Here is a 67,190-nt window from a genome sequence, read left to right as displayed (position 1 = left end):
CTCGGCACCTGTCTCGGCACAGCTCGGCACTTGTCTCGGCACAGCTCGGCACATGTCTCGGCACAGCTCGGCACCTGTCTCGGCACAGCTCGGCACCTGTCTCGGCACAGCTCGGCACTTGTCTCGGCACAGCTCGGCACCTGTCTCGGCACAGCTCGGCACCTCGGCCGACCATCTCGGCCGTCCGGCTCGGCACCTCGGCCGACCGTCTCGGCCGCCTGTTCGGCACCTCGGCCGACCATCTCGGCCGTCCGGCTCGGCACCTTGACCGACCGTCTCGGCCGCCTGCTCGGCACCTCGGCCGACCATCTCGGCCGCCTGCTCGGCACCTCGGCCGACCACCTCGGCCGTCTGCTCGGCACCTAGTTTACACCCCTTTTCCTCTGACCCCCGATTCTCAAACCCTATACGACAAACACACCACGCATTCTACATCCCAAAACACACCCAAACACCTGGGATCATCCCTTCCAGACTCTCCACAAATCTGCCCTAGGCTGAACCCAACAACTCTCGGCCAACACACACGAAAACTCTCGAACCAAACACTGATTCCTCCGAGCCATCTCTTGGCCAAACACACCCACATACATCACAAAAGCACAACACTCAGAAACCCAACCATTGCACATGAAAACATCACCCAGAACACACCACACGCAGAACTGCGCAGTTTACTTGCAAAAATCATAGTAAAATCATACGACATCCAATGAAGCTGAAATTTACACACCACACCGAAGACACATCCAAGTTTATACGGTTAAAATTTCGTACCAAAAGGAGATCGTTTGCTCAGTCAAAACGGGGTCGGAACCCACTGTCAGTTACTAACAAAACATGCTCGACAACAACACATAATCACAAAACCTATTCAGCATCTAAACCTTCCCAAAACGTCCTACATGCATGTTTTTCGAATTAAACGAGAGTTGAGGCCTTGTATTACCTTTCCCGGATAGTTCAACGTAGTGTAAAAGCTTTACTTCCTCTTACGACTCCGATTCACGACGAAGGAGGGTATCACCTTGAGGAATCCAAGAAGATGATGAGAGGGAGTGAATGGAAGAAGGTAAAAACCGAGAGGGAGAAGGGAGGAAGCTTACCGGTGTTGAGATTGTGAGGGAGAAGAGAGAACCGATGATTGATTGTGATTGGGAAGGGAAAGATATCGGTTTTGTGGGAGTGGGGGGGGTTGAGAAGATCGTGGGGTGAGGGAGAGAACCGAGAGAGAGAGGGAGAGAGAGAGATAGATATTTAATTTATTAATTAGGATATTAATTTGCTTTTCAAAAACCATAAACTAAAAATTCACACCCATAAATAATGTAAAACAAATAAAACATATCACACCATATCTTAAACAAGATATTCACAAAAAGCAAACACCCTTTAATTAAAAAAAACGGACATTACATAAGAGACGGTTTAAGAGACGGTATAGAGACAGCGTTGTGGATGGCCTAATAGTCGTGAAAGAAGATTGTTTTCTATTAGTAACATTTTTAATGGCAAGTATGATAACGACATTGGAACTTTTTCGACATTCAGACCCTTTCGACATTCGTGATCTAAATTCCTATTTGTCAAACATAAAGTAATAAAATGAAAATTGTAGTAACAACATTTTATTTCTTACTATAATCAAACAAATTAGATTTCAAAATATATTGGCAGTATAACTATAATATGTTCAAAAGAACAATCATGTTCATCTATTTATGTTCCTATGCTAAAATTAGGCAATATCTATAATATATTTATCACTCAAAAGAGGGGACTCCAAAACTATTTTTTTTGGAAGAAGTGTGTTTGATGGGGTACGAACTAAACCCTAATGGCAAGCCCAATAACAGTGACGGCCCATCAGCCCAGAGCCCAAGAAAGAGTATCTGTTCGGCACCAAAGAGTTCGGCATGACCAAAGAGTTCGGACTCAGCCTACAGCTCGGTAAAAGCCGACCAGTCAAGCTCTCCTCTCAGATCGGCAAGAGCTGATCGGTAAAGTCCAGCAGTTCGGTCTCAGCATTCGACCGAACTAGGAGTTAGTGGACTCATGAAAGGCCTCCACGACCTCCACTATACCCACGATCTATTTAGTGGTACGAAGCAGTTATTGAGCAGTTATTGCTCACCCACGATCTTGTTAGTGGGGCTGCAAACCACGATCCTAGTTCAATGTATAAATAGGACTTAGATCAGATAGACAGGGTTAAGCTCTCTAGAGATAAAAGATCATATAGCAAGTCTGTGTTGTAAGCTGTAATCCCAGATCAAGCAATACAATCTTGCCCTCCCTTCTTCCCGTGGACGTAGATTTACTTCAGTAAATCGAACCACGTAAATTCATTGTGTCGTAGTCTTTATTCTCTACCAGCATTTACTAACATCAGAAATTCGCGGATCCATCACTGGCGCCGTCTGTGGGAAACAGAGAACAAAATTTGTGATAAAGCGAATTTTTGATCCATTTTTTCCACCCAAAAATGCATACCAGATCGCAGAGTACCCGTATTCCTGCCCGTGAGAACCAGGAGGAAGCCAATCCATCCCACAGGTCTGGAAAACAGCCTAGGGATAAATCCACCACCAGTTCTCATGGCGAAGGAACAAGCCGCTCCAAAAATCGTCCCACTGAGTCTTCCCAGCAGCCCGATTTGAATGAGGCTGTCAAGCAGTTTTTGGCGGCGAAGCAGGAGGAATTCTTAACCTTCCTGCAAAAAAGCCAAAAGCAGCCGGAGACGAAAACGACGGATTCTCCTTCTCCCTCCGCACAAGAAAGTCACTACCGCAGTAGTGTCGCATCTCCCAGGAGAAAGAATCCCCGTCCCCAACATGTTCCAGTTCCTCCTCGGTACCGGAATCACAGGAGAACTCAATCTCCTCCATACCGACGAGATATCGGATTCGCCGTGTACGGAGCACTGAAGACTCCGTTCTCGGACGACATCACCCGAACTCCCCTACCACAGAACTACCGAACTCCGTCGATGACTTACGACGGGCTCGTGGACCCTCACGATTTCTTGGGGCGCTATCAATATAACATGGCGAACCAGGGTCTCAACGAGGTCCACATGTGCAAGCTGTTTCCCGAGCTGCTCATCGGGATCGCGAGAAGGTGGTTCGATAGCCTCCCCCAGGGCAGCATCAGATCTTACCGAGATCTAATGGATGCCTTCCACAGGAGGTTCTTTCAGAAAGCGGAAGCCCGAATCACTTCGGCTCAGCTGCTTTCCATTCGTCAAGGTCGCGACGAAAAAATCAGCGACTTTATGACAAGATTCCACAAGGAATGCCTGCAAGTAGACGATCTCAACGATCTGCTTGTCATCTCGGCATTCCAAAATGGAATCCTGCCCGGAGCTCTCTACAGGAAGCTCGTTGAGTGCGGTCCGCAGACCGCTCAGGAAATGTGGGACATTGCGGACCAGTACTCCCGGGCCGATGAGGCAGACCGTCGCAAACGGTCGTTAGACAGCTCATCGACCCGAGGAGACAGAAGGAAGCCCGATCATAGCGATCAGGGGCATCCTCGCCGGACTCCATTTGAAAGAATTCAAAGGGCTCCGGTGCAAGACAGATTGGGACCCCGTCTCAATCCCGAGAAGCCGCCCGCTCAGTTCGTACCGCTGAACAAGCCGAGAGCGGAAATTTTCGAACTACACTCTGACCTATTCGAAAAGCCAAAGCGGATGACGAAATCAGCCGCGCGCCGACCACAGGATAGCTACTGCTCCTACCATCAAGACCACGGTCACGATACTGAGGAGTGCAGAAACTTGGCTGCAGGTATCGATGTTCTTGTGAAGGCAGGGACCTTGAAAAAATACCAAAGCAAGCAGCCAAAGAAGAATAAGAAGCAGAGTGGTGCGAACTGCGCTCCTCAGGATCCGAAAAGGCAGCCGGATCCCGAAGACGACGACGAGCCGCAATATGATGGAGTAATCCAGACTATTGACGCTCTCCCTGCCGGGAAGACCAAGTCGTCCCTAAAGTCAGAGCGCAGAGGCTCCAATCGAGAGGAGCCAACGCATAAAAGGCTGAAGCAGGACGAAGTGATTACGTTCTCGGATGCTGATCCCGTCCCGGCCATCTCTCCTCACCAAGACGCCATTGTCATCCAAGCCGGAGTGGCAAACAAACTGATCCACAGGGTGTTTGTGGATACAGGAGCGTCGGTTAGCATTCTTTTTAAAGAGTGCTTTGACAAACTAGAAGTGGACCCAGCTCGGCTCAGTCCGGCTCCGCTTCCCCTGAAGAGCTTCGCCCAGGAGGACACCCGCCCTGAAGGTATTATCAGCCTTCCGATCACGGTGGGGAAAGCGCCTACTAGCTCCAGTACGATGATTGAGTTTTTCGTGGTGAAAGCTCGGTCCCCGTACAACATCATCCTGGGAAGAGACTGGCTCAACACAGTTCGGGCCGTTTGCTCCACTTATCACCTCACCATCAAGATCCCTACTAAAGGAGGGATAGCGGTCATCCGAGGTGACCAAAAGAGAGCAAAGGAATGTCTGCAAATTGCGCTTAGAAGTGCCGAGCAGTCAGATCGGCACCACCAAGCATAGCAATCACAGCAGCCGGAGTCAGAGGCGATGACCGAAGTCATACCGGAGCCGAACTCGATGACAGTTCAGCTGTACGAAGACGATCCATCCAGAACGGTTAAGATCGGCTTCGCGGGAACGCCCCTACTTCGGGAAAAAACCATCCAGCTCCTCAAGGAGTATAAAAACGTCTTTGCATGGTCTCCGTTGGACATGACCGGAGTGCCCCCCGAGGTAATCACTCATCGGTTAAATATTGATCCTTCAGTCCGGCCGATAAAACAGAAGCAAAGACTCTTTGCGGCAGAACGAAGTCAAGTCATCCATGACGAAGTCCGTCAATTATTGAAGGCGGATGTGTTATTCGAAGTGAAGTATCCTTCGTGGGTGGCCAATCCTGTCATGATCAAGAAAAAGGAAGGAGGATGGCGGATGTGCATAGATTTCACCGATCTAAATAAGCACTGTCCCAAAGATTGCTATCCCCTTCCGAACATAGATAAAAAAGTAGAAGCTTTGATAGGCTTTGAAATTTTTTGTTTTCTTGATCTGTACAAAGGATACCATCAAGTTTTAATGGATGAGATTGACGCTTCAAAAACGGCCTTCATTACTGATTTCGGCATTTTCGCTTATAAAAAGATGCCATTCGGTTTAAAGAATGCCGGAGCCACTTATCAAAGGATGGTAGACAAGCTTTTTCGGCACCTGATTGGAAAGGAGGTCGAAGTGTATGTTGACGATATAGTCGTCAAAAGCAAAAGCACTTCGGAGTACGAGCACAACCTCAAGTCCACTCTCAACGTGCTCAAGAAAGCCAACCTCAAACTTAATCCCCAAAAGTGTACCTTTTTGGTAGATTCGGGAAAGTTTCTGGGTTGTTGGGTTTCAAAGGACGGACTCAAGGCAAACCCCTCAAAAGTTCAAGTTGTTCAAAACATGGCGATGCCGAAGTCCATACATGACGTGCAAAGGCTAACCGGATGTCTAGCCGCACTGAATCGATTCCTTTCTCAAGCAGCCGAAAAGCAACTGCCGTTCTTCACGGTGTTGAAAAAGGCACCAAAGTTCGAGTGGGGAGCCGAGCAGAAAAAGGCCTTTGACGAGCTCAAAAGTTATCTAGCCGAGCTTCCTATTCTCTCTGCTCCAACCGAAGCCGAAGTAATATTCTTATACTTAGCGGCATCGGATCAAACCATCAGCGCGGTGCTTGTACGAGAAGAAGGCCTAAAGCAGCTTCCCATCTACTTTACAAGCCGAGCATTAAGAGGTCCAGAAACCAGGTATCAACCTCTGGAAAAGATTGCTCTGGCATTAGTAAATGCAGCAAGGAGACTGCGGCCATACTTCTATGCTCACAAGGTATGCGTCTTAACTGATCTGCCACTTCGGCAAGTGTTGACCAAACCAGAAGCATCAGGCAGAATCGCCAAGTGGGCTATAGAGTTGGGAGAGCACACAATTGAATATCTACCTCGGAAAGCCATCAAGGGACAAGCCTTGGCAGATTTTCTTGCAGAAGCGAAGTTCGATCAAGCAATTCCTGTTATTGCCGAACAGAAGAATTCTGCCAATGCCGAACTAGCACAGCCCTTGGAATCCGAAGTAGAACCGCCGGACTGCTGGAGCGGATTCGTAGATGGAGCTTCAAACAAGATGGGAAGTGGAGCTGGTATTCTACTTGTCGCTCCTGACGGACACGAGGTAACCTACTCACTTCGGTTCCTATTCCCCACTACTAATAATGAAGCCGAGTACGAAGCCCTCCTGGCCGGACTCCAGTTAGCGCAAAGTCTGCTCGTCAAATCTCTCAAAGTCCATTGTGATTCACAAGTCATAGTAAATCACATGTTGGGTACAAGTGAAGCTCGTGACGAGAGAATGAAGAAGTATTTGGACAAAGCGCAAAGCATCAGCCGAAGTTTCTCCTATTTTCGGATAATCCGCATTCCCAGAGCGGAAAATAGCCGAGCAGATACCTTAAGTAAGTTGGCCTCAGATCCGAGCTCAAAGGCGGAAGAATTAATGCATCGAAGCATTGATGAAGCCGAGGTACATTCAGTATCCAGCTCGCCGAACTGGATGACGCCGATCTTGCAGTATCTGGATCAAGGACAATTGCCCGAGGATAAGAGAGAAGCTCGGAAGATCACGTGCCGAGCACTTCGGTACGAACTTCATGAAGGAGTCCTCTTTAGAAAGTCTTACCTCCAGCCGTTATTGCGGTGCGTAGGACCAGAAGAGACGGACTACATCCTCAGAGAAGTTCATGAAGGATCGTGCGGTAGCCACATCGGAGCCAGAGCTTTAGCTAAAAAAGTTCTGAGATGGGGATATTATTGGCCAACCATGGTACAAGAGGCAGTGCAGCTCGTCAGGAAGTGTACGAAGTGCCAAATTCATGCAAATGTCCCAAGGATGCCGCAGACCGATCTATACACTATGCAAAGCCCTTGGCCTTTCATGCAATGGGGCATAGACATAGTGGGACCACTTCCTCAAGCTCCTCGGCAAATGAAATTCCTTATCGTTGCCGTGGACTACTTCACGAAGTGGGTGGAGGCTGAACCATTAGCTACGATAACGAGCTCAAAGGCGTTGGACTTCGTCTGGAAGAACATAGTGTGCCGATTTGGCATACCCCACATCCTCATCTCGGATAATGGGACTCAGTTCACCGACAAGACGTTCAAGAATTGGTGCCAAGAGCTGAACATTCAACAGCGGTTCACTTCGGTCTCCCATCCCCAAGCAAACGGACAAACGGAAGTAACGAACCGGATTCTGGTGAAAGGGTTAAAAGCTCGGTTAGAACAAGCCAAAGGACAATGGGTAGAAAATCTCCCTCAAGTCCTATGGTCCTACCGAACTACACCCAAAACTTCCAACGGTGAAACTCCGTATAGCCTGGTGTACGGCACTGAAGCCGTAATTCCGGTGGAGATCGGCGTACCCAGTCCCCGAACTCTAAATTTCTCCTCAGAAATGAATGACGACGGACTGAGAGCAGAACTAGATCTCGCCGAAGAAAGAAGAGAATTGGCGTGCATAAAAGCAGCCAAGTATAAGGAGCAAGTAGCCCGGTATTATAACCAAAGGGTGAAAAAGCTTCAATTTCAAGTGGGAGATCTCGTCTTGAGAAACAACGAAGTAAGCCGAGCAGAAAAGCTGGGCAAACTCGAACCCACATGGGAGGGTCCATATCGGGTGTCAGAAGTCCTCGGCAAAGGGTCTTATAAATTGACTCACATGTCAGGAGAACAAGTACCCCGAACATGGCACGTCTCCAACCTCAAGAAGTTCCACTTGTAAGAGACAAAGTCCGGTCAGTCTGTCTTGTGTCTAGTTCGGTCATAGGGGTACATGTTTTTATTTGTTTGTTTTTTACTTGTACCTTTTACTTGTCGTTTTATAAAAAGTTTAAAGTTTTTTTTTCTTTCATCTTTTTCATTTTTTCTCTATGTGTTTTGTCTCTATGTGCTTGTCGTCTCTTACAAATGGTACCAAGGTATATCGTTCTTTAAAGACTGATCCCCTTTTTAGATCGATTATTAAAGACTATTGTGAGTCCAAGCTTCTGAGGAGGATATAAGACCACAATTCAGCTTAACAAGCAGTCCGTCTGAAACGAACTGCAATAAGCCAACGATTGTGAGTCCAAGCTTCCAAGGAGGATACAAGACCGCAATTCAGCTTAACAAGCACTTCGTCTGAAACGAACTGCAATAAGCCAACGATTGTGAGTCCAAGCTTCTCAGGAAGATACAAGACCACAATTCGGCTTAAGAAATAAGCACTTCGTCTGAAACGAACTGCAATAAGGGAAAGTCCGATCCACGCGATAAACCTCGCCGAATTAGGACGACCAAGTTCGGTCAAAGAAGTTTACCTCATAAGACCGAGGACGACCATGTCTAGTCAAAGAGGTTTACTGCATAAGACCACTTCGGTTAACTGGGAAAGTCCGATCCACGCGATAAAACTCGCCGAATTAGGACAAGGGAAAGTTCGATCCCGGCGACAAAAATCGCCAAATTAGAACACAAACCAAGTCCGGTCAAAGAAGTTTCCTTCATAAGATCAAAGACGAGTCCAGTCAAAGAAGCTTACTTCAAAGTCCAAATACGAGTCCGATCAAAGAAGCTCACTTCATAAGACCGATGACGAGCACGATGAAATTGTTTCGCAGAACTGTAAGCAAGCAGTGATAAAAGCGAAAGGAAAAAATTTCATTTATTAAATCTCGTTCGGCAGACAATTCAGCTCCCCTACGAGAAGGCATTACGCCATTACAAAGGACTATTCTACTGTCCTCGGTTGCTAAAGTTAAGCCACCTATCTGCAAAATCCTCTGGAAGCCGAGTTCGGTTGTTCCGAGCAGATGAAGAATAAGCAGGTCGACGAGATACTATCCTCGACCTCACACCTCTTCCGCGAGCCCCAGAAGCTCTAACCCCTCGGCGATGAAGAGTCTCTGCAATAAGCATCTGCTGATCTTGCTCGCTCATAGTCACAACTCCTCGGCGAATTTCAGTCCGTCCCTGTCTTGACGATTCCGGTTGCTCCTGAGCCCGTTCTCGTCTTGACGTTTCCGGCTGTTCCGGAGTTCGTAGTTGACTGGGAGTAGGATTTTGAACAAGGGAACCAGAGGCTTGATCTGGAGTGCGAGCATCTGTTGGCGGGAAATGCCTAAGGAATCTCCCGATTGAGGGACGCCGGGAAAGAATGATGTCGTACCGAGAAGCCCAGCGCCGCAATGATTTCACAACTTGTTGGCAAGCCGAGCTCTCCAGCGCATTGTTCCTCCGGAGTACATGATATTCCTCCCACAGTTCGTCAACTCGACTCTGAACATCTGATATGGTCACTCCCCCGCGCACACGGATGTAATCCTCGTACGCAGTCCTCTCAGCAATGGTCGTATTCAGCTCGGCCTCCAGATCCTTCTTATCGGACTCTAAGTCCTTATTATCGGCCTCCAGCTTCACTAAACGAGCCAGAAGCTCGTCATTCTTCGTCTGATCGGCTATAGCTCTTTTCTCAGCTTCGTCTAAAGCCGAAGAGTACAGCCGTTTCCAGTGAAGTATCTCCATCTCCTTGAGTACAAAGCAGCTATATTAGTTCGGCAGCTGTACCGAGCAGATAGTAAAATACAACAGGAATAAAGGCGGGTACGAAAAGCTATACGAAGACAAGTGTAGAGAATTTTTCATTCACAAGGAAAATTTTTTACACTAGGAGGGCTTCAAGGCCATTTTACAAGGAAGAAACTAGACTAAGAGAAGGGAGACGAAATCATACTCCGCCAGCTTCGTCTCCGGCTCCTTGGTCTGGTTCAGCTTCTTTCTCCTGAGCTACCTCAGCCTCGGCCTCGCATCCTGCCGGCCTCGCCTCCGCCTCCTGATCGGCTTCCTTCTCCGGATGCCCGGCCCGCTCGACTTCGGCCTCCCGCTCCAGCGGCTCGGCCTCACCCTCTCCGTTGTAAGTCGAAGCGGGTGAAACGGGTCCCACGGAGGCAAAGATAGCCTCCAGGTTCTCGTCCCGATCAGCTCGACAACTCCGGACTCGGTCTGCAGAAAGCAGGACCGAAGATGAAGCGAGCTCCTCAAGGAGCGGCAGATTCTGAAGCCGAGCTGCTATCTCTCGGCTGTACAGAGGCAGCACGACGTCGGCCCCCTGCTCGCCCTTATCGGTAATTAGCCTTACCAGACTACCGACAAAGGCCGAGAACTGGCCGCTCAAAAAGAGTTTCTCCGTGTAAACACGGAGAGCCTCCCCCTGGGCAGCCACGGCGGCAGCCTCCTTCTGAGCCTCCCGGTGCTTCGTCTGCTCTTGCAGGATGATGAGCTGGTTTTTGGCTGACCGGGCTTCATCCTGAGCCGAGATCCTAGCAGCTCGGGCCCTCTCAAATTTGGCCTCAGCCTGTTCGGCCAGACTACGAGCAAGATGCAACTCCTTCTGCATCTCCTCGTAGTCGTGGGATGCTTTGGAGAGCTCCACGGAGACGAGCTTGGCTCTCTGAAGATGAACAAGGAAAAAACTCAACACAATGGCCATCAAAAAATGTGGAAAAGAAGCCAAGTCAGAAAGCGTACCTCCACAAAATTCGTCGGCCATTGAAAAGGCTCAGGGACGTGTTCCGGGATGTCTGCAACCACCTCGGAGATGACCAGGTCTTTCCCCGGCACTCTTGGGGACTCATGAAATTTCCCCTTCCCTTTAGCCGAACACGGCTCCGGCTCGTTCGGATCCGAAGAAGAGGTCTTTTGCCTCTTCGGATTCTTCTCGGCTTCAGACGCCGAGCGAGGGGCTCTCTGCCTCTCCGGCTCCACAAGCTCGGAGGACTTTCGGATAGCCTTATTCAACATGTACACTGCCAAAAAGCAAGAAAGCCAGGTTAGTTTTCTTCGTTAAAGCAGTAGAGCATAAAGATAAAGAGAAATCCTCACCCTCGGCCTCTTCGTCCGAAGACGAGATGTCGAACACGACGTCGCCCTTGACGAGCTCAGACTCCGTGTATTGTTTCCTAACTATGGGAATCTTGTTGAGCTCGCCATCGAGCTCGTCCAACGGTTCAGGCCGAGGATGACGGATAACGGACTTCGGCCCTCTCCAGGGAAAACTAGGAGCCGCGGTCCTATCATAGTAGAAGAAGCGGTTTTGCCACTTCGGCCACTTCGTTTTACAAAAGGCCCTAAAGGGCTGTACAGGGATCAAGTAAAACCAAGACCCCTTCCTCTTAAATTGAAAGAATTTAAGGATCGCCTTCAAAGACAAATCCCTTCCTAACCTACGGAGTTCGGCAGCGAAGGCCGACAAGTGCCTCCAAGAGTTCGGAGTCACCTGGCCTAAAGGAAGCTGAAAAAAATCTAGTAAATCTATAAAGGCAGAAGGGAGGGGGAAACGAAGCCCGCATTCTAAGCAGGCCTCGTACACGGTGGCGTAACCCTCCGGCGGGGAGTCAGCCCTATGATCACCGTCAGGTACCACCGCCTTCCCCCCAGGAAAAAAGTATTTTTCGGGTAGGGATATCACAGTATCCTTACTCAAAATACTATGGAAATACTCTACGGTCTTCTCCCCGGACTCTTTCCGGCCAGAAGACCCCTTACCGCCTCTCCTACTGCTACCCGACTCCGAAGAAGAAATAGAAGCCATTTTCCTTACTTTTTGAAGGTGAAGAAAGTCTGAAGAAGCTCTTGAAAGCGGAAGAAAATTTCTCGAGAAAGAGAGAGTATAGAAGACGCAACAGCAAAAGTGTTCAAATGAGGAAGAAAGAGCATATTTATCAGATTCGGGAAAGATTTCGAGATCGTTGCGCTGCTTCGAATCCCACCTTTTCAGGATTCAACGGCCGGATTTTACTGTCGCATTTAATGCAGGCACGCGCAAGGCACGTCCCCTGACGTCAGCCTCCCCCTTACCGTTATCCAGAATGCCGAAGTGACTCACCTCGCCGAAGTGATTCACTTCGCTTTTCGGGGGGGGTAGTGATGGGGTACGAACTAAACCCTAATGGCAAGCCCAATAACAGTGACGGCCCATCAGCCCAGAGCCCAAGAAAGAGTATCTGTTCGGCACCAAAGAGTTCGGCATGACCAAAGAGTTCGGACTCAGCCTACAGCTCGGTAAAAGCCGACCAGTCAAGCTCTCCTCTCAGATCGGCAAGAGCTGATCGGTAAAGTCCAGCAGTTCGGTCTCAGCATTCGACCGAACTAGGAGTTAGTGGACTCATGAAAGGCCTCCACGACCTCCACTATACCCACGATCTATTTAGTGGTACGAAGCAGTTATTGAGCAGTTATTGCTCACCCACGATCTTGTTAGTGGGGCTGCAAACCACGATCCTAGTTCAATGTATAAATAGGACTTAGATCAGATAGACAGGGTTAAGCTCTCTAGAGATAAAAGATCATATAGCAAGTCTGTGTTGTAAGCTGTAATCCCAGATCAAGCAATACAATCTTGCCCTCCCTTCTTCCCGTGGACGTAGATTTACTTCAGTAAATCGAACCACGTAAATTCATTGTGTCGTAGTCTTTATTCTCTACCAGCATTTACTAACATCAGAAATTCGCGGATCCATCAGTGTTCTCCCTATGAAAACAAGCTTTATAAACTTTCAAAAGCAACCCCTTGACAACAATAACCCCCATGGAACTCAACAACGACTCCTTATCTGCCATTGCGGTCCTAAGTCGGGTCTTTTGCTCAATCTGGTGGCTCTTATCTTAACCATTGAAATTATTGCCCTTTTGATACTATTTGTTGTGTAGCGTCTAATTATCTCACCCATTAATTAAATCCGCGGACCTAACTCGGTTAAGAATATCCAGGATTCACTCATGATAATGTTGTTTCTGTTCGCCTTTTCATTACTAACTACATTAAATTTTAGATACCTAGAAAATATAAAAAATATATACTAATATTGATTTGGAATCAATAACATATGTGGAAAAGAAATACTGTAGATCTTTACTCTAAAACATTATTCTTTGATTCATATCTTTATAATCTGCATGGAATTTCATCGCAAAATTCTCTTATTACGTACGCCTAAGAAAAGAATTGAGAAAATATTATAAGATTTTGAATTCATAATCTAATTATGGACATGTGAAAAAAAATTATACAGTTATTATGAAAAATTAAAGATGCACTTTATTCGCCGAATTAATAATAGTAGTGAAAGAACATTGTTTTCAATTACATTTTTAATACTAACATTTGTGATATTGCCATTGTCGCTTTTATGACATGCAGATATTTTCGACGTTTATGTTGCTTTCAACAATCATCCGGTTTTTATTATTTATGCTCTATGGCGCAGTTCTGTTTCAAGATTGAATCTCAGAACTAAATATTTAGTGTGTTTGGTTCATAAGATTGAATCATGTGATAATTAGTAATAGTCAACCCCTTCTAATTAAAATAATCTCACAACTTAATCTTAAATTATATATTGATAATAGTACTATTTTATCTAGCAAACCACCTCATAGTATTATGGTTTGGATGAATGAATGATTTGGATGACTAAATTCCATGTAGTCAATCAAAAAATAAAACATGTAATATGTAACAATTTATTTCTACTGTAATCAAACAAATTAGATTTCAAAATTCATTGTAATCTATACTATAATACACTTCCATCATTACAAGAAATAATTATGTTTTTTCCCGTTTTGATTTCTCCAGCAAAATTAATCTTTATGGTAGGTTTATATCTAGAATCCTATTTTCACTAGTAATCCTTTTAATTTCTCTCAAATTTTATATTAAAACTCGTGTCATACAACTATTTCTAGAGCGCAGTCTCTCCAACAAAACAAACATCCAAACAGCATGCAACCCCGCAACCACAATACGAAGCTCCGCCCCGTCCCCGTGGAACCCGCGGACGACCCCTTCTCATTTCAACCCCTCCGCCGCCGTCCCCAGCTCCTCAGCCCGGTGGCTCTAATCCTAACAACTCCAGTCATCGCTCTTCTGATAATGTTTGTTGTGCTACGCCCATTTATCCCACACATTAATCAAATCCTGGGCCCTAATTCGGATAAGAAGAGCCGCGATTCGCTCATCATGGCGCTGTTTCTGTTCGCCGTCCTCTGCGGCATCTTCTCGCGGCGCAACGACGAAGAGGAGGAGGCTGCCGCCGCGGGCGATCGCTGGATTCCGGCGTGGATGGATTTCCCACCTCTGGAAGAAAGCTATGAGCTGATGAGATCAGTTGAAATGCCGGAGCTAGGCGACGTGGACGCGACGTCGGAGAGATCCGACGACGGAGATTCAGCCGGGCCGTCGGTTTGTTGCGACAGCCCGGATGTTAATGCATTGGCCGAGACATTCATTGCCCGCCTCCGGCATAGGTGGATGCTTGAGAAGATGAGTTCACGTTAAGAAAGTCTACTAGAGCTCGGCCTGGCCTGGCCCGAATAACTCGCTAATTTTTTATGATTTATTTTTGTTTTTGTTGGATTTGTTTTATTGGGTATTTCTCATACACAGGAAAATATTTGAATCATATTATGGTAGTATATTATTATAAAGAATGGGCGTTAATATAGTCTAAAATCCATTGATTGAATCTGAACAATTCACTAAATTAGAGAGTTGGGATTAAAATTATTAACCTGATAATATTTCATGAAAACGAGTAAGTTGACTAGAGCTTGATGGATGACCTAAGGTGCAACTATTGCACACATATCTTCTGTTTTGTTTGACACCAAATTCAATACTTCAATAATAACTTTAGTGAAACAAATAATTACACAAAAAGAAAATAAAACCAAGTCTCAAATTTATTATGTATACATTCATAAGTTTTTTATAACATTACTAATCAATAAACAAATCGAACCAAGTTCACCAAAAGAGCAATTTTTTAAAATGTGTTTATGTGTTACTTTAATTTTATAAATCCGAAATTATAAACTTATTAATCTCGTTTGAGTTTATGCTTTTAATATAATTAATATTGTATTAATACATTTTATAAAAAGAAATCCTTAGGAATGAAAAATACGTAAGTTAATTTGTATATTTAGCTTTAACTTGATTAGTCTGTTGAATTAGCAATTTAGCATGAAATTCGAACGTCGTGTAAATTTTAACATGATAAAAAATTAAAAATTTCTTTTCCAAACGTAGGCTTTACTTTACCGCTTTAGTGCCACTTCCACATAACATATTGACAAATAAATCGTGTTTAAAATTGCACCAAAAGCGTAGATAGCTTCTTCGCTTGTCAATAGAAACCAAAATCTTGCACTCCTTTTTTCTTTCTTCTCCAATAGACAGAGAGTTCGAAATCACTGAATTCGACCATCTTCTGCGGAGAAAGAGAGATAAATTTTGTTCCGAATTGACGGGCCCGGCCCTAGCAAGGTAAAATTAAATCTATATCAGTTTTCTCGGCCATCAATTTCGACACTTCCTGGTCCAATTTCTAAAAGTTTGTTTGATTTCTACAATTTTTTGCAATTTCTGGCCAAGATGTTTTCCACAGTTTCTGCAATTAGTCACCCGAGCTGAAAAGTGTAGAGTTCCATCCCTACCGTTTTCTCAAAATTTCGAATTTCATTACTTCAGTCTAAGATTTCCTCTATTTAGCTTTTCAGGTCGTGTGTTTTGGTTTAGAAATTCAAGTGGCGTAGGGTTTCATTATATGCCGAAGACTATCTGATATAGAATTTGTGTATTCAGGTGATGTTGTTCGCTGTTTCTTTTCCTAATACTTACACAAGCAGCAGCAGCAGCAGCATCTCTTATCCCAGAATCAAAGTTCCAATTTTTCATCAAAAGCATTCAGCTCCAACAAGGCTTCAAGTCTCTGCTTCCACAGCCCAGCCCAATGGGGTGAAAACTGAGTACACTCCTTGGCTTATTGTGGGATTAGGGAACCCCGGAAACAAATACCACGGAACCCGCCACAATGTATTAGCTTCTGCTCTTGTTTTAAATTCGTTGATATGTGTTACTGAAATGTTACTATATGATATGAACCTTATGATGGTGAAATTGTGTGATTTTGTGGAAAATAGGTCGGTTTTGAAATGGTTGATCGTATCTCTCAAGCGGAAGGCATTGTGATGAACACTATACAGTCAAAAGCATTGATTGGCATAGGTGCTTATTTATTCATCTCTCTCTCGTCACTCATCCTTTAAGAAGTATTCACGAAGTTGCATATTCTGAACACAATCAGTGCAGGTTCCATTGGACAAGTACCGGTTTTATTGGCTAAACCCCAGACATACATGAACTTCAGCGGAGAAGCGGTTTCCTCCTCTACATTATGCTTGTTAAATTTATGTTCATAATGTTTAATAAAGTTCGTTTACTAGCTTTGGTGATGAAAAATATAATCTTTGACTAGGTGCTGCTGTTTTGAACTTCAGTCAAGGATGCTATGTTCTGCAATACTAGAGTTTCCCTCGTTTGCTACCTAGTATTTTTCTCTAAGTTTGCATTTTTGTGAATAATGCTTCATGTGTGCATTTTGTTATCTTGGTCATAATACCTGGCCTCTAACCATAGTCATGTTCAATATATAGAACTTTGCAGCAACTTGCTAGTTTAGCTTGGATTTGTTGCTAATCATAATATGCACTCCCTAAGAAAATGTCACATGACAGAATGGAGTGTATTCAGTGAATGACGTTGATGTATAGGAGACCTTTTCTTCATTTTGAGCCGACCCTCCCAAAGCTAAAAAGGGTTGTGTTTTCTACTTAGATGTTGTGTATCAAGTGATTCTTCGATCAAATAAGAAATCGTTAATCAGCTCAATCAAATCTTTTTTGGATTCAGTTTCGAACTCATTTTAATGGAGTTTGGTTATTATATGTTTGAAGTATCAACTTTGCCGCTGGAAACTTTAGCATATTTTAGAAGAGTTATATCATATTCTAATCTCTAAGGGCATAGCAACATCTACTATGAAATACCCTTAGGCCTTTCTGTATAGTGCAATTTTAGATATTTCTTATCTTACAAAACTAACTTTTTATATCTGTCCTGTGCTACCAGGTTGGGTCGCTGGCTGCATATTATCAAGTGCCCTTGCGCCACATTCTACTGGTCAGATTGAAATTTTCCTTTTGTTCATTTCTTGCAAGAATAAAATAACTACATGGTTCACATTTTATAAATTCTGACTTCTTTTCAAAAATCGATTGTAGGTCTACGATGAGATGAGCTTGCCAAATGGAGTTTTGAGGCTTCAACCTAAAGGAGGACATGGTCACCACAATGGGTATTGTCTCTAGATGAAAATTGTCAAAGAAATCATTTGTATGAGTTTGATATTGATTTAAAATTCATCTTTGAACTCCATTGTGCCACACTTGCTATTATAGGAATAACATACTAATTGTAGTAGGACTATAGATGAACTGAGTGGAGAAGAAGAGCTCAACCTTGGCTTATTTAGTTCTTACTAAGCTCAAGCTTGCTTATCTGGTTTTTAAAATGGCTCAGACTTGATCTCGCAATGAAACTACTGAGCTTGCAAACTGTTCGAGCTCAACTTGTGTATAACCCATTTATCATTTTAAACAAAGCTTACTATGATCTTGGTCCATTAAGCACATAGCCAAGCTCAAGTTCTGGGCTTGGCTTGAAGAATCTACCGGAACACTCGTACTAAAAACAATTAAATTTCTCTAGTGAAATCAGAGATTTTGATTATACAATCTTTTATAAATGACACTAACACATAGCGTACGGCTCTTGTTTCACAGGGCGAAGAGCGTTATGGAACACTTAGATGGGCGTCGGGAATTTCCCCGGTTTTGCATAGGTCAGTAACTGAATCCCGAGTCCGATTGATATAGCAATAGCATGTGACTAAAGCATACCCGATATTTCCAGGTATTGGGAATCCGCCTGGTACAATGGATATGAAGGCTTTTCTTCTTCAAAAATTCAGCACCACAGAAAGAAAACAGGTACATGTCTAATTTTTTCTTGTCCGTACATACTTAGAAGAACGGTATGAACTTTGACCTGCTCTGTGCCACTTTTGGTAATCTTAAGTTAGAAAGTTTAGGTCAATCAAGATCCTTAATCCTTTTGCCATGGCAACTTGACTGCTCCCCTTGAACAGGTGGATGCTGCGTTGGAACAAGGTATCGAGGCGGCAAGGAGGCTTGTACTAGAGGGATTCAGTGGTCAAGTTAAAAGATTCAATCTTGGGCAGAAATACAAGTATCATCAAGTTTGATTGGATTAAGAGATGTAATGTAGGCGGAGGATATAAATGATGGTATGAATGTCAAAATGCCAGTCTTTATATCTTTCTATCTGGGCTTGTTGGAGATGGCCATTTTCTCAGGATGAGTTAAATATATTGGATTAGTTCAAATATAGAAAGGCAAATGAATATTGGGTTTAAACTAGGGCTGGCAAATTGTGTATCTTGGGTTGTTATCGGGGTCGATCGAATATCGACCTACCCGTTAAGGTTAAACTAAAACACAACCTATTAAGAAAACCTTCAAATCGAACACTAATCCGATCTGCTACATTCAAACTCGGACATGACATGCACACATTATAAATTCATTAGCGATACAATATTGTTCGTGTTGGCATGACACAATATGATAATGTATGAACTCGACATGAAAATGATCTAGACATGTTGTGAATGAAATATGATCAAACGGTAGTGATGGTATGGTGAAGGCATCGAATGAAAATAAAAATAAAAAATAAAAATAAGAAATTAAATAATACTAATAATATGTATCCAGTATCCTTATTGGGATGGACATGATAAGGACACAAACATGTTAGACTTGACCAAACTTATTAATTTCATGCGTATTCCTATAGTATATGATGGGAAAATTGTCTAATAACTCTTATTTAAAGAGCATATTATATCAATCAAATACTAATAGTAATATATACTCATCTTACGGTAGATGTTACGCTTGGTGAAATATACTACTACTACAAACATCACAAAAAACATGTATTTCTACTAGCTGTGTTTTGTTCTATCGATCCAATAATTTAATGTTGTAAACTCGTTGGTTTCACTTTTCACAGATATAGGTAACCATGCCAATAATACCAGTAAATTATGTTGATAGTGCCCTTTCCATTAAAATAATCATTTCAAACGTGACCACTGATTTTTTTTTGAACAATTTAAAAATTGTATAAAGAGATTATTTTGACCCCTCAGATTGTTAGCCCAAATTATAAACTCCTAGAGTTAAATACTAGGATCAAATAAGTCAGCATGAGAATGATACTAGTAAGCTCATGATATTTATAAGTACAACTTACATTTTAATTACATAATTTGCTATACTCATAAAATGTTAAATCTAAGTAAAATGAGCCTTTTTAGAGTGAATAATTTAAGTTTCAAAAAATACTACTCCACTTAGTAACTAGAAGAACCTTAGACCACGAGTCCCAACTAGAGTAGATGGAGAGCAATCATAACGATACTTGAATCTGAGGCATGATCGATAGAGTACTATTGCAAGGAAGTGAGGCGGGCTGCAAAATTGGGCATTGCCCACCTGCACGGCTGCACGGACTACAAAGTGGTACAGTCCGCACAATGGAGGCCGATCAGGTCACGCCACGTGGACTATAAAAAATATCTAGATTTTTATAGAAAAAAATCTAGATATTTAGAATATAAAAGAATTAGGTAGATAATTCTAGAATAGAAAGTGAATGCCTATAAATATGTGAGAGATGTACTATTTTGTATAAGTTCAGAAAGTTTGTGAATAAAATGTTCCTTAGTTTTCTCACATCACCAATATCCCCTAAAACATTTCCCATGCCTGAAGGTGACATACCGAGTCTGAGCTTCAGAAATCTTTTCTATTAGATTCCTTCCAATTTCTTAATTCGGATCAGGTTCAAGATTCATTTTCTTAGCAGCGATGCCACATCTAGCAATGCCATGCCGATTACTTTTTAAAAAAAAGTGCTGTAAATTTAGTTAGAAAAAATGAAAAATATACCCTGACTTAAAACGACTGAAGCATGGCTTCGAGCAGCTTTAGGTTGTTCCTCTCGGCCCCTTTCAGCCTTCGTGGTGGCATACCGAGCCTCGATTGATGCCATATCCAATAGCATCTCATATCTTTCCACGCAATGCGTTGGATTCCTCCCAAAAATCTTTCCTATGGTTCCCCATTGGGAGGGAAATTGCGTAGCTCGACATTTGAGCTCCTTGTCATCCTCTGCAGTCCACTGCAGAGTGAGTGGATCAGAACAAAAAAAATTACCATCGAAGCGTCAAGAATTATACCTCAACTTTCTTTCCTATGCAGGTCTTGGGATGATGCTTCTTTTCATAATTTGACTTCTTTGGACGACTGAACTTCTTTTCCCCCATTGGCTCGTATTCAAAAAGAAAATGTTTCAAGAAAAAAAAAGATTGTGTTGTGCATGATAAATGGAGAATAAGAGAGACAGGAAGAGAATATGCACGATTGTAGAGCCGAATATTTTGTTTTTATATTATAAACCATTAAAAATTTACACGTGTACATTCTTATTTAGCACGTGTTAATTCTCCCACTGTAATAGAAATAGACCAGCCGTATTGCAAGTGTGGCAAGTGGGAGGTTCAATTGGACAAGTACCAGTTTTATTGGCTAAACCCCAGACATACATGAACTTCAGCGGAGAAGCGGTTCCTCCTCCACATTATGCTTGCTAAATTTATGTTCTTAATGTTTAATAAAGTTTACTAGCTTTTGGTGATGAAAGATATAATCTTTGACTAAGTGCTGATGTTTTGACAGAGAATGGAGTTTATTCAGTGAATGAAGTTGACGTATAGGAGACTTTTTCTTCATTTTGAACTGATTCTCCCAAAGCTAAAAAGGGCTTGTGTTTTCTACTGAGATGTTGTGCAACAAGTGATTCTTTGATCAAATAAGAAATGGTTAATCAGCTCAATCAAATCTTTTTTTGGATTCAGTTTCGAACTCATTTTAATTGGTTTGGTAATTATATATTTGAAGTATGACTTTTCTTACCAGAATCAACTCTGCCGCTGGCAACTTTAGCATAGATCATATCACACAGTATTTTACAAGAGTTATACAGTATCATATTCTAATTTCTAAGGGCATAGAAACGTAGCAACGTCTACTATGAAATACCCTTAGGCTATGCGGCACCGATACGGATACGCGTATCGGTATCCGAAGGATACGGATACGCGGATACGGCTCTTTCCCAAACAACCCGATACGCGGATACGTTTTAACTATTTTTTTTAATAAATAATAATAGTGCAAAATAAATTACAAAATAGATATTCTAATTCAACATAGAGACATTAAAGGTATATTACACTCAAAATAACATGATAGCAGCAGGTTCTAAATTAGGAAATAATTAAAAGGTAGTAGCAAACTAGCATCAAGCCATCAACATCAAGCTTCTTCCTCATTCCCCGTCTCCTCCAGCTCCACACCTTCATCCTCGGCATCACCCAATCCAAATGATACAGCCTGCAACTCAGGTTCATCAATGGAGAGGTCAGCAACTTCAAGAAGACCAACACCACTAAGGGAATCAAAAGAATCTCCCCCAACATCCCACATCCTTGTCTCTCCTTTCTTGTATGCATCAGTTCTTCTTGACAAATGTCTCAGATTTGAGTGCACAAAGACCAAATCTTCAGCCCGCTCAGGAGTTAAGGCATTTCTCTTGACACTATGGATGAAGCTATATGTGCTCCAATTTCTTTCACAGCAAGAAGAAGAGGCCGGTTGGCTGAGCAGTTTCATGGCCAAACTCATCAAAAGAGGGATAGATTGTCCATGATTTGTCCACCATGTCATTGGGGAAACAGCCCATCTATCATGTATAGAATCAGGGTCATTGAATTCTTCTGAACAACTAGAAAACCTTGCATATTCTTCCTTCACTGCAGCCAACTCTTGCGGTATGCGAAAGAATTTCTTGAAGCAAGTCATCCTCATTTGTGATATTTGCTGTTGTCTGAAGGAGCTACAGGCAAAGAAACAGTGCATGCCTTTGATCTTTCCAATAGCTCCTTACACTTTTCCACTTCCCTCCTCATGTCACTCAGCATTTCAAATGAAACATTTGGACATGTCTTAATCCCCTGTCTTAATTTTTGCAGCAAATGAGCTTCAACTCTTGTATAGCTAGTGCTTTTTGAAAATGGACAATAGTTGCATCTCCATAATATATTTCCTCCACCAGGTTTAGGCTTCTCTAGAATGGTGACATGATCCCACAATGGAGCCCTGATATCAGTTATTTGTCTGGACCCAGATCCAACACTAGAACTAGCAGCAGAACTAGCACTAGAACTAGCAGCAGTAGCACTCAGATTTGGAGATGCCATACTGCTGAAATTATAATTGAATTGAATTGGGGGAGCAAAAAACTGAATTATAACATAGAAAAGCGATGGCAAAAATAGATACATAAAACTGAATTATAACATACCGAATCTATGGAGGCGGGGAGTTTTTGACCTAGCTGCGGCTTTCTCAATTGTGTGGAATCTTATATTGTATAGAGCATCATTATTTATAGAGCTAGATTTGTTCATCCAGCTGCAATGGGCTACATCACAAATGGGCTTTTTGGTCCAGCCCGTTAATTCTATCGGGCCGGCTCCTTTAGATGGGCTTTAAACTGGGCCGTATCCACCGAGATACGTATCGAATCTGAGGTTTCCCGGCCCAATACGGCCCATCCCGCGGATACGCCCAGGATACGTATCCGTCGCGTATCCGTCGCGTATCGGTATCGGATACGTATCCGATACGCGATACGGCAACAAAGTGAAGTATCCGTGTTATATAGCCCTTAGGCCTTTCTGTATAGTGTAATTTTTAGATATTTCTTGCCTTACAAAACTACCATTTTTAGATTTTTCTTGCCTTACAAAGCTAACTTTTTATATCTGTCGTGTGCTACCAGGTTGGGTCACGGGCTGCATATTATTAGAGCATCCACAACCGAGCTCTTGCCAGCGGCACGGTTGTGGGCCCGGCCCCACTTTTTCTGCCTGCTCTCTGGCAAGAGCACAACACTCACAGCCGTGCTCTTCTGCAAGGACGAGCACAATTAATTTAAAATTCAATTAAACAATAACATTTCCATAATAATAAAATTCATTAAAAAAACCTAAATAAAATTACAAATGACAAATAAAATAAAAACGACATAATTAAAATCCTAAAAATTAAAAATTACACAATTAAAATACTAAAAATTAAAAAAACACTACTCGTTGCCGAATTTCGCCCACATGTGGTTGATTAGGTCTTCTTGTAACTGAATGTGGGTTCGGGTATCGCGCATTGTGTGTCTTGTCTCGATCCTCTGGCTCCCTCCCGGTCACGATGGATGTAGCGGCGATTTGATCTAGTTCGTTGAGGAGGAGGAGCGGGGGTATTCGCCGCGACATATGCTTCGTAAGCGGCACGATGTTGTTCGTAGTATTCTTGTTCTTCGCGCTCCGCTTCCGCCATAATATGGGTGAAATCCATTTGAGGTTTTGAGTGAGGGATGAATGTGTTGATAGTTTGTATGAGAATTATGAATGAGAAATGATTTGATGTGATAAATGGATGATGAATGTGTGTATTTATAGATGATTTTGGGGAAAAAAAAAAATTCAAAAAAATTCAGAAAAAACGGGAAAAAACGGCCATATTTTTTGGATTTGGAAAATATTTGTTTTTATTTTTTATCATTATTTACAATTAAATACCGATTTCTAAGTAAAAAAAAAATTTGAAGGCAACGGCTATGCCGTTGCCCAATCCCGTGCCGCCACGTCAGCTGCTCGCTGGCGCGAGCGCAGCGGCGGCGGTGCTTCGCCTTGCCAGCGGCGCGGACGGCGGTGGCGACCGTCGCCACCGTTGCGGATGCTCTTAGAGCATCCATATCACTGATTTCGTACTCATCAGTGCTAACTAACGATGTTATTTCCATGTTGGTAGGCAACCTCGGACTAGGCGTTGCATTAGGGTCGGGTGACGGCGGCACGTACCAGTTGTTGGCGTTGACAAAATCGACTATCTGTCGTTGATCGCTGTTAAACCAATCCATAGAAGCCGAAAATATTGTAATACAAGAGGATTGAAATTGAGAAAGTGTGGAAAAAATGGTGCACAAATGGAGTATATATAGGCAATAAAACGAAAAAAAAAATCAAATGTTGGGGACTTGCGGCCCGGCCCGGAAGATATCCAACGCCGGGCCGGGACTCATCTCGTGCGGCACGGCATGGTTTAACGCCTGCAGGCTGGACCCCGGGCGCGACCCTGGGCCGCGACTGAGTCCCCGGGACCGGCCTGGGCAGCAAATTCATCACCTCCATCGTGCGGGGCCGCGGGCCGGGACCAGGTGCGGTCCGGCCCGCGGCATTAAGGATGCTCTTAAGTGCCCTTGCGCCACATACTACTGGTTGGGATAAAATTTTCCTTTTTAGTGAAAATAAATCGAGACTCCTATTTGCGGATAGATTAAAATAGAAAAACACGACTCTTATTTGCGCATATAGGGATCACAAAGCATGTCAAACAAACGTGCATTTCTACTAGCTGTGTTGTGTTCTATCGATCCAATAATTTAATACTGTAAAATCGTTGGTTTGATTTTAGGTAACCATGCCAATAATATCCGTAAATTCTGTAGATAGTGCCCTTTCCCTTAAAATAGTCATTTCAAACGTGTCCATTGATTTTTTTTAAAACAATTTAAAATTTGTATAAAGAGATTGTTTGACCCTTCAGATGTTAGCCCTAACTATAAATTTTTAGAATTAAATAATAGGATTGCTTGAGATTCCTCTTTTGTTAAATTTTTTTAGAATGATACTAGTAAACTCATGATATTTATAAGTACAAACGGGCATTTTAATTACATAATTTGTTAAAATAGTAAATTGTTAAATTTAAGCAAAATGAATATGCTTTTTTAGAGTGAATAATTTAAGTTTAAAAAAATATCACTACGAGTCCACAACTACGAGTAAATGGAGATTGGAGAGCAACCATAACTATACCAAAAAATGGATTGAATGATTGAATCTGAGACTTGATCGATGGAGTGCCGTTGCAGGGAAGTGAGGCGGGCTGCAAAATTGGGCATTGCCCACCAGCACAGACTACAAGGTGGTACAGTCCGCACGATGGAGGCCGATCAGGTCACGCCACGTGGACTATAAAAAATATCTAAATTTTTATAGGAAAAAATCTAAATATTTAGAATATAAAAGAATTAAGTAGATAATTCTAGAATATAAAGTGAACGTCTATAAATAGGTGAAAGATGTACCATTTTGTATAAGTTCAGAATGTTTGTGAATAAAATGTTCCTTAGAGCATCCATAACGGTGGTGGGAGTGAAGGCCGCCGTCCGTGTCAGCGGCAAGGACGAGGACCGCCGTCGCTGCGCTCGCGCCGCTCGATGCATCGAGCAGCGCCGTGCCAGCGAGCAGGCGACGTGGCGGCTTATGATTGGGCAACGACATAACCGTTGCCTTTGAATTATTATTTTTTATTTTAAAAATCATTTTTAAATTATATAAAATGATTAAAAAATAAATTTTTCCAAATCCCAAAAATATGGCCTTTTTTTCCCATTTTTTCTGATTTTTTTTTATTATTTTTTATTTTTTTCCCCCAAAATCATCTATAAATACACACATTCATCATCCATTTATCACATCAATTCATCTCCCATTCATCTCTCATTCTTAATTTTCATACAAACTATCAACACATTCATCCCTCATTCAAAACCTCAAATGGAATTCACTCATATTATGGCGGAAGCGGAACGCGAAGAACAAGAATACTACGAACAACATCGTGCCGCTTACGAAGCATATGTCGCGGCGAATACCCCCGCTCCTCCTCCTCAACGAACCAGATCAAATCGGCGCTACATTCATCGTGACCGGGAGGGAGCCCACGAAAGGCTCGTTGCCGACTACTTTGCCGACCAGCCGCGGTTTCCAGCAGATTACTTCAGGCGCCGTTTTCGCATGTCAAAGCGCTTGTTCATGCGAATTGTCAACACATTGTCCGCACGCGTTGAATTCTTCCAAACAGGTCCAGATGCAGCCGGCCGGCAAAGTATCACGCCGTTGCAGAAGTGTACGTGTGCCATCCGACAACTCGCTACTGGGCAAACGGCCGATATCTTCGACGAGTATTTGCATATCGGTGAGTCCACTGGAATCCTTTGTCTAAAGAATTTTTGCGAGGGCGTTCGTTCAGCTTTCGGGGATGAATTCCTTTGGGCACCCACCACCGATGATTGCCAACGGTTGCTTCGTCTTCACGAATCAGTCCATGACTTTCCCGGAATGCTTGGCAGCATTGACTGCATGCATTGGAGGTGGAAGAATTGCCCGACTGCTTGGAGGGGGCAACACTTGAGCGGTCACAAAGGCGGCGGCCCAACGCTTATCCTTGAGGCGGTCGCCGACTACCGCCTATGGATTTGGCATGCATATTTCGGCGTTGCTGGATCCAACAACGACTTGAATGTACTATATTCTTCACCACTCTTCACTGATGTGATGAATGGTGTAGCACCGGCGATCGACTTCACCATCAACGGAAATAGCTACCACATGGGTTACTATCTCGCCGATGGTATCTACCCAAGGTGGTCGACTTTTGTGAAGACGTTCAACAACCCGCACGACCCGAGACGGGTTCTTTTTGCGCAGCGTCAAGAGTCCGCACGGAAAGATGTCGAAAGAGCTTTCGGGGTCCTTCAAGCCCGATTCAACATTGTGAAGTCCCCGGCTCGGCTATGGTACGTGAATAATATCGCCGACATCATGTTCACGTGTATTATCTTACACAACATGATTATAGCCGACGAAGGGCCGAGGGCGGCTAGCTTCTACGACGAGGACGAAGCCGGAAGCTCAACAGCGAGGTCTCCCCCACGCCGAGGCGAGCATATTACGGTCGGCCAAAGAATCAAGACAAGGCACACAATGCGCGATACCCGAATCCACAATCAACTACAAGAAGACCTAATCAAACACATGTGGGAGAAATTCGGCAACGCGTAGTGGTTTTTTTAATTTTTAGTATTTTAATTATGTAATTTTTAATTTTTTAGGATTTTAATTATGTCGTTTTTATTTTATTTGTCATTTGTAATATTATTTAGATTTTTGAATGAATTTTAGTATTATTGAAATGTTATTGTTTAATTGAATTTTAAATTAATTGTGCTAGTCCTTGCGGAAGAGCACAGCTGTGGGTGTTGTGCTCTTGCCAGAGAGCAGACAGAAAAAGTGGGGCCGGGCCCACAACCGTACCGTTGGCAAGAGCACGGTTGTGGATGCTCTTAGTTTTCTGCACGATGGAGGCCTATCAGGTCACGCCACGTGGCACGATTGTTGCCGAATTTCAGGCTTCTATATTTTTTTTCCATTTCTTCTCTTTTTTTACCGTTTCAAGTTAGAATTAAATTTTTGCTTAAAATAGTTGTTTGTTGCTTCGCATGCCTATCTATGAATTCAACTCTTCTCATTCATTTCAAATCATTTTCAAATTTGAATCTATCAAATCTCATCTCCATTTATTCAAATCTTTCATTTTCATACATTTATCTTATAAAATACATATCGAGACTCTAGTATAAATCTGCTTTAATTTGTAAAAATACTAGTACCACTAGATAAATAAATATGTAACTATTGTGAAAATGTAATAATAATTCAAGTTCATATTCAATTTTTCCATTGGTTAATATTAACGATGTGTTTGAAAATCAACACCATTAATCCTATTTAAATAAATAAGTACGTAGTGTCGTTAACTTGTTCGAGTGTCCACGCCTTGTCCGAGCAACAATGAAAGTTACGAAGCAATAAACATTATCGTGCAAAAGAGGAATTCCAATCAAATTGGTCTCTGATAAAATTCAAAATCAACGAACTAATAACCGACCAAGAGAGAGAAAAAGACTGTGCAACAACGACAAATCCACCGTATTTTGCTGGATTTGGAGTAGAAGAAGTTGTTGAGCTGATAGACGGAGGACGAAATTTTGTGTTTCAGCTTCCAAGAAGTTCGTTCACCAGCGGCGGCGAGTAGGCGGCTCGGAGCTGGAGCTGATCTCACCCAGCGAGTCAAATCCCGCCGCCCTTTTCTTGATGAGCGGAGATTGAGTCTTTGAGTTTTCAACTATGGTAACACCGTTTATTGGATTAGCTTCCAGCTCTTTCTGTTTTGACTTGTTTTGAATTTAAATTTGAATTTGAATTTAGTTGAAATATGAGGATATGGATAAACATTAAACAGTGTGATGTGTGAAATACGAATTGAGGGTTGTTTGGTTGGGAAATACGAATTTTGCTGTTTTTTTTCTCCAACTTTTTAGTGGTGTGGGTGATAGAAATGAGCCAATATTTGGTGGATTTAGTTGAAATATGAAGGTTTTGAGATGAAGAGATGGTGTGTTTTTTCGTTTGTGCATATGGATTCAATTTTTTTTTTGGATTTACGGGAAAGAGTTGTGTTAAGGATTGTGTATAATTTCCTTGATATCATCAAGTGAAATTCTGCAATGCTAAGCTTACTTTTCCTCTTATCAATGACGTGCATAAAGTCATAAATCATTACATTATATATCTAATTATTGAAGTTTTAAGCACAATACTCATGCTACTGTTTCCATCATTTTCATATACTGTAGCTTACCAGTTCTTGGTTTGATCCTAAATGAAAAACCTTTTTGATAGAAAATCAATTAGAATTTGAAATTGTGATTGGGAAAAAGCATTTAACCCCTGCCTCACACTCTTAGTCAGAATAGAAGAGCTGTTCTCTAGCTCATTTCAGAATTAATATATTCTGTAATTAATAACAAGAAATTCCTTATAACTATTTTTAACTAAAAAAAAGTTAAGATTGTTGTTTTTGCAAATTTGGGTTCACCCAAATTGGAGTGCACATAGGCAGAGCAGCACAGGATGCAAGTTGTTTTTTTATAATCGAGATTTTATGTGTTAGCATGTCAAGTAGTCCGTTGTGGAAAACTCGTATGCTGAAAAGTTGATTTTTGAAAAAAATGTTTGTGTATTTTATAAATTCTGATACCATGTTAAAATGTTTTCTTCATTTTATTACAAGGTTAAGTCAAGCAAATTCATGCATATGTTGAGAATAGTATTGTTCTCTCCGAGTTTGGTCTTATTTCTTTTGCCATATTTTATTTGTGTCTACTGTCTGGTACTATGTTAAGCAAGTCTAAATTGCAATTGGAGTTCTTGTGTTTTTTCAAGTGTCTGTGTTTCTTTTAGTTTTTCCATCCTGAAATCCATCGGAACCAGGTCCTCCTGCAAGTGAGACTACTGGTGTAAGTCGTGCAAACTTGATTTTCTATCATATATATAATGAATTTTCATTTGTTTGTCTCTGCAGGCATCGTTAGTTAACATTATAGTTGGTTCTCATGTATGGGTTGAGGATCCGGCGTTGGCTTGGATTGATGGAGAAGTAATACGGATAGATGGCCAAGATGTTCATGTTCAAACTACAAACGGGAAAAAGGTAATTACTGAATAGGTTCTCGTTGCCAACATGAATGTATATTGAGCATGTAGTACTGAAATTTTATATTAGAGTTGATGCTTCTTATATACGTTAGACCTATATTAGTATCATTGTATGTCATCTCTGCTCTTCGCCTGAGGTAATATTTAAATGATCTTTTCATTTGGTAGTTTGAAATCTTTAGGCTCCAACTTGCAGGTTGTTGCAAATATCGCAAAAGTTTTTCCCAAGGACACAGAAGCACCTCCTGGAGGTGAGGATGACATGACTAAGCTTTCGTATTTGCACGAGCCCGGTGTCCTGCAAAACCTAGCTACTAGATATGAACTTAATGAAATCTATGTAAGCTTTCTGATTTTTTCTCAGTTGTATAACTATACAAATGTTAGATTCTAAGTTTTAATGCGTTCTTTCTCAGACATATACGGGAAATATTCTGATTGCAATAAACCCTTTCCAAAGATTGCCTCATCTATATGATACTCACATGATGGAGCAATACAAAGGGGCTGCACTTGGCGAGCTTAGTCCTCATGTGTTTGCTATATGTGATGTTGCTTACAGGTAATATTCTGGAATGCAGCATATGTTTATTTGTATGAGTTTTGCTGTTGGGAAGACGCGGTGAATATAATATTTTGAGTGATGAAGGCAATATCACCTGGTTGCTTATTAATTTCTGCAATCAGGGCAATGGTCAATGAGGGGAAGAGCAACTCGATTCTGGTTAGTGGAGAAAGTGGTGCCGGTAAAACTGAAACAACAAAAATGCTGATGCGGTATCTTGCTCATTTGGGTGGTCGATCTGGAGTAGAAGGACGGACTGTTGAACAACAAGTTCTAGAAGTAAGATTATGATTAAGTTGATGTGGCCTGCATTTTGCTTCTCTTCTGAATAAAATAATCTCACCAACAAATCAAATGATGCCAATACTTATATCTGAGTTGTTGGTTGACAGTCAAATCCAGTTCTTGAAGCATTTGGAAATGCTAAAACTGTCAGGAACAATAATTCCAGGTGAGTTATAATTGAAACTTCTCCACCCGAAACTAATAGGCGCATCTTTCTTAGATCAATATATACCATTTCGTTTCGAATGCTTCACATTTGACAGCTTTTCTATTGTGCAGTCGTTTCGGTAAATTTGTTGAAATTCAATTTGATAAAAATGGGAGAATATCTGGAGCAGCCATTAGAACTTATTTGCTGGAGAGATCCCGTGTTTGCCAAATATCAGACCCTGAAAGAAACTATCATTGCTTTTACCTTCTCTGTGGAGCACCTCCCGAGGTATTGCAGTTTTATTTGTAGTTTCTGTAAAGATTTTGTATGGAACCTGTGTCTGGGGTTGCTTCAGTGACCTATCGAGTAATGTCTGCCTTCAGGAAAGGGAGAAATATAAGCTCGAAAGCCCAGAAACTTATCATTATCTCAACCAGTCCAAATGTTATAAACTTGATGGAGTAAATGATACGGAAGAATATCTTGCAACCAGAAGGGCTATGGATATAGTCGGAATCAGTGAGGAAGAGCAGGTTGTTCTTTCCAGAGATGCTACTGCTGGGTTAAATTTCAGTGCTATCATTTTCCCTGTATTTTCTAAACAGATGATTGTATTTCAGGATGCAATATTTAAAGTGGTTGCTGCGATTCTTCATCTTGGCAATATTGAATTTGCTAAGGGGAAAGAGATTGATTCTTCAGTCATCAAGGATGAGAAGTCGAGGTTTCATCTGAATATGACTGCTGAATTGCTCAAGTAGGATCATTGTCCTTATTTTACCTTTTATCTTGGTCATTGGGGTGGATGTACAAGGAACAATAACAAGTTCAATTTCATAGATGTGATGTCAAGAGCTTGGAAGATGCTCTGATTAAGCGTGTGATGGTAACACCCGAGGAAGTTATCACAAGGACCCTTGATCCAGAAGCTGCGTTGGGTAGCAGGGATGCTCTCGCAAAGACTATATATTCTCGGCTATTTGACTGGTAAGGATACACTGCCATCTAACTTCTATGAATGAACATATCATCGTGTTATTTAAAATAGTAATACTTGTTGTTTCGTTTTGAACTCATATACTTTCTCATTCCCAGGATAGTGGAAAAGATAAATACATCCATTGGTCAGGATCCACACTCGAAAGCAATAATTGGAGTTCTTGACATATATGGTTTCGAGAGTTTTAAGCACAACAGGCAAGCTTTTCCCTAGAAATCTCATTTGCTTATTACAGCGAAGATAAGATTTTCTTCTGAAATTTGCATGAATCACAGTTTTGAGCAGTTCTGCATCAATTTCACCAACGAGAAACTGCAGCAACATTTTAACCAGGTGATTCCTGTTGTTATGAACTCCTACTACTTGTGCGTTTTGTGCAATAATTTCAACTGCTAATTGAAGATTTTCTATTACTGCTTCAGCATGTTTTCAAGATGGAACAAGATGATTATGAAAAAGAGGAGATAGACTGGAGCTACATAGAGTTCGTTGATAACCAAGATGTCCTCGATCTGATTGAGAAGGTCTGATGCTATAATGGATTACTTTTTATCACCTGTACCTTTTCTCTTACTATATTCTGTATTTATTTTTTTTCATATTATGAATTTAATTTCAAACTATTTTTCTGCAGAAACCAGGGGGAATAATTGCACTGCTGGATGAAGCTTGGTATCTCTTCCTATATTTGCTTTTTCTTTAAGAGGATCTCTTCAAATTTTCTTATTTGCAATACTTGATTGATTTTTAATTATTTTTAAGATGGTTGAGTTTTATGTTGTCTTTCTATTGTTTATGAAACCATAACTGTAAATGCACATACTTTTTTTCGCTATCAATTGCTTATGGCTACACATTTAATGCTAACAATAACTTCAATGGCAGTATGTTTCCCAAGTCCACCCACGAAACATTTGCCCAGAAATTGTATCAGACCTTCGCAAAAAACCAGCGTTTCATCAAGCCCAAGCTTTCACGTACCAGTTTCACAATATCTCACTATGCTGGGGAGGTAATTGGATGCAATATGAATTCTTTTTTTCCAAGAGAAACCAGGGTCTGGATGCAATTAATTATAGATATATTTTAAAAACGTAAAACCATGACCTGTTCTCGCAGGTAACGTATATGGCAGATCTGTTCCTGGATAAGAACAAAGATTATGTTGTTGCAGAACACCAAGATCTGCTTACAGCCTCAAAGTGCACTTTTGTCGCTGGTTTATTTCCTGCTCTTCCTGAAGAATCATCTAAATCATCGAAATTTTCTTCCATAGGATCACGCTTCAAGGTGCTCGATAATCTCTATACTTATTCGACTTTGTTATCAGGAATCCTTGATCTGTTTTATTAATATTAAAGGTCTGTGTTCATGATTAGCTGCTGTTGGTGATATATAACTTTCTAGTTTTGCATCTAGATTCTAGATCCACTTGTTTCATAAAATTCTGCACAAGGCTTGATGTCTCGTTTTATAGAATCTTTCTCTTTCATGATTTATGCAATGAGCTCAGAAGTAAGAAGTTGGTATATTAAAGGTTTTTTCTTACTTGGATGACAATGTACGTGTGGGTATTAAGGTTCCTTGTCTCTCACTACTGATGCACATGGTCCTTGCACATCTCCTGGATATCATACAACTACACCATGCTTTTCTCCATTGATGTTAGTTATTAGACTGATTGCTTATTTGTACATCTGAGATGTTGCTATGCATACTGAAGAGGAAACGTTGTAAATGCCGAATGGTTAACTCAGCAAGATTTTTCAATTAAACATTTTATTTATGATTTTTTACTCTCTATCTGGGAGAAATCTTTGCTCCTTTAAGTTCGTTGCTTTTGGTATGTTATAGCTTGAATCCCTTCGAGGTAGATTGTTCGATATATATGCTGTTTATGTCTCCGTTTATTGGGATGGAATGATGAATAAGCTTTATATATTTTTTCTTCTGGCAGTTGCAACTGCAATCTTTAATGGAAACCTTAAGTTCGACAGAACCTCACTACATCAGGTGTGTCAAACCAAATCACGTGCTGAAGCCCTCGATTTTCGAGAATCTTAATGTGATTCAGCAACTGCGGTGTGGTGTAAGTATTTTTGATCTCACCACTTAGGAATGCAAATTTTATTGAGTTCAGATTTGTTCTGTGAAGCTCTGTGGTATAAAGTTTAACTACCATATAGGGTGTTCTTGAGGCTATTAGAATCAGTTGTGCTGGATACCCCACCAGACGTACATTTGACGAGTTTCTTCTACGATTTGGTGTTCTTGCCCCTGAAGTTTTCGAAGGAAAGTAAGTCTCTTTTAACTGCTGAAGTAGATTCTCCTTTTGGCCTGAGCGCTTATCTCCTTGCACCCTGCTCTGATTTTTGCCAATGATTATAGTTATTCTTTTATCTTAAAGTAAACACAATCTTTATTCTGCAGCTATGATGACAAGGTCGCATGTCGGATGATTTTGGATAAAATGGGATTAAAGGGATATCAGGTAGATTCCATGATACTTTGGTTATAGTACTAAATATTACTGCAAAACTGTATCATTATTTACTCCCATCTTACTATCATGCATATCTTTTCGGGAATACTTTCCCGATTGTTTGGTATATGGAATATCATATGACATGTTCATGTGCACTAACATATATAGGCGTATTAGTTGAGGAGCCACACTGTGTACTAGACTTTAAAAGTTTTAGGGCATGGAGTCATTTTCTTTGTTTTCTTGGTTCACAATCAGGCTCTGAAGATATAGCGGATGACGTTGGTGTATGCTTGTTTTCAGTTAGGTAAGACAAAAGTGTTTCTACGAGCTGGTCAGATGGCTGAGCTAGATGCGAGGAGAGCAGAAGTTCTTGGAAATGCAGCCAAAACAATTCAAAGGCAAATTCGTACCTATATTTATCGGAAAGAGTTTGTCTCATTGCGCCATGCTGCCATCCTTTTACAATCTTCTTGGAGAGGTAACTCTTTATTAAGCACTCTTTTGGTGGAAAGTTTTTTTACAATCTTCTTCAAGACGTAATCTTGAGCATCTTCATATTATTATTTGTATGCAGCCATCAATTTGATCGTGTTCATCTGCTTTACTGTGCTTCTATAATAAATTGTGGAAATAACATCTTTTTCTTGTAATTTTCAGCTATATCTGCTCGCAAACTCTATGAAGAATTGCAGGCTGAAGCCGCCTCACTGAAGATTCAGAAGAACTTCAGGTGTCATACTGCTCGGAAATTCTACCAGAACTTGCAGCGTTATGCTATCATAGTGCAGACTGGCATGAGAGCTATGATTGCTCACAATGAATTCAGATTCAGGAAACAAACTAAGGCTTCAATCAGGATTCAGGTCTTGTTTACTCTTACTGGAAAACCCAACAAAATAAACACGAACCTGAATCATTAAGGAAATCTGTCTTTTGGCAACTTTTTAAGCATTATTTTGCTGCTCTTTATGCAGGCTCACGTGCGCTGTCATAGAGAATATTCTTACTACAGGAGTCTCCAGAAGGCTGCCATCGTTACCCAATGTGGTTGGCGTCAACGAGTAGCACGCAAAGAGCTTAGAATGCTTAGAATGGTTCTCCTCAATTCTTGAAGAGATTTATTTCTCATTTTCTTGCAATGGTTTCTTTCTTATGCTTTAGTTGGTATTTTCCCATTCGTCAGGCTTCAAGAGAAACCGGAGCCCTGAAAGAAGCCAAAGACAAGCTAGAAAAGAAAGTGGAGGAGCTTACATGGCGCTTGCAGTTTGAGAAGCGACTTAGGGTATTCAGTTTGGCATTTTTGAATGATGCCTCCTCCGAATATACAAAACATGACCATCTCTGTGTCCATTTGTCTTGATAATTGCAGACAGAGTTGGAGGAAACAAAAGCACAGGAAACTGCAAAACTACAGGAGGCTTTGAAATCAATGCAAAAACAGGTAGAGGAAGCAAATGCCAGAGCATTAAAAGAACGAGAAGCTGCGAGAAAAGCAATTGAAGAAGCTCCTCCAGTCATTAAAGAAACCCCAGTAATGGTTCAAGACGTGGCAAGAATTGAAGCTTTGACAGCCGAGATACAAATTCTGAAGGTAAGACTTACTACAACAGAATAAGTACATGCTGTACATCGACATGGACTAGACACTTCGATAGATGCTGCTATCATCTCTTGCTCTTAAATATTTCTGAAATTTCCAAATATGCACCGGATTCTTTAGTGGCGTGACTATTCAACCTATGGGGCAATGGCTTCACATTAAGGGAATATTTATCCTTCTTTTTAGAAAGAACATATCTCCTTCAAATCTAGTTGATTTTGTGAGTTTGTCAATCTTATGATGCCATCCATCTTCCAAAGAGTAAAGACATGGACGTGTATATAACCAGCTTTTTTATACATACAGGCTTCACTGCAGTCAGAAAAAGTCACAGCAGAAGAGGCCAAAAGGGCTTGCTCAGATGCCGAGACTAGAAATATAAATTTGACAAAAAAGCTTGAGGAAGCAGAGGGCAAAGTGGATCAGCTTCAAGATTCCATACAGAGGTAATTTGATTAACTTTCTTTAGGCTTTATAAAACATAAAACAATTCTTGAGCAAGTAACCATGCACCATTTCTTGAACAATTACCCAAAAAACAAGTATATCATCTGTTTTGGTTGCTCACCTTGGTCAAAGAGGGGAGAAAGCTATAACTTATGTTTTCTTAGTTATCTTTCTTTTGGTATACAGTTATATTTATTCACCACTTTTTGTTTTCCTTTGCAGGCTCGAGGAGAAGCTATCAAACTCCGAGTCCGAGAATCAAGTGCTTCGTCAACAAGCTTTGACCATGTCACCAACTGGGAAGGCTATATCTGCCCGACCCAGGACTACTATATTTCAGGTATTGAGATTTGATTTCTTTTTATTGTATAACTGGTTGCGGGTGGAGATATTCTAATTATGTGCTATGATGTTACAGAGAACACCGGAGAATGGTAAAGTTCTTAATGGAGAAACAAAATCATCTGCACAAGTAAGCGTACATCATTGTATTTTGTAAATATAAATAGGACATTTTGATGTCTCTGTAGTGCTTAAGTCTATTGCCCGTGATAGGAAACCCCACTTGCTACGGCGAATCCCAAGGAGCCTGAATCCGAGGAAAAACCTCAGAAGTCTCTCAATGATAAGCAGCAAGTAAGTGGACACTTGTATATGTTGCGTATAATTTATACATTATACATGTCTCCTTATTTCTCGTTGGCTTCCACAGGAAAACCAGGACCTCCTGATAAAGTGTATCACTCAAGATTTGGGATTTTCTAGTGGCAAACCCGTTGCTGCTTGTGTCATTTACAAATGCCTTCTCCACTGGAGGTCATTTGAGGTGGAGAGGACCGGTGTGTTTGACCGTATTATTCAAACCATTGGTTCATCGGTAGACGTGAGTAACTGAATGTCGATCCGGTCTATATATTTGATGCTACTTTCAGCTCATTTTCATCATAGAAATTCTAAATTGAATTTGTTTTCGTAGGTTGCTGATAACAACGATGTCCTAGCCTATTGGTTATGCAATACATCTACACTGCTGATGCTGCTCCAACACACACTCAAAGCAAGTGGGGCAGCTAGCTTGACCCCTCAAAGGCGAAGGTCGTCATCGGCTTCTCTTTTAGGAAGGATGTCTCAAGTATACACCTACCCTTTAGTTTCACTCGATTCTCATGTCCATCCTACCTAAATATTCTGATTCATTTGCATGTGTAATCTCTCTCTTATGAAGGGATTGAGGGCATCCCCTCAAGGTGCTGCTGGACTTTCATTTCTCAATAGTCGGTTGCTTGGTAAACTTGATGACTTGCGGCAAGTTGAGGCGAAATATCCAGCTTTGTTGTTCAAACAGCAGCTTACTGCTTACCTCGAGAAGATATATGGAATGATCAGGGACAATCTAAAGAAAGAGATTTCCCCTTTCATTGGTTTGTGCATCCAGGTAACTCTAGACATATTTTTGAGCAGGTTGTTAGGCAGCCATGATCCAGTTTATGAGTGATGGTTTCGTTGACTGTTCCAATCTTACCTTCTTCATTTATTCGGTTATGGTTGAATGTGAAGATATGTTAGATAGCATCATTCATATCTCCTTGTATTTTGCTTGAAAATTTTTTCCAATGCAGGCCCCTCGAACATCTCGTTCAAGTTTAGGTAAAGGACGTTCCCAAGCTAATGCCGTTGCTCAACAAGCGCTTATTGCTCACTGGAAGAGCATCGTAAAGTGCCTAGATAAGTACTTGAAGGCGATGAATGCAAATTATGTAAGATTGAAATTAACTCCAAAAACCCTCTCCATCACCATACTTTTCCGTCTATCTATATTACATCTGCGCTGTTCGTTAATGTTATCACAACATCGTCATAGGTTCCTGCGTTCCTTGTGCGGAAGGTCTTTGCTCAAACATTCTCATTTATCAATGTCCAATTATTCAACAGGTAAGTCTGTTAAATCCTTATTTACTGGCGATGTGGCTCTTGTAATAACCTTTTTTTACATTCAAATGTTTCAGTCTTCTTTTAAGACGCGAGTGCTGCTCATTCAGTAATGGTGAGTATGTGAAAGCCGGGCTGGCTGAATTAGAGCAATGGTGTTGTCATGCAACTGAGGAAGTAAGGTTTCATTTGCGTAGTTTTCTGTTATTTACCCGCATCCTCTTGGCTCAATCGTGTCTTCTGTTATGCAGTATGTCGGCTCATCTTGGGATGAACTGAAGCATATCAGACAGGCTGTTGGTTTTTTGGTATGAATCAGTTTCCCGTCTCCCATTTCAGGTATAAGTTTCTTTTCGAACGGAACTCTTACCCTTTTATATCTTTTTTGCAGGTTATACATCAAAAGCCCAAAAAGACATTAAATGAAATCACGAACGAGCTTTGCCCGGTGAGTGATAATCCCGTTGCCCAGCTCCGATTCTGCGTTCTAAATTAGTCTATTTATGTATCATGAAACTTGGCCTTTTCCACATTTGCAGGTTTTAAGCATTCAACAAATATACAGGATTAGCACAATGTATTGGGACGACAAATATGGCACCCATAGCGTTGCTCCGAATGTACGTTAGTTCCCTAACTTGTCTTCCCCACTCGACTGATACTCACTTAGCGCTTCACGCATGATTATGGCTTTCTTGATGTTCGCCCACAGGTCATTTCGAGCATGAGGGTCATGATGACGGAGGACTCCAACAACGCTCTCAACAGCTCATTCTTGCTAGACGACGACTCAAGGTAATTACTACTCCCTCCATCCCGACTTAAGTGATGCATTTGCTTTTGTCACGGGAATTAAGGAGACAGTGTTTAGCAAGTTAAGTACAGTGATAATAAATTAGGAGAGAAAAAAAATAAGAGAGAGAAGAGAAAATAAAGTGATAGAAAGAATATAAGAACACGAATCACTCACCTTTGGGGACGGAAGAAGTATATACTCTCGCAATCGAGAGCAGTGAATTTTCTAGTGTATGTAGTAGTTCCCTGAAACTCATTTCCGTGCCTCAAACTTTTGCAGCATTCCATTCACCACGGACGACCTGTCGAAATCCATGCCAACCGTAGAAGTGGCTGATGTCGAGCCTCCCCCATTGATCCGCGAGAACTCTGGCTTCGTCTTCTTGCACCAACGATCTGATTGAATCTGCTGCAAATGAACCATTATGCAGCTATTTTGTGCATACACTTGGACTATTATAAGTAAATTGTAGTATATCATCATTACAATTTGCTGGGATAACAGTCAGTTGTTTTGTCTGTAAATTCAAATTTTTTGTCGCCTCCCAACTTTTCAACTGTGAGGAGACATTATTAGAAGTTAGAAGATTGTATTGTTTTTGTGATCTTGATGGGCAAGGTATGCTTGCCATGTTTTTTTGTTTTGGTGTAAAAAAGTGAGAAGTTGGTGTTTATTTGTTTTATCTTGTACTATTGTTGATTTGTTGTTACCCTCAAATTTGGAATATTTATATGTAAATGACCTTGATTTATAAGTATACATTATTTTAGAATTTTGTCCTAGAAAATATGGTAGCTTAAAACAAATAAAAAGACCTTGAAATTATTCCCATAATAATGTTTTTAAAATCACAATAGATTTGCAAAATTAGTGAAGACGTAAATTCCTAAACTTCATCAAATTTTAGTTTTGTATAGTACTATTATTATAAAATCTGCTTGTAAAGTATCAAATTATCAAAATTGAACAATGATATAACTTGATAATTTATTTACGTGGTATTACTAGCCGTCAAGCACATTTCAATAGTTCACTAATTTACGAGAAGTTCAGGAATATACAGGCAAATTACCCAATTAATAAAATAGTTTCATTTATTAGACAATTATCTTATTAATTAAATATGAAATACAAATTGAAAATGCTTATAAATTAATAACTCTGAAGTGAATAAATAATTCTAGATTATGCAACTCCGCTTTCATCGTCTTAGAAAGATAACCAAAAATAGCACCATTTTCATCCCACAATGACAAAGATCAACCAAAATGCGTAGTCTGATCCGAATCTTGAGATCATTTCAATTCAATTCATACTGCTCCAGCTTGTGTATTTCAATCCATTTGGTCAGTTGATTGTCCACAAGCAACACGTTTCAGCGACATGACTGAGGTGATTTCAGATCAATTCGTGAACGCTTAATTCCATCTCTTTCGTTTTTGTCGATGCTATAATTAATTAACTATACAGCTGCATTATTCACTAGTTAAATATGTGAAACCACGTACATTTTCGATACATTGTGTGATTTGATCATATCGCATCTGCAATTCTCGTAATTTCTACATTGTTTGGCATTTGCATGCCGCGATATCGATGTGCATAGGTTGAGGCAAATAATGGATCGAAAAGTGTGGTGGATTTGGGGTTGGTTGTTGGCGAATTGACACTGGAAGATGATGCAGCCAGGTTCAAAATTCTCTGATTATAAATTTGAGCTGGTATAACTAGCATTTTTATTGTTCCAAAATTTTTGTTAGTGATGATGATGTGGCACTGGAGGGGCTGGAGGAAGAGCTACAAGATTATAAAACTGATAATGTATGTGTTCACATAATCTGTTTCTTCATGATACGCATAATCTGGTCCCAAATGTTTATGTGGCTTGGGTTCTTTTGTTTGGAACTGAAGGTAGTCACCATGATATTGTTGAAAGGCACATCTTCGCGAAATTACACCAAGGATGTCGAGCACAATCTAAGGCGGATAGAGCTCGACTCTATTCAGGTTCTGATTGAACACTCCCTACTGATTCATTTTTCACTTTGTTACAGAGGCATACTTGTTCTTGTGACCATTATGAAGCTTCTTTCTTACTGTGAATTATGGAGATTGGTCTGTAAAATGCAAGTAAATTTGTAAGTTCTTGGAAGTTCACATAGTGGTGGATTGGTGTGTGGCATCTTCTTGAAATGTGATATCTATACACTGTGTTCAATACTCGTTCCAGCTTTCCTTGTTCTGATTCTTGTTTGGCCGATGTCAGGATTATATCAAAGATAGTGACAATCTAATCTCACTTCATGATCAAATTCATGATTGTAATACCATCCTATTGCAAATGGAGAAGCTTTTAAGTGGATTTCAGGTACGACTCTCATATTCAATCACTATCCATTTGTTTCTCATTTTACTGGATCGTATGTGTTACCTAGGATTCTGTATAGTCTTATACTTAGATGGTGCACAAGAGACATATGGTTTATACCATCTTTTTTGTAGGCTGAGATAGGTTCAATAAGTTCAGATATAAAGGTTCTTCAAGAAAGGTCTTTGGATATGGGGCTAAAGCTGAAGAATCGCAAGGTAATATAAACAGTGCATAACAAGACCTTTTTTTTCTTCATTGGAATCTCCTTTTATTTGACCTGTATTGTAAAACTGACACTTTCTAAACCTTTTCACTTGCAAATTCTAAATTTAAATGAAACTGAAAACATAATTGACTCAGAAGGAACATGTTAAAAGGGTTGGCCTAATATTCTTTATTTCCCAGACTAAAAAATCCCTTAACAATCCTGTACATTTTTTCATAAAGGTGCAACATGTTTTCACAAGGTTTTGTATGGATGATTTGATACCTTGTGCTCTTATAGCAGATGCCATTAAGTTCTTGTTTGTGCAACTTATCAGGCAGCTGAATCAAAACTGTCTAAATTTGTCGAGGACATCATTGTGCCACCAAGGATGATAGAAATAATAGTCGACGGAGAGGTACTTCGGGTTTTTGTTAGTGCAGCTCCTTCAAGCCTCTTTAATTTATTATATATTTTATCTCCAAAACCATATAACATGCCGACATTTTAATATGTCACAGCTAGTTACTAACTAAAGTCTCAATAAATATCTACAGGTGAATGAGGAATACTTGAAAACGCTTGAGATTCTTAGTAGGAAGCTACAGTTTGTTGGAAGTGATGCCATGTTGAAGACTTCCAAAGTGATAACTAATGTTCAGCCTGAAGTTGAGAAGCTTCACCAAAAAGCAGTTTCTAAGGTACATTCACTAAATAATGACACATTGTGTTCTCTTTTTTTATTTATCATGAAAGTTCTACTTTCCATTTCTTGTTCCTCCGGGTTTGGTGATTGCCAAAAGTTTTGAGATATTCACAACCGCCTTTCTTCATAATTGCACTTTCTGCATGGTCATTCACAAATTATGCTCCCCTATAGCAGCTTTGTATATAATAGGCTGGAGGCCCAATGTTAATGTTCTAATTATAATAGGTACTTGATTAGTTGATTTAAATTTACGAGGCTCTCTAATTTTTTTTAAAAAAAAAATTCTGCCCCTTCCAAAAGGTATTTAACTTCATCATTCAGAAGCTAAACGCACTGCGGAGGCCCAAGACTAATGTTCAAATCCTTCAACAAAGTGTTCTTCTGAATTACAAGTAAGTTTTCGATTTGTGATGTTTTTTTCCAACTATTTTTAAACCCATATCCTTGCTAAATTATCAATTATCTTAACAATTTTGTAAACTTTCCTGATTGCTTGAGGATTTTCTCTTGCGGTTAAAACTACTAGGAGCTTTAGCATGCTTATTTTGGTATGATAAGCATTTCACAATCTTTTTCCAGAGTATGGAGTTGTAACATCCACTATGAGACTGATCGATCAAACAAGATTTTACAATTCTCTAGAGTTATCGGAAATTAAGAATTGGTTCAACTATTTGACATTTTAAAATTTTAAATCTTTGAAGAAAATTGGTTAAGGTGAAATATGGGAGGAGACTTGCGATCTTCTCTCAATTGTTGTCCAAAAAGAGGAATAAATAGGAGATGATAAATCTCTAAATCATCCAGACAGATCTTATTTTAAGTTAGAGTAGAGGCTAAAAGTGGTCCTAAACATATGACGATTTTACGATTTTGGTCCTGAACATTATCTTTTGAATTGTTTGGTCCCGAACAAACAAAAATGGACCGGATTTGGTCCATTTTTTACGGAACCGTTTATTTTTAACGGCCAACTTCCTCTCCTCCGCCTCTGCCCTCCACTCCTCCAGCTTCTTCTCGGCATTCACATGCCGCAGCCTCCGCCCACTCACAAGTATCAAAATTGTTCGTTTTCTTCTGCCCCGCCTTCGTCACTGCCACTCTCAGCAACGACTCGAACCCCCTTTCCCTCCCCTGAGCCTAAGCAACAAATTCACCACAACAGGAAACTTCCCAAATCCATCCAAACGGCATCGAGTAAAGCCTCGATCTTGCTCTAATTCGATACTGGAATCGCAAATTAGGGTTTCAGAAAATTGGGACTTCCGGCCGGATTGGCTGATGATTAGGGTCACCATCGAGGATATGGGAATTGTTAAGGAGGAGCTGGAGGCCGGAAGGGATGGAGGTTAGGGCTTCGATGCGGCTTTTGAGGGCGGAGATGGATACCGAGGGAGCATCGAAATTTAAGATCCGGTGGTTTCCATCTAGTCAAATGTCATTTAATTTGCGTTGACCGTTAAAAATAAACAGTTCTATAAAAAATGGACTAAATCCGGTCCATTTTTATTTATTCGGGACCAAACAATTCAAAAGATAATGTTTATGATCAAAATCATAAAATCGTCATATGTTTAGGACCACTTTAAGCCTTGACTCTTTAAGTTATTAGTTTGTTACTTTTCTTAAATATTCTAGATTATTCTATTACCATTTGCTTTTCTTCAAATTTTTTAACACGTCTCCACAAATTTTACTAGTATCTATTTATTTTAATATCCATTTCTTTAATATGTGGCACCATTAGAAATTAATATATTTTTATTTATTTAGATCTAGAGTATTCCATCCCTTCATCACAGTGGAGATAAAATTATCTCCATCGCCAAAACTCAATATATTTCTCTCCAACTGCGAATTAGGGAGAAATGTTTATTCAACATAGTTATTGCACCACAGAATAGAAATACATGGAATTCAACTCTTTTGAATATTCTATAGTTTTAAACCCATTCTCTTTTTAACTTCTTAATAGCACACGATAGTTTTTACAATTTAGTAAAACTTATCCATTTAATTCTCTAATTATTCTTAAATGTACTAATACTAATTTAGCATTCCATACCAATAAGATATAAGCCATTTATAGTAATATAAATCAATTGTTAATTTCAAACTTTTTTTATGGATTAATTCCAATATGATGATTCTCTTCTTCTTAAAATAGTAAATTTGTCTAACCCCTTTTTTGGGATGTTACAGGAGTAGTGGGTGATGTGCTCATGGCCCTATCATATTTTTAATAAGTACATATATCTATTTTGTTATCATGAGTTCACAGTTTTGTAAATAAAACTTGAGATACAACCTATCATTCTTTTAGTACACATGCAGATATGTAATAATGTTTCTCAAGGAGCACAACAAAGAGGTATATATTGACATCCGTGCTGCATACATTGACACAATGAATAAGGTAAATCGCCCTTAATAATTCACAGCTGTAGCTTAATAGTTAAATGATGAACATCACCTACCTTCTGAATATTAGTAGTTGTTTTCTTGAATCGATTGTTTAAGTTTATTCTTGTGCAAGTGATCATCATTTTCCCTTGTCCCATTCTGCAAACTTATTTGGTGTCATTGTTTTTAGTTTTCTCTGTTAACTCCTAGTATAGTCACCCACCCTGGGGCGTGTATACAGTACATCCTCCTCTAACCACCATATTAGAAAAGAATATAGAAAAACAAGAGGCCTTCATCATTCAATGGGCTATAATACCAACTTCTGCATACTCAAAGTTAGTTTATGTTACCTTTTGTCTCCAATTTCTCATATTTCCAATGTAAGGTCACCTTGATAAACATTCCAAGGCAGTAACACCCATCTTCAGTTTGTACTCTGGTTCTAGGAGATTATTAGACTTAGACCTATGGTACTCTTCAACTGCAATACTCCATCCAATATCTTACTTCACTGCGAATGAGGTGCCAAATTTGTAAGTGATTTATCTTGCCTGATGATGACCTTTTTGGGCTAGTATTATCACAGGCATCCTTTATACCAATCTTACTTTTTGAGAAATCATATCCTTATTCATGCAAGTACTATGTCTGTTTCACAGGTTTTAGGTACGAACATCCAAGGTTATATTCATGCATTAGAGAAGTTGCAACTGGACATAGCAACAGCTGCTGATTTGATTGGTGTTGAAACCAGAAGTACTAGTCTATTCTCTAGAGGGGAACCTTTAAAGAACCGGTCTGCTGTTTTTGCTTTGGGAGATAGGATAAAGATTCTTAAGGTGTGGATATGCTGTGTCCTTGTCGTAATTTGTTTCTTTGATGCTCAAATAGCCATGTCTCACTAATGTTATTTACATTTTAATTTCATTACCTCTTTCTGTCATTTTGCCATGTTCCTCTCTGTTGTGTCTTATCTAGTTATTTAATGAACACAAAATGTAATATGAGCACTTTAACCTCGACTGCAATTTAATGTAAAATAAGCTAAGAACGACTTTGGATGAGATAGAAGGAGATTTTAACTTGTACAACTGCTAGTGAGATGGTACATAAAAGACCAGCTGCTTTAACATGAACAGCATGATAATCTGCTCTATCGATAATGATCCACCTGTAGTTCAGGCTCTGGTTGGCTGGATGCTGTCTCAGCCATTCTCCGTATACGTCAAATATGCTGGCGTTGTAGAGTCTTATCGTGCATAGCATCCAATCTTTCGATTCTTCTCTTACACAGGAAATTGATGATCCTGCATTGATTCCTCATATTGCTGAAGCTAGCTCTAAAAAGTATCCTTATGAAGTCCTATTCAGGAGCTTGCATAAGCTGCTTATGGATACTGCTGCTTCCGAGTACTACCATACTACTTTATCTGATTTAGTATTTTAATTTAATCAAATCGGAAAACTTGTATTCCTCTTTGGTGTATTGAATTACCTGGTTCTATCTTTCAGATATCTTTTCTGCGATGAATTCTTCAGAGAACAGCCTATGTTTTATGACATATTTGCAGGTATCTATAGTTCATCATCTTAAAAGTTTCCAATAACAATAGTCTGGAAAGTTCTAGTTCAACTAACACATGCGTTTTCTATATACAGATATTATTTGAAATAACAGAAATGGTTTAAATTATAAGATACTGAGCCATTACATTTGTTAAATTGTCAGGCCCCTTTACAGTAATTGGTGAACACCTGAATACAGTTCTACCAAATTTTTATGATGCAATTGGTCTGATGCTCATGATTCGCATTATACACCAGAATCAGGTAGCAGAATGAGGTGAAAATATTATATTGTATATTTTGAATTTTGTATCCCTAACTTCCAAAGTTGTACACCAATTATGTATACATGTTTTAAAGTTCTAAATTTGGAATTTCAAATGCATCTATATATAGGTATATGATGTATGTTTGTGTTTTGCACTTCATTAGTCTATAGCTTCTGAATTACTTATATTTTTTCATCAGCTTATAATGTCTCGGAAGCGACTACCGTGTCTAGATTCGCACTTGGATAAGGTACGCGCAAGCAAATTCACCCATTCAACTAGTGCCAAGGTCCCAACATAATGGATAGAATTTCCATATCTCACTCTATGGGCCTGGTTTGTGCTCGCATCTACCCGCATAGGTTAACATCTCTCTGTGGCCGCGATTTAAGATGGTATTTGACATGCACCTCAGCAGCCTACGCAATGCCAATATCCGGACATTGTGGGAAGACGATGTTCGCCCTCATTATGTCATGAGACGCTATGCAGAATTCACTGCATCTCTGATTCAGCTTAATGTTGACTATGGAGACTGTCAGGTAAGAAGTTCATAAAATTTGTGCCGGACTGCGAAAACCTTATATCTTTAAATTCACAATCCTTGACATCATATGCATTGACAATTAAACCTCAATTTGTGCTGGTTTGGGAAAATCTTGTCAGCTTGAACACAACTTGGAAAGACTGTGGCTGGCTGCAGATGATTTTCTTGTCAAGCTTGCTGCATTGTTCCAGAAACCAAAGCAACAGACCGTGTTCGTCATAAATAACTATGACATGACAATTTCTGTACTCAAGGTAAAGTTCTGTTACAAGATGTTGATCAGAACATTTTACCAAATTTCTTATCCGAAATTATTACACATTAATAGATGATCACACAACAATGTCCATATCTGTCAGGTCAGTTCCACATATTTGACAGAATAATTATTTGTCTGTAAACAGTATGTAACCATCATGTTAGTTCTAAACATCGTTGTTTATCTTTCAGGAAGCTGGTCCCGAGGGGGGTAGAATCCATATGCACCTCGAAGAGCTGCTCAAGAGCAATACAGCCATTTATGTGGTAACTGAGAAATGATATACATCTTGTGAAGTCTAACCGATCTCATCTAGTCTCTTCTTTGCTTTTACTGTTTGAAAAATCTATCTATAGAAGCCAAAAATGATCTCAAACAACAAAAATGAGAAACAAATACTACCTCCGTCCACGAAAAAATCTGTCATATTTATCCATTTTGGTTTGTCCACCAAAATTAGTCTATATCTATTTATGGTAAGTTTTCCTAATTAGGTGAGTTTCATTTTTCACTAACAATACTTCAATCACATTTTTCTCTCTTACTTTATTAATTTTGTATTAATATTCGTCTCGTCCATTATCAAGACTATTTTTCGCCTATTGTTTAAGTTTCTCTTGGGATGATTAAAAGGTTTTTTGCAGGAGGAGCTACTACAGGAACACTTCAGCAACCTGATCAAGTTTGTCAAAACTAGAGCCTGTATGTTGTGTTCAATATTCTCCAATTCATCATGCTTTTGTCGAAAAATGTGTTTGATCTGTCCTTGTGTTTGCAGGTGAGGACCCGAGCTTGGGTCCGAGGCACCCGATCAGCGTGGCAGAGGTCGAGCCTATAGTAAAGGACTTCGCGAGCAGATGGAAAGCCGCGATAGAGCTAATGCACAGCGACGTCATTACGTCTTTCAGCAACTTCTTGTGTGGTATGGAGATTCTCAGAGCCACGTTGACTCAGCTACTGCTTTACTACACAAGGCTCTCAGATTGCATGAAGAACATTCCTGGTAGTTCTGCTCCAAACAAAGATTTGATTTCTATATCATCAATTATGTATGAAATTAGGAAATTTTCAAGAACATTTTAATAGATGAAAGGGTATCAAACAACCATCATTGTTTCATTATACAACCAAGTATTTTCTCCAACTATACTACTGAAACAAGGAAAAGTCTGCAGGAATGAATTTAATCAAGGGCATATGCTACTGGGATTCTACTACATGAGATTGACTAGTTGCTCCACCGGTAGAATCATCGGATGCTGGTTGACCCATCGGAGTGTCGAGGGGTTGCATCTCTACTTTCTTTCGCTCTTTCATAACGACCTGCCTTGGCATCACTTCCAGCAAGAAGTTGCCTCCATTCCATACAGATGCAGAGATCTTGAGCAACTGGAACGTCACGTGCAGTTCGTACCACAAGAATATAGGGACCGTGAGTGCGGTGGTTGCCACAGTGAACATAGCCTGGAGCAGAATATACATGAACAAGCGGTTCTGATCACCGAGCAGTCCACTAAAGCGCCACCACAAGTTGTTGGCTTTCTGTGCTTTTTTCGAAAGTTCTCTGGTGACATTCGAAATTAGAAGACTCAAAATCCCAACCAAGTAAACGAAAAACGGAAGGAATGAAAAGGCGAAGAGAAGATGGGAGACCTGTATGAAGTCATGACTTCTGGGTCTCGGAGTAGTCTTTGCCGGCGCAGGACATCTACGATGAGAAAATAGAGAATCTGCCAAACGATATAAACAGCTAACGGAACAAAGAAAAGCCAAGTCCAGAGATACGATTTGCTCTCAGTGTGAGGCCACGATGGCCTACTAGTGGAGCCGTCCGGGCGCATGGCTTCAAGGAACACAGGATCCCACCATCTTATTGTGAAGAAAACTAATCCTGAAAGCAATATCAGCATTGACTACATTAGGAGCAAACACTTCATGTTTTATATGTTCGATCGTACTGAAGAAAATCTAGCTTAAGTGAAGTATGAAAAACTCGTAAACCCTAAACCTTTTCAGGTGCTTATTTATAGATACAAACACGAAGGCCACAAAAGCATTGGAAACTAATAACCATACAACTGAGCATAAGCATGAAAATAACTCAACTTTTGATAATGAATCAAGTGCTCCATAAATGATAGAACAGAGACACTAGAGTTAATTTAAAGAAACGGAAACTGGGGCTCTCGTACCTGGCAAAAGATGTATGAAGACGCTTACGATTTTGTCCACGGAATTGAAAACTAAGCTACAACGCCACACAATCAATGCCCATGCCAATGGCCCCTGCACCCAGGATTATACGAACACAAAAGAAAAAAGGCATAAGAACTGATGTCATCAAGATAGAGAAGTAGGCACTGCCCAGACTGCTTACCTCTGCAAACGAGAAGCAAACCATGAAAAGCTTCTCGTTCCTTGGACAAAACAGCAGCATAATCAAGAAGATTGTATTGGCGTAGTAACAAAAATCCTGCGTTAAAAGATGTTGAATGAGTCTGAATTTTGGCATCCAATCATTCTTTTGAGACTAAAATGAACATTACAGAAACTATACAAGACAGGTAGGCCACCAGAAATTTAAACTCGGAGAAAATCAGTTCACACGGTACAACAGGATTAAGCCTGCACTACGATTATTGCATTATCATTTGTAAATTTCTCTACTGCTAGTGTAAGTAAACTCTAAACCAAAAAATATGACTATCCCCCTCAAATAGTTTCTTCAGCTTAAAAGACCAAAATCAAAGTCAAGAAACTTACCAAAAGATAATAGTGCCATTTCTTGTATCTGTAATATATCCATCGAAGGGGCACAAATATCACGTAGAACAAACAGTACAAGTAACGAACATCCTGTGGCCCTAGACAACAAAAAAACATAGACGATGATGACACCAATTTATCAAAGATATCAGCAAAATTCGTTAAAGACAAGAGTGTATCTACTCACTTGCTCCCAAGACAAAGCAAAAGCCTCCAAAGCCAAGAACACCTATCAAGTGTGTCACCTGCCACCACCACAATCATCACCCCTTGTTCACTTCAAGCATCATAATCTACCTAAAATTCTAATGGGAGTCTACTTTGTGTAATAGATTAGATCAATAAAACATACTATGATTGAGTAATTAAACAGTTTAGATGATCATACAAGTATCCGTCAAACCCAATGGAACTTCATACAGCTGTACTACTCCATCCACAACCAATAGTCTTGTTTTTCAATTCTGATTCGTCTCCAATAGATAGATAAAACATTATGATTAAGTACTTGAACAGTTGAGATGATCATACAAGTATCCATAAAAAATTAGTCACATTTTATTTTTGGTAAATTTCTCTATCTAATGAAATGTACCTCATTCTCCACAAACAAAACTCCAATCGTAATAACCCTCTTACTTTACCAATTTTGTAATAAAACTCTTACTATTAGTAATGGACGGAAGGAGGATTATTGTATATCCTGTATAAGCAATACAATTAGAGCTAGTGCACTGCTAAGACATAATCTATTTTCCTCCTAAATACACAATCAAATACCCATATCAACTACACAAACACACACTGATGGAAGAGATTTTCTAAACATATAAATATACCTTGTTAATGAATCTTTCATGCTCTTCAGCCTGTTTGGCAATCTTGAGTGCCTGCTTGGACAAGATCTCTCTGGTCTGCAGTGCTTGTTTGGACAACATCTGCTTCGTCTGAGCCACTTTCTACTCCAAAACCCCACCATCATAATTCACAATCAAAACCAAGAAAAATCCCATCTTTCTTTAATTTCCCATTTTTAATGAATATTTGGTACCTTTGATGGATCTCCCAGCCTCATCCTCATGTTCCCATGCCAATCCCCGTTGCCGTTAGCATCCTCAGCCTCCACAAACTCCACCGCTTCTTCATTATTACTCCCCATTTTTCCTCTTCTTTCAACACCACTTCTCTGTATATATGTGTGTGTGTGTGTGTGTGTGCGTGCGTGTTTAAAAAGAAAGGGATCGTCTTCCTCAATCTTTCTTATGACGGTGGATGATTGCTCTGCTAATTATGGTTATGAGCCTAAACAGTGTACAGAATCCAACCCAAAAAGAGTTTGCAAGCAATTGTGGACTGCTTCTTTTATTAGTACAAGGGTCAGAGAATTAAAGATACACTAAATGGTCATGTTTAACATTTGTCTACTTTTATATATATATATATATAGGATTGTGATCAAGATAGAATCATTCTTAAACGTAGAACCATTCTTAAACGTAGAACAAATGCCAAACGGAGGTCGTTAGATCTTTTAATCCAATGGTGTTGATTTGCACAGCAACTTCCCATCAACTTCCCATTACAACCAAAACTATTATTAATGGGTGAATGCAGAGAAGTGAAAAAATAAAGCATGCATGGACTCTTCTTCGTTTCATTCATTCTTCCATCAACATGTGAGTTTTTTCACATGTTGAGTCCGGAATGTCGTGAAAACATAGTCTAATATGTATGATTTTTAATCTTGACCGTCATTTTTTCCTCATCCAATGAATAAAATATGTAGAGTTCTAGGTTCTACACTTAAGAATGATTCTATCTTTAACGCAACCCTATATATATATGTCTGAAAAAGTAAAAGATTATGTGATATCGTGTGAATTAAGGTTGCTTTTCAGATTTATATGCATCATTATTTTATCAATTTTCCCAATGTATTTTGATATTTTCACAATGTTATTCATAGTAGTATTTGTTTCTTCCCAATTAATTGAGATGGAAGGTTAGTTTACCAGTGAAGTTACGTGGAACAATTAGGTTACGCCACCTGTTTAATTAGCGGTGGTGGGGGAGAGAGAGTCTACAACGGGAAGGTTCTTGATTATTCTTCTTCAAACAACGACAATACAACACAAAATTCGGAATATTCGTCCCCATTTTACAAGTTCGGCACCGAATATTCATTAAATTTAAACCCAAATATTGTCTCTTAATTACCTAATGATCAAATAGCAAGAGAAGAAGGCAGAGAGATAGAGAGAGAATTAGGTTGCAAGAAACGTAAATTGGATAAATAAATGTTAATGACAGCAGAATGCATATGTTTTCAAGCTTACAAACCCTCTACAACGACCTTTTACATCTAAAAGAAACAGAGGCAAGAGTAGCTAACTATCCTTACAAACACGACTGACAGATTAAATAGTGCTGCTCACACATAGATGCTTCTTCTTCACACAAGGGGACAACAACTAGATGGTTAGCAGCAGAGCCCTGATTACACCAACACCTCATCAAGGCCGCGCTCTTTTATTCGAACATGATGGGCATTTGTACTGCTTGATGTGCTCAGCCCTAGCAGGAGTTATCTTCACGCATTTCCCATGGAACCATCTCTCGCATATGTCACAGCAGATCCAGAACTCATCGTGTGCGTAGTTTTCTCCACATGCTCCACACAAGGTGTCACCGTGCTCCTCTTCATCCTCCTCCTCCTCCTCCTCTTCATCCAATGCCTCGCCCTCGTCCTTGGTGGGGGGCTTGGGCAATTTTTCCTGTCATTCGGAATGAAAAATACTTTCAATCATATGAACTTGAACAAGGCATGGGTTGGCTTGCAAGACAAATGGAACAATTTGATAAAGGAACCATCATTTCATTTACCACTTTGTATAGCACTGCTTATCTTCTACTAATGCCAAAGCTAGATAGTAATAATTAAAACGTACTACTAATATCCAAGTCTTCATGAACAATTAGGTAAAGAATTTTACCATTTTTGGCTTAGCTTTGGTTACACCTGGAGTTGTAACAGACGACTTATCCTTGAATTGTGTCTTCGAAGCCCCAGTCACAACTTCAAAAATTGTAGGAAGGTCGTTTATCATATTGAATAGGCGTTTCCTGCGTCCAGAAACCATGGGGAGAAAAACTAAATATAAAAGGCAAACAAGTTTAAAATTTTCAAGCAAGTCCTAATTCTGTTTTCGAATAGCAAAAGTGGTACTCAAGTAGCAAGAGTGAGGAAATCTTACGGAAGATATAAATGAACTTTGTATAACCCAAAACTGGGTAGATGTTACCTAAACATCACTTCGAACCTCTTGTTCAAAAGAATGGCACATTAACAACATCAAACAGAACTCTTATATACTGCAATCCCCATTAGAAAATCGACGGTGTAAGTTCAGTAACACAACCAACTGCCAAAGAGTTTCAATTATAATGAATGCTTATGATAAAGTTCAATTGAAAAGTTACACATAAAAAGAGGACAGCCACGTGAGTAGAGGAAAGAATACATATAATTCTTCAAATCATCAGCATTCGGAGACAAGCACCTAGTAGGTATTCGTAATGCAAAATTAATTTCATTATAATATCAAGTCATATACCAGCATAAATGAAGCGACTTTCCTTTAAATAATACCAAGCCTCACAAATATGTCAGAAGAAAAGAACACATTGATGAAACAAAAAGGAATATAGTGTTTGTTTTATAGGGATATACTAAAGCATTCATAATTTACAAATTAGGTTACCTGTCAGCTTTATCAAAACCAAATCGCGCACCAAAATAGAAAGCAACAGAAAGTAGCCATGCATCGCTGTGGACAGCAACTAGAGCCAACCAGTCTTTCTCTTGCATGCCATCTCTGGCAAAGTTAATACCTAAAGCTGGTTCCGGTAGCTCCGGAGGCACCTCCTCAGCAGGCAGATTAACTTCCCACTGCTCGGTGGGAAATCCGTAAAGGCATAGATTCTCCTTCTCTGTAAAATTTTCAAGATCCGACAGCACAAATATAATTAAAGATTACATGAAATTTTATAACGCTTCCACAAAGAAACATAATTTTTGGACTAGCGAGTGTGGGCCATGTGCAGATACCAAATATAAGCTGTGCTATGCCAAAAAACAAGCATTAGGATAACTGCAGTAAACCGACTGTTCAGATTTTATAATATAAGAGACAATATTAGGATGACTGCAGCAAAAAGTTCGGTCTTTGGATACATGGATAATTGAAAAATACAGTAGAACTATCTACCAGTTAGCCATCCATGGCTTGGATTCAAATACAGCTGAGAGGGCATTTTAAGAAAAGTCACATTTTTTAAAAACCGTTACAAGCGAGAACTTGTCCTTTCAAGTAAAAAATGTGTGAAAAAAACTTACACATGTAGGTATGTAACTAAAGTCAAATATATAGTACTATACTATTGCTCAATTGTGCAAATGATTTCCCTCGCATATTATCTCATGACAACAAAGTAATTATCAGATCCCCAAACCAATATCATAAAATGCTCAACCATAGATTTTTGATAAGCTGATGTCAACGTGCACTGTCGTATACACACGGGGTAAATACACCATACATACAAAATGTTATACCAATGTTTCAAATTTATACAAAAGTTTACATATATCATACATAAAAATTTAATTAGTGTTCAAATTAATACATTCCATTTAATTAACTTTAACACCGTTAGTTTCTTAACTACATCTAACATATCAGTACAAGTAAAAGAAATAAAGTCTTACCCATAAAAGTGAACTGCCACGGGCTGCACAGCAATTGATCATTCCAAAAAATCAAGATTACTTCTGTTTCTAAATTGAAAGGTAAACTTACTTTGACTCTTGTCTAAATATTTTGGTGAGCTTTGAAATATTATTATATTTCAGAACAAAATAAAAGATGAATTTCAATACGTAGTTTTGATTTGAGAGTATTTCGAATCAAATTTTGGATTCATTGTTTAGATTTGAGAGTATTCCAACTCAAAATTTTGATTCGTAGTTTTGGTAACCTTTCAAACTCATTTTTAATATATTCCAACACAGTATACATCATGGGGAGAATAGAGAGTAGAAGTCGATGGAACATCTTCAACAGTTTCTTAAATTGCAAAAAATTGATTTGATTTTTACACAGTTTACCTTCTTCCTCTTCACATCGATATATTGCAGTAGAACCCTAATTTTTTTTTTATCAACAGGTGAATAAGATGAAGCATAGTTAAGAAACTAACAGTGTCAAAGTTAATTAAATGAAATGTATTAATTTGGAACACTAATCAAACTTTTTGTATGACATATGTAAACTTAAAACTTTTTGTACTAATTTGAAACATCGTTATAACATTTTGTATGAATGGTGTAATTACCCCTATACACACAAAAGAAAGGAAATTTATCCACCAAATAAGCAAACAAACTACAATTTCATCGAAAAAATACCATACTAAACCACTCAAATTAACCACACAGCTCCAATTACTCACCAGGATCGCACCGTTGAAAAAATTCTTCAACATCTGAAATTGTAAAAAAAACAAAAAAAAACCCAAATTCAGTAAGACTGAAAGCGTTACAAACCAAACAAACAGAAAAAAAAACTAAAGCTCGAAAATTACATCGGAAAGCTAGAGTATCAGAAACCCCCAAATTAGACCAGAAACCCTAAATCTCGAAAAGGGGCATAGAAAAGCTCGAGACAATCCGAAATAGCCAATTAAAGCAACGATATGACATAATTGAGACACGAAATGCAACAAATGAGCCAAAAACATACCGGTGGTGAGAGCTTTGATCAAGCCGATACGCCTGCCCTTGAAATCTCTGAAGACCTCTTCGACAGTGCGAGGGCTGTTGTGCGCGCCAACCTCCATAGCTAGTCCGTACAATTTTTTCACGCACAAACACGCTGCAGTGTGTGTGTTTTTGTTGCAGTAATGGATTCAAAAATAAACTGGGAAGTCGGGAGAGAGCAAAGAAGGGGGAATGTGAAGGGTATTACTGGAATTCTATTGATTTTGCGGGGCCAATTTGGGGATATGGGGAGATTGGAGTGGAATTGGATAGGAGAATTTGCGGAAATTGCACTTTGATCCCTATACTGTATAATGTTCATCGTTGTACCCCTCTCTATAAATACAATCTAATGAGGTGAACTTTGCCCCTAGTAATTTTTTTCAATTTATTCTATGCTGTTTGGCATAAATCATTCTATTTTTTTATATTGGATTAATATACTAGAAAAATGTTATATGAGAATTGTTCGCATATAACATAAGTATAAGCGTCGTATTACATCCACCATCAATTAGCTTTATTTGCTACTACCAAACAAATGTAGGCGTATATAATTAGGAGTCATGTTTTTATGTGTAAACGATCATTCAAGTTGAAATAAAAAAATCTTAATATTACAACTATATCCTATAAAAGTACAGTTTTGCATGTAGTGTTTTAAGGTCGAATAGGGATAAAAAAGCTTTTTAATTCAACTAAAACAACAATTATAAAATAATATTAGAATTATGTGATGAGAATAATATTACTCCATATTTCAACTTTTAAAAGTCTGTTATTAGATTTTCACTTGAAAAAAAATCTAATCTAAGTTGATTTAATTGAAATTCGGTTCATACTAAAAATCCAACAGATTCTCTATTGAAGAATTCCTTCATCATGCTAAAAAAAATGAGTTCAACTGTACACACATCTAAAGAGAGATGAAAAGGAAGCACAACAGCACAACCTCAAAGCTTAGAAAGAGAGTGTTTGGAGTTTAAGTTCAAAAAGATCCAAATGTGTGTAGGATTTAATGTATTAGGCAGAGAATATTAGTACAAAGCTCACATTCTGTAGGAGAATAGCAGAGGATAAACCTCAATAGTAACAAAGCCAAGGATGAATTGCCCAGCCGGTCGGGAGCGGCGCCTTCCGCCACACCTCACCGGACTATCGAAGCATAGCGACGGTTCCCATTGTACGCCATGTTCGTAAACCTGCCATCAGACTGCTGCAACATAGTGTCGCCACCGGCCCCATCGGCACCTTCCCCGTACCCGAAATGGAACGCGTCCGCGCCAGCACTGCCCTCCGCCTGCTGCTTCTTGGTGCTCAGAAACCGACCCCCGGTTCCCCTCACTCTATTCAGCGCGTGCTGATGACGAGACTCGTGCAGATACGGCTGCATTCATCATATCATACATTATATCTCTACTTCATCAAAAATTCGGGATAATTACACGTACATACAAAATGTTTCAAATTAGTATACAAGTTAATTAACTTTAAAGACTATTGAAACTTTTTATTATGATTTATGTAAACTTAAAACTTTTTGACCAATTTGATACATTGGTGAAACATTTTTGTATGTATTGTGTAATTACCATCAAGATTCATGTGTTTTCGTTCAAAAATAAATCATGTTCGAGAACTTACTTTGCGTGTTTTGACGAGTTTGTTTTGTGCCTCCAGCTTAGCTCGAGTCTGTCTCCTCCTAAGTATACCATGGTACTGTTTCGCATTGACGTATTTCGGGCCGTCCTCGGGAATATCACCGGGGAGCGGAACGCGCCCGGAGGCAGCAGCATCGGCCATCATCTGCGGTTGTATATGAACAAGAAAATATAAGCACAGCGAGACGAAACGTGATATGTAGAACACGACAATGACAACTAATACTATTACTCACGATGTTATGGGGGCCATAGGGCGTAAACATTCCGGTGAAGTAGGGGTCGGTGTAGGCATACGGGAACTGCACCTGATGTGGAATTTTTTGGACCAAATCATATCTAATCAAACTAACAAACATCAACATTATCATCACTGGTATTGAGGCAGCAACGACTTACAATCGGTTGGGTCATCTCAGCGTGTGGCGTGTTGATGGAGAGCTCGGGATGGCCAAGGAACAAACCCCCCTTCATTTCTTGTCCGTGCTTACCATAGCTCTCATCGTGAACTGCACCAACAACGCTATTAACCATTGCATTTCAAGGGTTAGGATAAGGAGCTAATCATGAGATCAAATTCATTACCGGAGTCAGAAGAAGCACACTGATCTTGGGGACTAGCCTTCCCCATGGCGGTGAACTCCTTGCGTGAAAAACTGGTTGATTCAGTCGAGGAAGAGTGTTGATCCTGTAGTTGAAAGTCGATGTACTTCAGTTCCTGGCCTCGTTGGGGATGAGGTTCCACTTCAAAATTGAGGTTTTTGGATATTGCTTGGGAGAAATGGTGCTCTTGCATATTCTGCGCAACGAAAACAATCAAAACAAGGAGGCAGCGGAGGTGTTGCTCGTTTAACGTTGAACAAGTTTCGAAGTCATACAGCCATTAGATTAGGAAGTAGCTGAAGCCAGATGCATAACCAAAGACCTTTAAGGATTCATTTTTAGCTGCTTGAGGAGATGAAATGAGTGATCTTGAGCATACGATAACACTAATGACATCGAAGAACATGGCACATACTCGAGATCAATGCATAACGAAACAATGCCCAACACTCCGAGCAAAAAGAAAGAGAAAAGGGGGAGTCTTTATACCTCTTTTCTAAACAACAAATATATGTGAGGAAACTAAAAATTTACACACAATATACATAAACCTTATGGAGTAAATAGGAAATGGAGTATGCTCTTTTCATCTTTTGTTTCATCAAACTCTTTATTTTTGTTTCTTCTAAATTTATAGGGTCTTTCCTAAGGACCAAAAAGACTAAATATGGACTCTAGGAAACTATTTGTGTTAATGTGAATTCCAACTTAAAGCCAAAACTTAACCCCTAATACCATATGAATTCCATCAGCATTTCATTCCTAGCCATTCAACCAGTATCTCTAACACGATGAAACTCTTACCGAACATCGCATATAAAGAAAGAAATCGAACAAAACTCAGCACAGCATGATGTCTTTCAGGCAGGAAGCTAAATTCGGTCCTTATTATATCAGAGAGAGGTCCATCTAAGACGACTGCCATGAGAAGATTTACAAGTGACATATCGAACTAAGCTAAACTCGATCCTGTACGAGAGCTACCATTGTTGTCATCTTATTTTCAGCCTCATTCAGTTATATTCTCATTCTAAAATTCGTGCAGCTTCAAAATTAGTACATAACATCATCACTAAAGCGAGCATTATAACTAATCCCTCAACTATGCCCATCTCAAAACAAAATAAAAATCAATGTATTTAATGGAGAAGTTGGTGATCTTTCAATGTGCAATTATAACATGCAATAAATTGAAGTTATCACCTAACAACAACAGAATACCAACTAAAGCACCCTTCTTTCTCTTGTAGCATATGATTGGTTTCAGAAACGGATCAACACCAAAACAAATCAAGAAACCATTAGGAGCACTTAACTAAACATTATAAACCAAAATTCCATAAAAATAGAGAGGGAAGGCAAGGTTATAAATAGGAATAGAAAAAAATACTAATACTGCAGTACATGAAATAAAACATACTCCATAGTGCTGAAAAAGAACAAACAGACCCAAAACACAAAATGTCCCAAAACAATATATGCAACTTTGAGCAGATACACACTGCTCGAATTCTGGGCCCACATACACCCATATCTCAGGTGGTTTGTTTGTCTAGTAAAATAAAAATCAAATCTTTACCAAGAAAATGAAAAAGTAAATAACTTTACTAAGATCATCTATAACCATTTACACCAAACTCAAACCCATTTTTCAGTATATGTCACATCAAACAATAATTTTACTCCAACCATTTACACTAAACTCAAACAAAAAAATATTTCATGTTCACTACTTTTTTTACTCTTTCAATCTTACCTACATATTTATCTAACTTACACATTAACCCCACAACATTATCAATAATTTATTTGATTTATTTACTTATAGTATTAAATCATGTTATATATAATCGAATATTATTTAAAAAAATAATTAGTAGGAGTACTACTTATTGTGAAATGAATTTCAAATAATTAGAAATATGTGACAACTTATAAAAATATGCGCCCACTGCCCACATTATTAGTTAAATAGTAGTAGTATAAAAATTTTAAATTACGCCAAACTCCGATTTCTAATCTCCAAAATAAATATGCGCCATTTCCAATCAAATTCATTCAATAGGCTTTACTTTTATTTGACCACCTACAAATAAAAACCTAAAAAAAGGCATCTTAAATGTTTCTGGTTCATCTTCTTCAACAAATAAGTTCTTCCTTCTCCATAAATCAGGTATATCTCCTTCCTCTATTCGAAAATACACAACAAGAGGGATTTATTTGCAATAATCAGAAATAATTTGCGTTTGCTACAGTGTTCAAAAACGCAAAAAAAAGAGACATTTTGGGATGGGTTTTGGTGTGTTTTCAGCTGCAAATTTGGGATTTTCGGGATGGTTGGAGATGCCCTTAATTTAACCAACACAACACCAGCAACCATTCGTGATTCAAACATACAACACAATAAATGAAATTTGACATATCTAGATGAAGATGAATCAATCACAAACCCTCAATAAAGACAGCAACTTTTTTTTGTCAAGAAACAAAAACACCTTTGTAATAATATCCACATAGTTAGATATATACAATGAAAGGGAAAGGGAAAGGGAATAAGAGAGAGAAAGAGATATAGAGAGAGAGGGGGGGGGGGGAGAAACACCTTTAGGATCTGGTGCCAATACTTGGAGGAACAAGAAGCATAACTGTTGGGATGAAATTGGGCATGTCTCCCTTCTCTTAAAACTATACTATTTCCACCACAAGATTCTCTCTGGATTCTTGACTCTCACTCTCTCCTTTCACAATATTATATTACTATCTGAAACAAACAGGGATCCATATATATATATATATATGTGTACACAGTATAAATACATGAAGAAAATACTATGCTACAGTACAAGTAACAATAAAGACGCACGCTACCACCCACCAGCACCATTGATGGCATCATTTCAAATGACCTACTCTTTTTTTTGCTTTCTTGTTTATTTTATTTTATTTTATTTTATTTATGGGATAGTATAGTTGTTTTTGTATCTAGTTTTGTCTTGTAGCGGGAAGTGTTTTTATCTGCGGGAGTGGGCCCCCCTTGTTTCTTGTAGGCTGATTCACTTCATTCAATTCAAACCTTCACACTTGTTTCTTTCTGGATTGTTCTTGCAACTTAGCATTATTTCTTTTGTAGATGTTTATATGCTCCATATTTAGGGCCTGTTCAAGTAGGCTGATATGTCCATAAATGAGCCTATATCATGGTCTATTTGGCTGTTCAAGATCATGGGGTATTCCAAGGAAAGCCCGTTGTTAATGTTCGGGCCCGACCTGTTCACTCCAGGTATGGGCTGAAACCAAATCAGAAGCAGGAGGTGCTAATTCATTTCATGTCTCGATTTCCGGCTCCAGATATGGGAGCATTTTACTATTATCACCCTGAATCATTCAATAGAAGCTACTGATTTTCCCCCCTTCTACAAACGTTGCCCCATTATCTACTGACTTTCTGCATCTTTTCACCATCCTTCAACTCATATTCCCAATTGGATTCCCCTAATTTTCAGTTTCCCCCAAAATCATGGACCATCAATTTCCGCTAACATCCAATCCCCTTCCTCTCTTCTTCGCCGGCTATTTGCTCCTCTACCTCATCGCCTATTCAATCATCTTCCGCACCTGGGCCTCCAAGCTCCGCCCTGAAGCTTCAAGTTGCGCTATCTCCCTAGCTCACGGCACCCCCGCAGTATTCCTCGCCGCCCGCGCTATTCTCTCCGACCCGGCCCCGGATTTCCACTCCTCCAACACGCCGCTGCAAAGTCTCGTATTGGATTACAGCATTGCCTATTTCCTCATGGATCACGTCCACTATCTCATCTTCTACCCCACCGACGTCCTCTTCATCGGCCACCATCTCGCCACGCTCTTCGTCTTCGTCACCTGCCGTTACCTCGTCTACCACGGGCCCGTCGCTATTCTCGTGCTCCTGGTGCTAGCGGAGGTCACCAGCTTCTGCCAGAACATGTGGGCTTCCAAATTGACGAGGGGGGCAAAGTAGGAAGTACATATATTAGGCAATTGAAAAAAAAATGAAAACATTTTAACACCCCTCAATTCCGGATTCATTCCTAGAAGCCTGAACACAATGAACTCTTGGATTAGAAGCCTGATGGAACAGTACCAAATCTGGATCAAATTAAATTGTGGATAAATCTCTCCAACCAACTTGAACACGCCCTTAAAGTATAACAAGATTCATATGATTTTATAATATACCGAGTAGAAATAAGGAGTATTTATTATATAAACATGAATTATGATCAATAATAATTTCATATCTACGCATTTTGATTGAGTGTTTAAGGTTTAAACATTAATTATAATGAGATTCTTATATAATGGAGTGCGTGAATTTATCTCAATTTCAGTAATTTTATTGATAAATCAATTCTATTCAAGCGTCTTTAACCTTTATCAGTTATATGATCAGCTGATTTTTTTCAATATTAATAAAACACAAATTGATAATTAAATTATCATATACTTCATCCGTCCAACAAGAATATGCATTCTTTCATTTTTAGTCTGTCGCACAAAAATATGCATTCTTTCTATTTTAGTCCGTCCCACAACAATATGCAATTTCCAATTTTATAAACTCTTTTATCTTTAATGTGATGGGGCTCATTCTCCACTAGCAATACTTTAATTACTATTTTTTTCTACGTCTCTCTTACCTTACCAATTTTACATTAAAACTCGTGTCGTACCCAAAGTGCATATTCTTTGCGGACGGAGGGAGTAATACATTTGATAAAGACTGGTTTTTTAGCTAATTTTAAAAATTACATAACAGACTTAAATTTCATCAAATTCATGATTTTTTTCCTATAAAAATTTGGCCAAATATATATACTAGTATTTGTTTTGGACATTTTAAAACAAAAGCATAATGTACATTTGAGTAACACAATTTTGTTTGATTAATATAAAATGACCATATACTTGTTCAAAACTGAATTTTCAGATTTTCCAAATTAACGTATTAGATTTAATCAAATTCATTATTTTTGTGATAATTTAGATATTTTAAAATAATGTCATCGACAAAATTTTATGTGAAGATTAAAAAATAAATAAATTATCCGAGGAAAGGTATATATTGCATCTGATCTTTAGATCATTTATTCCCAGCCGCCCTTTCAGTCTGAAACACAGTTCTTGTACTCTCACACGCGCTTACACGTCACTTTGCTGACGTAGTGCTTACACGGACTCAGTCTACTGGCGGTCCAACAACGCGCCGTCGAGTGGGAGTAGGGAAAGGGTGGAGTATCTTTTGTGTTGCCAGTTTCGCCCCTGTAAAGTGGAGTCAATTTCGAGATTACCCTTAGCGAGGTTTTCTGTGCGAGCGGGTGGCAGGGGTGAATTCGGTCATTAACCAAACCGAACTTAATGGGAAAACGACAAGCTATTGGATAATAAATTGGACACAGAGTTTGGTGTTATTTTCTGATATGCCTGTTTTTCTTTTTCCTTTTTTTGCTCTCTTTTTATTTAGGAGAGGATCTTTGACTGATAAATATAGTGGAGGCTGTTATTACTTATTAGTGGATATATATTTAAAAAGTATGCGATTTAAAATGTACAAAAAAATTATAAGAGCATCCATAATGGGCGTCCTATATAGCCCGCCTTATAGGATGCCCTATGCTCATTCGTATTATCATTCTATCCTCCTACCCTTCCACCTGCAGTGGGATGCCCTAAAGTCCATCTTTTAGTTTTAACTACTGTTTTGTTAAGTAATTTTATGTTTATAAATATATCAAGCAAAATAAATAAATAAAAAAGTACCACAATTAAGGCAAATCCTACATTTACTTCATTAAAAAAAGTTACAAGAGTGGAGATAAAAAAAAAGGTTCACTACAGATAAAAAACGCATACCCTACACCATTCCCAACTTGCGGCGCATATCATCAATCATCCACTTGAAGTATTCGGCTTCACCCGGGTCCTCGCACTGCCTGAGGGTGTGGTGCGTGTCCAACAACGTCCTCCGGTTGGCGGCTGCCACCAACTCCGTGTAGGCATGTCCCGCAGCCTTGCTGCCAATGGGACGCCGGGAGGACATCGGTGTGCCAGAACTCTCATCCTCGTACATCGGCTGGTTGAGGTCCATCGGAAGTGCGCTGCTGTCGCTGCTCGTATAATCACCGGCGGCGGTGTTCTTCGTCCTCTTCGCCGCAGCCGATAGGGGCAGAATCTCTCCTTGGAACATCTGTTTGTCCTTCAAGAGGAGTTAGGAGTTGTAATGCTTGAAATCGCTGTACAAAGAAATGTACGACGCAACCGCTCTATCGCGCACATCCGTCAAACTCTCGTCGATACCCTTCTCCCTCAAGCACTTCTCGGACTCCGACGAGAACAAATTGACATGCTTCTTCACCTGATCCCAGTGCTTGCAGAGCTGCTCCCTATGGCGCTTGTAGGCGGCCGCCGGCTTTGCCTCGTTGTAGCGATCAGCGATGCGCTCCCAGTATGCGATTTGCTTTTGGTTGTTGGCAAACACCGGGTCCTCTAAATTATCAATCCAACACTTCGTCAGGACGATGGTTTCATCCGGGTTTTAGTTCGTCCTCCCTGGGGCTAACTCTTCATTCTTCTCTAGAAGCGGCAACTTCTGGGCTTTTTGCATGTTCCTCTTCTTCTTGGTGGCGGAGCCCGAGGCAGCAGCGGCGACAGAGGGGGTGGCAGCAGAGCCAGAGGCGGGGCCGCGGGGTGGGACGGGTGAGCGGGTGGGAGACGGCTCCATGTCTGACACCCCGTAAGAATCCGTGCTGAAATCTGGATCGTACTGGGTGTTGGAATCGAATGGCCGGTATTCATCAGGGTCTGTACCTGGCCACCGTGCACCACCGAACATCGGACTATTAGGACTTAGGAAATCACTGGGATTCATTTTATAAGTGAAATAGAGAGAATGAGATGAAAGAGTGAAAGGAAGTAGAATTATGGTGTATATATATATATAATATATATATATATATTTTGAAGTATTAAAAAAATTTGTAAAACGCGTTGCATCGTCCGCGGTATCGTCCGCGTCGCCCGCAGTGGGGTGGACAATACCGCGGACGATGCGTGCTCGAAGACCTATCGTCCGCGAACGAAGTATATGTCAAAGTAGCAAATCAAGGGAGGAATTGCTTGATTAATGGAAGGAGAAGATTGAGGCAATAATTGAAATTATGTAAAGAATAATAATGAATATTATTGCCTAGAATAGATTGGTACAATTTCCATAGATAGCTAATAATCCTCCCTATATATTTGGGGCTGTAAATCATTGTACAATCAAGCAATATACACAAAAAACCTTCTACTCCCAAATCTCTGTGTTCCCAATGTCAATCGATGAGTGTTCCGCCTCTCTCGATTACCATCGTTAAGATGGTATCAGAGCAGGTCGTTCTTACTTGGGACTCAGAAAAATATCATCATTGTCCCGAAAAATACCTTTCCCGACCTCTATAGACCTGCAAAAAAAAAAACCGAAACCAACAATGTCAGAATCTGACCCAACCGAAACCACCATGACTACCGTCAATAATAGCCCCATAAATCTGTCAGCCGCACAATTCGCAGAACTGATGCGAATGATGACGGTTAATCCCAAAACACCAAGCCATCCGACCACACATCTGGAGTCATTAGGCGATATCAGCCTGAAAACCAAACTAGACGGGGACAACTACTCCCTCTGGGTGAATCTGATGGAGCGAGCAATCGGCGGGAAGGGTTTGACGTCTCACATTACCGGAGTTTCAGACCCTCCGCCGATCACCGATCCAACTTACCCAACGTGGCAGCAACGAGATCATTGCTGTTTTAATTGGATCATAAACAACATCGAGGCTAGTCTCGTGAATGAAGTTTCACAGTACAAGACGGCCAGAGATCTATGGGACGGTCTGGCCACTACCTACGGAAGCGGCGCAGATCCGTTCCAAGTCTCAAACCTGCATCGACAAGCATACGGAATGAAGCAAGGAGGAATGACGTTAGAGGCATTATGGCAAAAATTTCAGGATCTGTGGCTATCCATCGACAGCCGCGATCCAAATCCTTTTGACACCCCACCAAGCATCGAAAGGTATAATCAAATCACTCAAAGGCACAGAATTTACCAATTTTTGTGGGCACTCGACGATCGGTACGACACCATCAAGAGAGAAATCCTGAACAAGGATTTAACTCCCCGGCGATTCGCTAGGTCTCCACTGGCGGTTTGGACATAGGATTTTTGGGATTTTGAAATGGTTAGGAAATCTGAGGCATCAAATGACATTGTGTCGGTGGCTCCGCAATCAAATATCCATTGGGTGTCTTTGGTATGTGACTGCGAGGTGGAGGAACATGCCAACGTGTCAAATGAGTTTCTGCAAGGAATAAGTGGCTGATTTTTTGGTTGTTTCGGTAACTGGGGTGCAATTTGCAAAGTTTTGGCTGTATTGGGGTTATTATGAGGATTGGGAAAAGTTTTGGGTCGGTTTTGAAATTTATGAAAGTTCTGGGCTAGTCTTTGGTATTTCTGGAACGTATGGGGTCGATTTTGGAATTTCTGGAAGTTCTTGGGTTGATTTTGGTATTTCTGGGTAGGCTGGGGTAGATTTTGTAATATAGGAAACATGGGTGGGTAAAATTTGGATTTTGGAGAGGATGAGGGATTTAATTCGTATCCTCTCATTTCGGTCGAAACCCTAGCCGCCTGGGAGACCTTCGCGTCGTCGGCCTTTGCTCCGATCGGTCCATCGGCTGTCGTCGTTCGACCGCCGCCGGCGGTGGAACCTGGTTTCATACCTTCAGACCAGGTTCTGGCCACCGAAACTGACGCCACTGCTCCGTTGTTGTTGTCGTTGCTTCCCTTGATTCGGTCCTCTCCGATTGCGGCGGATGGAGTGATGCTGCCCACCGGAGGTCCTTCGGTGTAGGTAGCACGCTCTCCGACGGCCACGGATGCACGACTTGAGCTTCCTCCTCGGTTTGAGCTTCGATTGGCCCTCGATTTTTTCATCTCCTCCCACCACTCCGGATACCCGTGTATCAGAAAACAGGTATCCTTGGTGTGCTTCTTTCCCCCGCAATGTGTGCATACGAGTTTACTCTTGTCG

The 67,190-nt window shown here is 40.0% G+C and overlaps 8 protein-coding genes across 13 annotated transcripts; 4 read left to right on the top strand and 4 right to left on the bottom strand.

The window, feature by feature from the left end:
• Positions 1-15,285: 15,285 nt before the first annotated feature.
• On the top strand, positions 15,286-18,456 carry LOC121801312 (chloroplastic group IIB intron splicing facilitator CRS2-B, chloroplastic-like). The gene is made up of 9 exons (XM_042200781.1): positions 15,286-15,445; positions 15,764-15,994; positions 16,102-16,186; positions 16,271-16,338; positions 17,090-17,140; positions 17,242-17,315; positions 17,803-17,861; positions 17,933-18,009; positions 18,168-18,456. The coding sequence occupies exons 2-9, from the start codon at positions 15,767-15,769 to the stop codon at positions 18,282-18,284; spliced, it is 759 nt and encodes a 252-aa protein (XP_042056715.1). The 5' UTR covers positions 15,286-15,445; positions 15,764-15,766; the 3' UTR covers positions 18,285-18,456.
• A 2,851-nt stretch (positions 18,457-21,307) lies between these two features.
• On the bottom strand, positions 21,308-22,892 carry LOC121801451. 2 transcript variants are annotated; one of them, XM_042200942.1, is made up of 2 exons: positions 22,535-22,892; positions 21,308-22,434 (listed from the first exon to the last, which is right to left on the bottom strand). In XM_042200942.1, exon 2 carries the CDS (start codon positions 22,087-22,089, stop codon positions 21,487-21,489), a length of 603 nt encoding a protein of 200 aa, XP_042056876.1. In that variant the 5' UTR covers positions 22,090-22,434; positions 22,535-22,892; the 3' UTR covers positions 21,308-21,486. The 2 variants fall into 2 exon arrangements, with proteins under 2 accessions (XP_042056876.1, XP_042056877.1); XM_042200943.1 differs by having other exon boundaries at positions 21,308-22,431.
• A 5,020-nt stretch (positions 22,893-27,912) lies between these two features.
• On the top strand, positions 27,913-39,654 carry LOC121800024 (myosin-17-like). Its single transcript, XM_042199567.1, has 39 exons — positions 27,913-28,268; positions 29,503-29,631; positions 29,833-29,976; positions 30,053-30,198; positions 30,324-30,480; positions 30,594-30,652; positions 30,766-30,925; positions 31,021-31,170; positions 31,258-31,394; positions 31,478-31,624; positions 31,733-31,834; positions 31,913-31,970; positions 32,060-32,161; positions 32,272-32,309; positions 32,523-32,649; positions 32,757-32,927; positions 33,595-33,726; positions 33,824-33,933; positions 34,068-34,128; positions 34,426-34,603; positions 34,783-34,988; positions 35,100-35,219; positions 35,309-35,407; positions 35,495-35,716; positions 36,032-36,171; positions 36,395-36,512; positions 36,591-36,644; positions 36,728-36,808; positions 36,885-37,055; positions 37,149-37,304; positions 37,398-37,607; positions 37,792-37,929; positions 38,034-38,104; positions 38,179-38,278; positions 38,353-38,409; positions 38,493-38,549; positions 38,641-38,721; positions 38,814-38,896; positions 39,177-39,654. The coding sequence occupies exons 1-39, from the start codon at positions 28,266-28,268 to the stop codon at positions 39,298-39,300; spliced, it is 4,599 nt and encodes a 1,532-aa protein (XP_042055501.1). The 5' UTR covers positions 27,913-28,265; the 3' UTR covers positions 39,301-39,654.
• A 437-nt stretch (positions 39,655-40,091) lies between these two features.
• On the top strand, positions 40,092-48,351 carry LOC121800022 (vacuolar protein sorting-associated protein 52 A-like). 4 transcript variants are annotated; one of them, XR_006050418.1, is made up of 21 exons: positions 40,092-40,289; positions 40,504-40,586; positions 40,658-40,718; positions 40,809-40,904; positions 41,164-41,265; positions 41,400-41,483; positions 41,811-41,891; positions 42,031-42,174; positions 42,483-42,574; positions 44,517-44,598; positions 45,248-45,427; positions 45,883-45,998; positions 46,101-46,159; positions 46,318-46,418; positions 46,623-46,673; positions 46,786-46,965; positions 47,090-47,224; positions 47,299-47,329; positions 47,421-47,495; positions 47,874-47,931; positions 48,008-48,090. XR_006050418.1 is itself a non-coding variant. In XM_042199564.1 (20 exons), exons 1-20 carry the CDS (start codon positions 40,281-40,283, stop codon positions 48,310-48,312), a joined length of 2,073 nt encoding a protein of 690 aa, XP_042055498.1. In that variant the 5' UTR covers positions 40,092-40,280; the 3' UTR covers positions 48,313-48,351. The 4 variants fall into 4 exon arrangements, 3 of the variants coding, with proteins under 3 accessions (XP_042055498.1, XP_042055496.1, XP_042055499.1); XM_042199564.1 differs by lacking the exon at positions 47,299-47,329 and having other exon boundaries at positions 42,504-42,574; positions 48,008-48,351; XM_042199562.1 differs by lacking the exon at positions 47,299-47,329 and having other exon boundaries at positions 48,008-48,351.
• LOC121800023 (glycerophosphocholine acyltransferase 1-like) lies at positions 48,287-51,380 on the bottom strand. The gene is made up of 8 exons (XM_042199566.1): positions 51,047-51,380; positions 50,835-50,954; positions 50,183-50,240; positions 49,993-50,093; positions 49,607-49,702; positions 49,422-49,515; positions 48,883-49,120; positions 48,287-48,793 (listed from the first exon to the last, which is right to left on the bottom strand). Exons 1-8 carry the CDS (start codon positions 51,152-51,154, stop codon positions 48,430-48,432), a joined length of 1,179 nt encoding a protein of 392 aa, XP_042055500.1. The 5' UTR covers positions 51,155-51,380; the 3' UTR covers positions 48,287-48,429.
• Positions 51,381-52,259: 879 nt separating this feature from the next.
• LOC121800020 (PHD finger protein ALFIN-LIKE 4-like) lies at positions 52,260-56,023 on the bottom strand. The gene is made up of 5 exons (XM_042199559.1): positions 55,797-56,023; positions 55,507-55,539; positions 53,757-53,985; positions 52,989-53,118; positions 52,260-52,769 (listed from the first exon to the last, which is right to left on the bottom strand). The coding sequence occupies exons 1-5, from the start codon at positions 55,891-55,893 to the stop codon at positions 52,509-52,511; spliced, it is 750 nt and encodes a 249-aa protein (XP_042055493.1). The 5' UTR covers positions 55,894-56,023; the 3' UTR covers positions 52,260-52,508.
• Positions 56,024-56,730: 707 nt separating this feature from the next.
• LOC121800017 (nuclear transcription factor Y subunit A-3-like) lies at positions 56,731-60,828 on the bottom strand. 2 transcript variants are annotated; one of them, XM_042199556.1, is made up of 7 exons: positions 60,680-60,813; positions 58,353-58,419; positions 58,060-58,273; positions 57,874-57,983; positions 57,711-57,782; positions 57,458-57,619; positions 56,731-57,200 (listed from the first exon to the last, which is right to left on the bottom strand). In XM_042199556.1, exons 2-7 carry the CDS (start codon positions 58,356-58,358, stop codon positions 56,961-56,963), a joined length of 804 nt encoding a protein of 267 aa, XP_042055490.1. In that variant the 5' UTR covers positions 58,359-58,419; positions 60,680-60,813; the 3' UTR covers positions 56,731-56,960. The 2 variants fall into 2 exon arrangements, with proteins under 2 accessions (XP_042055490.1, XP_042055491.1); XM_042199557.1 differs by lacking the exon at positions 58,353-58,419 and having other exon boundaries at positions 60,680-60,828.
• A 263-nt stretch (positions 60,829-61,091) lies between these two features.
• Positions 61,092-62,239, top strand: LOC121800018 (TLC domain-containing protein At5g14285-like). The gene has a single exon (XM_042199558.1). It carries the CDS (start codon positions 61,595-61,597, stop codon positions 62,069-62,071), a length of 477 nt encoding a protein of 158 aa, XP_042055492.1. The 5' UTR covers positions 61,092-61,594; the 3' UTR covers positions 62,072-62,239.
• Positions 62,240-67,190: the final 4,951 nt, after the last annotated feature.

The sequence above is a fragment of the Salvia splendens genome, chromosome 4 (genome assembly GCF_004379255.2).
Source record: "Salvia splendens isolate huo1 chromosome 4, SspV2, whole genome shotgun sequence".
Taxonomy (NCBI): Eukaryota; Viridiplantae; Streptophyta; class Magnoliopsida; order Lamiales; family Lamiaceae; genus Salvia; species Salvia splendens.
The sequence above is the reverse complement of the archived record's forward strand: the minus strand, read 5'-3'. Positions and strand labels throughout refer to the sequence as shown.

Bases quoted from the DNA above. Each gene is read 5' to 3' on its own strand.
- LOC121801312 (XM_042200781.1), top strand. From the start codon at position 15,767: ATGTTGTTCGCTGTTTCTTTTCCTAATACTTACACAAGCAGCAGCAGC. The intron at 15,995-16,101 runs GTATTAGCTTCT...TGTGGAAAATAG, and splicing joins ACCACGGAACCCGCCACAAT to GTCGGTTTTGAAATGGTTGA. The intron at 17,862-17,932 runs GTCAGTAACTGA...CGATATTTCCAG, and splicing joins ATTTCCCCGGTTTTGCATAG to GTATTGGGAATCCGCCTGGT.
- LOC121801451 (XM_042200942.1), bottom strand. From the start codon at position 22,089: ATGCACTGTTTCTTTGCCTGTAGCTCCTTCAGACAACAGCAAATATCA.
- LOC121800024 (XM_042199567.1), top strand. The intron at 30,653-30,765 runs GTGAGTTATAAT...TCTATTGTGCAG, and splicing joins GTCAGGAACAATAATTCCAG to TCGTTTCGGTAAATTTGTTG. The intron at 31,835-31,912 runs GCAAGCTTTTCC...CATGAATCACAG, and splicing joins GAGAGTTTTAAGCACAACAG to TTTTGAGCAGTTCTGCATCA.
- LOC121800022 (XM_042199562.1), top strand. The intron at 45,999-46,100 runs GTACTACCATAC...TCTATCTTTCAG, and splicing joins ATGGATACTGCTGCTTCCGA to ATATCTTTTCTGCGATGAAT. The intron at 47,932-48,007 runs GTATGTTGTGTT...TTGTGTTTGCAG, and splicing joins GTTTGTCAAAACTAGAGCCT to GTGAGGACCCGAGCTTGGGT.
- LOC121800023 (XM_042199566.1), bottom strand. From the start codon at position 51,154: ATGGGGAGTAATAATGAAGAAGCGGTGGAGTTTGTGGAGGCTGAGGAT. The intron at 50,094-50,182 runs GTGAGTAGATAC...TTTGTTGTCTAG, and splicing joins TTGCTTTGTCTTGGGAGCAA to GGCCACAGGATGTTCGTTAC. The intron at 48,794-48,882 runs GTCTCCCATCTT...GAATGTCACCAG, and splicing joins GAAGTCATGACTTCATACAG to AGAACTTTCGAAAAAAGCAC.
- LOC121800020 (XM_042199559.1), bottom strand. From the start codon at position 55,893: ATGGAGGTTGGCGCGCACAACAGCCCTCGCACTGTCGAAGAGGTCTTC. The intron at 55,540-55,796 runs GTATGTTTTTGG...TTACAATTTCAG, and splicing joins GATCAAAGCTCTCACCACCG to ATGTTGAAGAATTTTTTCAA. The intron at 53,119-53,756 runs GTAACCTAATTT...TTCTGGACGCAG, and splicing joins GGTTTTGATAAAGCTGACAG to GAAACGCCTATTCAATATGA.
- LOC121800017 (XM_042199556.1), bottom strand. The intron at 57,984-58,059 runs GTAATGAATTTG...TTGTTGGTGCAG, and splicing joins GTGTGCTTCTTCTGACTCCG to TTCACGATGAGAGCTATGGT. The intron at 57,201-57,457 runs GTAAGTTCTCGA...TGATGAATGCAG, and splicing joins AACTCGTCAAAACACGCAAA to CCGTATCTGCACGAGTCTCG.
- LOC121800018 (XM_042199558.1), top strand. From the start codon at position 61,595: ATGGACCATCAATTTCCGCTAACATCCAATCCCCTTCCTCTCTTCTTC.